The sequence below is a fragment of the Manis javanica genome, chromosome 14 (assembly GCF_040802235.1).
Source record: "Manis javanica isolate MJ-LG chromosome 14, MJ_LKY, whole genome shotgun sequence".
NCBI classification, from domain to species: Eukaryota; Metazoa; Chordata; class Mammalia; order Pholidota; family Manidae; genus Manis; species Manis javanica.
Window position 1 is genome coordinate 66,366,931 of NC_133169.1, and position 72,089 is coordinate 66,439,019.

General features: G+C 37.3%; 2 pseudogenes; both read right to left on the reverse strand.

Annotated features, from left to right (window-relative positions):
- Positions 1–2,861: 2,861 nt before the first annotated feature.
- On the reverse strand, positions 2,862–53,590 carry LOC118969331 (olfactory receptor 2T8-like; annotated as a pseudogene).
- Positions 53,591–59,192: 5,602 nt separating this feature from the next.
- Positions 59,193–60,136, reverse strand: LOC140846048 (olfactory receptor 14A16-like; annotated as a pseudogene).
- Positions 60,137–72,089: the final 11,953 nt, after the last annotated feature.

The window sequence follows — 72,089 nt, forward strand, 5'->3', positions numbered from 1 at the left end:
ATTTTCTCTGATGACAGCTATTTAGCCTTAGGCACACTTCCATCTAGAGCAGTCCCTTCAGAATACACTGTAGAGATGGTTTGTGGGTGGTAAATACCCTCAACTTTTGCTTATCTCATAATTGTTTAATCCCTCCATCAAATTTAAATGATAATCTTGATGGGCAGAGTATTCTTGGTTTGAGGCCCTTCTTCTTATTGCATTGAGTACATCATGCCACTCCCTTCTGATCTGTAAGGTTTCTGCTTAGAAGTCTGATGATAGTCTGATGGGTTTTCCTTTGTAGATGTTCTTTTTCCACTCTCTGGCTGCTTTTACTACTCTTTCCTTGTCTTAATCTTTGCCATTTTAATTATTATATGTCTTGGTGTTGTCCTCCTTGGGTCTCTTGTGTTGGGAGATCTGCAGATTTCCATGGTGGCACGCGTTTCTTGACCAATAACTTCCTCCTTGACACAGAGACAGTTGCAGAAGTAAATCAGGTCACCTCTCTGGCCCAAATCCAGCAAACTCTCCAGAAACTAGAAGCAGCTTGAGAAGTGAAGGAAGTCCTCATTTTGAGCCAGGAGACTTAGTCTTAGTCAAGACAGTGCCGTCTACTGGTTCTTCTCTCACCCCCACCTGGGAAGGACTGCTTACAGTAATTCCTCTCACTCTCACTGCAACAAAGGTGACAGGGCACAAGTCTCCAGCCCATCACTCCTGACTGAATGCCTCGGTGTCTTAAAAACCAAGCAGTCCTCTGATCAAGGAGGACTCCCTGCCCCATTATTCCTGTAACTTTGTAGGAGATCTAAAGATCCTTTTTAAGTGGCAGATGCCTAAGATAAGCACCTCATGACTCCAGAGTCCTGGGTCCTTTTCGGCATCACTGTGGGGGTGGAACTTCTTGTTTTCCTATTGTTCAATGTTTTTGGGACCCCATCCCAGTGGCCAGCAGTATCTCATCCCCTGCTGGGTTTAAAGTACAAGCAATGGCTTTAAACAACACTTATTGCTATTATGGACACCCTCCTTATTGACTCCTCTCATGGCAGCAGTGTATCCTCTGACTCTAGTAGTTAACAAAATTGCTAAACTAATACCTGGATCTTCCCTCACTGAGATCATTTGGTGGATGATACAGATATCCTCGGTATTCCGATATCACTAAAAACAATTGCTCATACCATAACACGATATTGGATTTTTTCTTGTACAAACTATACCACCACCAAAAACGATAGACTAGGTAGAGGCCCATGGTCCCTTGATCTACAGTGGGTTACTCCATTACTAGTTAAGCAAGTAGGCAAGGTCGAGAACCTTGCTGCCAAAGCCAGTCTGTGCTTCTCTAATTCATGGGGCATGGGTCTTCTATTTCTATGCCACTTTATGTATAATCATACATTTCCTGTGTGGAAGCCACAATTCCGGGGCTATTCCACTGAAGAGGAAGAGTACTTTGATGTCTATAGCCTTCCTACACCATGACCCAAAATCTATGTTTGCAAGGCAAATCTCTGGCCTCTGGTTGTGGTGGAGCAATAATAAATATAATGCAGCCAATCATTATGATAATGAGGTTTGGGCCATAGCCAACAATTCACTAGGACAAGAGACTCTTGACACTGGAACTAAAACAAAGGCAGTCCTCAGCATCTCCTGTGACATCCCCGAGACTTACATTCCTTTTTATGTCATTCAGCTCATTTTTGGAAGCCTTCAGGGTCAGATTCCTCATATTCATAATGAATCCCTCACCGACTTCTCGCCCCTGTGTGCTCATGATTATTTCACAGGCTTACAACCCTCTAGTTTTGACCCTTGGGGGCCATGGGATTCCACTATTTTGGCCAACTCTAGTAGTCTCCCAACCTCACATAAACACTCTCAGCAGTAAGGATGGTCCCCTGGATTCTCACTGGCTGCAACTGGGCAATTTTTCTTTGTGGAACAAATGTGTGCTTGGCTCTGCTGAAGAATGGAGAGGGTGCACAATAATTGCAACTATACCTGACGTATTGACTCTTAACATACTGTCTTCCTCACTCCCAGGCAGCTGCCTGACCCAGGTTCCTTCCTGGATGTGTCACTATAGCAATAGCCTAGGAGCCAGGTGCCCCAGACCCCTGATTTCAGTGGGCCATCCACAGATAGTATAATATTAGAGATGAATGGCCTGGATACTTAATATTCCATGGCCTGTTTTTGTTTATAGGGATTCCTGAGCTTGAAAGGAGCATTAGAAACATCTCCCTAGTGATGTAGGACACCTGGAAAGTGAGAGTAGGAGCCATAGAAACCCAGGAAAAAGCCTCAGACTCCCCAGATGAGGTGGTACTTTGATTAGGAGAGCCTTGGATATGCTCGCCACTGAGGCCAGGGGCACCTGTGCTGTGCCCAGTGAGACCTGCTGTTTTTATGTTATCACCTAAGGACTAGTGGAAGAGAATTTAGAGAGGATCAAGCAGCACATCCATCTCTTTAATGAGCTCACAGAAAGGGAAATGCAGGACTCCTGGCTGGGCCAGTTTGTCAAATACATAATGGGAGGGTGTGGCCCTGGTTGGCAGCCTTCATTCCCCTTCCTGGAGTGATATCATTTGCTCTCATATTTGGACCATGTCTACTTAGTCTTCTAATTAAATCTGTCACCTCTTATTTAGAGTCCATCAAGATCCAGATGGTGATGCAAATGGAACCCCCCATGACAGTCATCCCACATTTACCAGGGTTCACTAGATAGGCCACTCAGAGACAGAACCCAGACTCCTGTTCCCCAGGAGTTGCCCATTGTCCATAGGAAGCACCGGAAGCATCCCAAGTGGTCTTTGCCCTTCTCCCTAGTGACAGTGAGGGTTACCTCTTCTGAGGTGAGGTTAAGGAAGGTGGAACTCAGGCATATAAAGCTCAAGGCCCTGGTAAGGTAATGTCATGGTCAGGGCTTCACAGTAAACAAGAAGCCTCACTGGAAATCTGGGAAAATCAGCCAAAGAAAAAATGTGTTTTTCTCTTCCGTTTCATACCAACTTGCCATAGCAACAGGTTCCAGCAATAACTCCCAGTCACTTGCATGGTTTCTGTGCTGATAAACCCCAGACAATGCAGCTCTAATGGCATCCCTTCTTGGAGCCCTCCTGGGCAGTGGGAGTTTTACACTTCCCTTTTCACTTTTGATTAAAATTTTGCTGGTTGCTCATACTCTTGTCTGCTGACTTCATTCTTCATAGCCTCCAAGACACAATCCTGGGAAAGCAGCATCTTCACTGATAACAACTTCACATAAAACATGTCATTTAAAAATCATTTCTATGCAGGAAAAGCTAATGACTAAATCTACCTCTACTACTGTGGGGATACTTGCATTTGATAGGACAGATTTGTACTTGCTTTGTTTTGTTAATTGAAGATTCATGTGTAATAACCATTTCTGATTACAGTGTGTCTCACATAATGGTTTAATAAAAATAATATACCTTGCAGTATATTTGGGCTTGAGTATATTTTCCTTAAGGAAATTTCCACTTTTAATATGTTAAAGGAGATGTAAAGCATTTAGAAATCAAGCATGGTTATCATATGTTTTCCTGTTGATCCTATTAGATACAGTTTCCTGTTAGTTAACCATGTTGGAATCAACACCTCATGATGTTCACATAATTTTTATTATGATAGACTTTTTAATTTACCAAACAAATACTGAAAAATTATGTTTGCTTCTTTTATTCTGGGAATGTGACACATACCACCTTACTGTGGAATCACAGTAACTCATGGAAGTAGAATCTGTTTTGACCAGAGGTTTAAGGTGCATATTAAGAAAATTTTCAAATTGCACTAGTTTGCTGTCGAGACAAATCAAACCCAGGCCAGCACATTCCTGGATTCACTTTCTTTATTTCAGTAGCATACTTTGTGATCATTTTTATCCAGCTTTGTTCAAATATAATTGACACATGAACATTTAAGGTATAAAATGTGATGATTTGATGTATGTACATGTTACAAAATGATTGCCACATCCACCACTTCACATAACAACCACATTTTTATTGCAATGAGAAGATTTAAGATCTGCTCTTTAAGCAAGTTTCAAGCATACAATGCCTAATTATTAACTGTATTTACATGCTATATATTAGCTCTCCAGGATTTAGTCATCTTATAGCTATAAAATGGTACCTTTGACCAATTTCACTTACCTTCCACCCCTATTTCCAGCACTGGGAAATAAGAATGTACTTCCAGTTTCTATAAATCATTTGCTTTTTATTTATATTCCACAGATAAGTGAGCTAATATATTATTTTTTATCTGTGTGATTCATTTCACAAAATTATTTATACATGTCACAAATGACAAGATTTTTTTGGCTATATATATTCTTTCCTTTTTACTTTTTAATTGAATTATTGTTGACATACAATCTTGTATTGGTTTCAAATATACACACAGTTCCACATATAATTATATCCTCACCCCATGACTGGAGTTATTACCTATCAACTTATAAATATGTTGCAGAATCATTGACAATATTCTCCATGCTATACTACCACCCCTGTGTGCATATGTGTACATATATATGTATATAAAACACACACACACACACACACACACACATATATATATATATGTATATAACACACACACACACACACACATATATATACATGACAACTTATTAGTCTACTCACATCTTGATGGACACTTTTGTTGTTTGCATGTCTGGCTGTTATAAATAGTGCTGCAATGAGCACAGAGGGCAGATACCTCTTTGACAAAGTGATTCCATTTCCTTCAGTTACCTACCCACTTAACCTGTCAAATAGGTCAGTGTTCAGTTGTTCCTAGCAGACTTTTGAAGAAAGGTCACCAATATGCTTGTCAATGTCAAACAGAGAGTTCTGTATTATAATTTTGGTTATAAATATTTGTCTATCGTGTGCATCGAAAAGACACTGGTCATTACCACACGGGAGGGTGGTTAAGGGATTGCTGAACTACTGGAAGGAAGAAAGTAGTGAGATTGTTTGACATCCTGATCTGGCTGATGGTGACATAACTGCATATATGTGTGTATATATATATATATACATGTCAAAATTCCTTTAAATCGACCCAGGAATTTGCATTTTATTGTATGTACTGCACCACACACAAAAAAGAAAAATAAACAAATAAATAAATGTCTGTCCAGAGAAGTTGATCAGAGCTAACTTCAACTTAAAGGAAGATAAATTAATCATTTTACATAAAACAATGTGCATTTAGAATGTTAGTATTTTCACATCCTGCTTTGTATAACCAGGAATAAATGTAGTGATTTAGTAAAAGTTAGAGGCAGGTGCTATTCTCCACATAATGGTAGCTTCATTCATTTAGTAAGTGGTGTAAAAGGCTGGAGGAGTTGAACCATGACACACGGCCTGGCCCAAGGCAGTGGGGCCATCTGAGCATCTCCAGCTCTCAGGCTCATCCAGGGTTCACCCTTGTGGTTTGTGCAGCCACCTGATCTCTATCAACAACTACATAATAGACGAGTTAGGGAATTCCTGTAGGATGCAGCAGACATGGCCTCACTGCAAAGTCGTACAAAACATAGATTGCTAAAAATGTGGCTTTAATTACTGAGGCTAGTTCTGAGAGTATCTATGTTGTTGTAGGTACTACTAGGAATGGGAAAAATGTGTGAAATACACATCAGAGAATGTACCCTGTTCTTAACAGCATTTATTTTACATGATTTCAAGTGGACAAAGATGGATTATCAACTACAAAACAAAATAATAGGCAGGTGCATTGGTAAAGTCACTCCTAAACTTTCCTCAATTGCCATCTGTTTCTGTGGCACTTTCTGTGGACACTTATTGTTTTCCAATGAATCCTTCTGCTGCCTAATGAATGTGATGATGAAGCCTTCCTTGAACAGTTCAGAACTGAACTAGATGCCTTTTGCTCAAGAGTCCATGCATAGTTAGAGGACCCTAATTTCTTTAGACTCTTGCTTCTTAAAAGCTAAAGCCAAGTAACTCACCCTCCTCTTTGTCCGACTACATTGGGACTAACTTGAAAATAAGATACACCAAAGTCCCTAGAATATTGTTCCAGAAACATTATTCCAAATTTTTCACACTGCAAGTTTCAATCAAAGTTCATCAATCAAGTATCAACTATGAATCATCGTCCTGTGATGATCTTGCAACAACATAAATTGTAAAACACTTCTCTGCCTCACTGATGTCCAATATGAAGCATGCACCTCTGTTAGAGTTTAAGAAATGTATTATTTCCCCAACACTCTCAGATATAGTTAAAATATTTTCTGTACGTCTTTAATCAGAACTCTTTCCAGAGCTGCCTTCATATCCTTATTTCTCAGGCTGTATATGATGGGGTTCATGACTGGAGACAATATAGTATAAGAAACAGACAAAAGGAGGTCCAGGATGGTCTGAGAGGGGGAGGGTGGCTTCAAGTAGGCCAAGGCAGCTGTGAAAGTGAACAGCGCCACAACCACCAGATGAGGGATGCATGTGGACAGGGTTTTGGACCTTCCCTCCTTGGAGGAGATCTTCAGGACAGCAGAGAAGATGTTAACATAGGAATATGAAATGTAGGTGAAACACATTATTATTATAATTACAGCTATTAATGACACTGAAGCTTCATCTATGTTCATTCTGGGGTCTGAGATCACCATAATCTGAGGGATATCACAGAAGAAATGATGGATTTTATTGGAACTGAAATTTGTTGAAAATGTCGCTGAAGCGTGCATGGCTCCATAAACCAATGCACTGACATATGAAGCCACCACCATCCGCCCACAGGCCCCCTTGTTCATGATGGTCTCATAATGCAGTGGGCGGCAGACAGCCACATAGCGGTCATAGGACATCACTGTGAGGATGGCAAATTCAGCAGCACCAAAACCTGCAAAGAACAGCACCTGGAAAACACACCCAAGGAAGGATATTGTGCTCCTGTTCATCAGGGAGTTGAGAGAAAATTTAGGAACAGTGACAGAGATGTAGCAGAGATCTATGAGGGACAGGTTCTTCAGGAAGAAATACATGGGTGTGTGAAGCAGAGGATCCCAATTAATAAGCATGATGATGAGTCCATTTCCTAACAGAGCTGCCAGGTAGACCATGAGGAACAGGATGCCCTGTAGGGTTTGCATCCTCGGGTCTTCAGACAATCCCAGAAGAAACTCAGTGACTCCTGTGTAGTTGACCATCACATCCATGGTGTGGTCCCAAGTGTCACTGATGTAAATGAAGCACACATAAGCCACCAGGTGAAGGTGCCTCCATGTCCCAACTGCACACAAAAAAACAACAAACAAAAACGTATAAAACCGCCTTTGGAATAAATAACAGGTAGCAAAGGCTAATTCTTCCTAAAATGTATATTAACATTTTTGTGCAGTGCAACTTAGCTGTTTTTAAAATGACAGCAAATTGCATGTTCTTATGAAGGAAATGGGTGTCTTGCAAAACTATTGCAATATAAAACGTGAATCACTGAGAATCTGCTGTAATCAGGGATCGCCTCTCCATTACATTGCCCTGTAGTGTTTCTTTTTAAAGCTGTAAACTCAAAACTTGCTTTATGTTCCTTGCTGCTTTGCCAGAACCATCCGTGTTCTCTGAATATGTTCATATATTAATAGAAGGTTGAAGTGTCCATAGTTACTGTTTCAAATATTATTATACTCATAAGCGAAACTGCATATATTAGGATTTTTTATAGAGGGCTACTCAGTTTTGTACTGTAATGGTAAATGAGACAAAAATATATACCCCCAACTGGAGGTGAAGAATAAACTACATGTATTCTTTCATAGGTCTGTAGCTCCATGTTATATCACTATAATATAGAGAACATAATGTGATAAACATTTGTTGAAAGATAAAATGTACAGATATTATATGCACATAGTAAGAAGTCAATAACATAGTGCAAGTTTTTGTTACACTTTCCTACAATGAAAATGCTGGCTTATGGACAGGGTTATCCCACATAGTGGGTTTGTGATCTAATGTGTCCACAGTGGTTTTAAGTCACACAGAAGTCCTGGCATTGTGGATATTGCCTCTGCCAGTCACCTGCCAAAGTAATAGAACCTTGCACACACTTCTCCACCTTAAGGATCCTCTTCTGCCAAAAAAAAAAAGGAGTAAATAGAGGCAGGTCCTCATAGGGAGATTTGGAGCATTAAGTCAGATCAAACATAAGGAGACTGGATTATTTCATTTATTCCTTACGGTGTATCAAGGATTTTATTCTAGGAGAACACAAATGCAATGGCTCCATGTAATTAAACAATAGCAGGACTCGGATTTGCCCAACTCCTGGACAAACTCTGTGCTGGCGCTGGAATATGTAGAATGACATGGACAAAAAATATGTAACCTTTTAAAGTACTTCCAGCACATATTACATGTTAAGGTAATAGGTATGGGTACTGTGCAATTTGGTGGTGGCAAAAGGTAAACCACATACTTTACTGCCATTTCCCTTGTTGGTGTACATATACACATACATGTTTGTTTAAAATATTGATGAATTGGTACACTGTGGTTGTCCTGTTTATCAAAATAAAACTGAAGATTTTGTTGTTTTTCAATGATGATTTTTTCATTGTATGTATGTAACACATCTTTTTTAACCTTTCGTCATGAAAGGACGTTTAGGTGTGTCAGTATCCTGCCTGTCGTGAATAATGCCGCTGACCCTGGGAGTGAAGGGAGGACATTTATAATAGAAATGTTTCCCTAAAGGTACTTTCCCCAACACACTGCACTGTATTTTCTGTTCATCCACTTTTAATATACTAAATGTTTTATTTATTTTCTATGACCACGAGTATAACAAAATATTTATTCATTGTTGTATTTTCTAAAACCAGACAGAACCAGCCAAAAAATAGCTGGGTCATAGATATTTGTGGAATTATAACACATGAATGAATAGATATAAATACATCAACAGAGCTATTTTTATTTTCTAGAAATCATATGGTTTGAATTTCTTTTTTATCAAAATTTAGCTCTAAGCTTGCTTTCTGGTTTTATACCTTTAAGTAGATGTGTCATCATAGATGATATTTCTTATCATAATTTATGCAAAATGTATCAAATTACTGCATAATTTCATATCACATAACATAATTTACTTGCTTTTGAATGGATTTTATTTATAGTTCACTATTAACTTTTCATTATCTGGGTTTTAATACTATGTTGAAATAAATTGGAACCTTCAAATGTACAAAATTCTAATTGATACTCTATGATGACGAAGAGCACTTGGAAGTGACCAGAACTGTATAAAATGAGAGAAATATTTTTCCACTTCAACAGACAATGGCACATCCAACTATGGGGAGTTTTCTTACATGATAGTTATGTGTCAGTCTGTGATGTGATGATTTTTTTATAGAAGGTTCCTCTATTTTTCCACAGCTTTGTCACATTCATGTGTGGATTTGAAGCTGTTGTTCTTTATACTGGCTTCACATTCTGAGAAAATAATAGAAAAAAACATATTTGGTACCAACCTTGAAACAGAAAGGACAACTATCAATCACAAGAGGATGGAGACTCTCAGCAGATCTGAGCAGTGATTGGCCTCCTGCAACAAGATATGAACTGAGTTGCCTAACACGTCACATCTTTTCAAGACCAGAACCAGCCAGGAGGGATGTGATTAGAGACCAGAGTCCAGGAGAGACCTGGAAACTAAACAAGTTCATCAGGTTAATTAAGCCCATGGGAAACAGACAGTATAATGTTAAATTTTGTGCAATAATTGAAGTGGTACTAGTGGCAGAGGGTGACTCAGAAAGGGGAGAAAGTAATGAAAACTCATTTTAAGTGACGTCAAGGCAAAGACTCACAGAGATACAATCCATCCTTAGAGCATAGATCAACGCAGAACTGCCCCATGGAAACTTCACTGAACACTTGGCTTCTGATAAGGCATTTTATACAACACAAGCTAACAGCTGTATCTACGTCTGCTACAGTAGAGTTATTATTATTTTTAGGGGCACAACTTATGCCTTCCTTGAGTGATTAAATGAAGTTTTATATCTAATATCCTTTTCCAATTTCAATGTGTGTTGGGTAATATTTTAATAAAAATTATATACCTTGGAAATTACATATAGTTGAACTTGAATTTATTTTCTGAAAGGAAATTTCAATTTTTAGTAAACTTGAGGTAGTGCAATTAGATATCTAGGATGGTTTTCATAAGTTGTACCACTGATCTTTTAATATACAACTTCTGATTTGTTAACCACATTGGTATAAAGAACTCATAATTTTCATATAATTTTTATTATGACAGACATTTTAATTCATCATATAAATAGTGGAAGATTATGTTTGCTTATTTGATTCCAGGAATGTGACACATGCCACCTTACTGTGGAATCACAGTACCTCATACAGGTAGAATATGTTTTCAAAAGAAAGGTAAAGGTACAAGTTAAGAAAATTGCCCATTTGCACAAGTTCACTTTGGAGCCAAATCAAACTCAGGCTCTACTGAATTCACTCGCATTGATTCAGGAACATATTGTGTGATCATTATTATCCAGCCATACTCAAATATAATGGACACATATATATTAAGGTGTTAAATGGGATGATTTGATGAGTGTACATTACAAAATGATTACAACGTGAGGTACAACATACAGCACTGCACATCATAACTGCATTTTTACTGTAATGAGAAGGTTTGAAATCTACTCTTTTAGCAATTTGCAAGAATACAATGCATAAGTATTAACTGTAGTCATGTGCTGTATATTAGATCTCCAGGATTTAGTGAACTTATACCTGGAATTCGATGCTTTGAGCCCCTTCATCTAGCCTCACACTCCCATTTCCAGCTCTAGAATATACAATGTATCATTTGATTTTTATTTATGTTCCACATGCAAGTGAACAAACATACTATTTTTTTCTGTGTGACTTATTTCACAAAGCAGAATATCCTCCATGTTTACCCATGATGTCACAAATGACAATATTTCCTTCTTTACCGCTGTATCATATTCCACTGTGTGTGCGATATATCACAATTTCTTAGGACATAAATATGTTGATGGAAACTTCTGTTGTTAACATGTCGCTGTTATAAAAAGTGCTGCAATGAGCATAGAGGGCAGATAGCTCTTTGACACAGTGACTTCCTTTCCTTCAGATATGTACCCACCTCCATTGTCAAACAGGTCAGTGCAGAGATGCTCACTGTGGGATTCTGAAGGAGACTCACCAATGCATTTCTCAAAGGCAACCAGAGAGGTCTGCAGTATCATCTTGATTATGAATTTCAATCCATCACTTGGACAGTGAAGACACTGGTGGTTGCCACAGGTGAGGGTGGTGAGGGACTGATGAGCTAAGGGAAGGCAAAAAGATTCTGCTATCACTTCACATCTTGACCTGGGGGGTGATAACCTGAGTGTATATCTGCATGACTGAATTCATTTAACTCAACTCTAGAATTTGTGCATTTTATTTTATGCACTTCACAAAAAGTAAAAACAAGTCAATAAATAAGTATTCTGTCCCGAGAATGCCCATTTTATTCAGAGCTAACGTCAACTTAAAGAAAGATAAATTAATCATTTTACATGAAACAATATGCACATAGAATGTTTAAGTATTTTCATGTGCTACTTTGTATAATCAGGAATAAATGTAGCGATTAGTAATAATGAGAGGCAGGTGTTATTCTCAATGTAACAGTAGCTTTATTCACTTAGTAACTAGAAGAGATGGGCTGGAGAGCTGAAATGGCCTGGCCCAGGCAGCGGAGCCATCTGAGCATCTCCATCTCTCAGACTCAACCAGGGGCTCACCCTTGTGGTTTGTGCAGCCACCTGAACTCTATCAACAATTACAGAATAGACGAGTTAGGGAATTTTTGTAGGATGCTACAGACATGGCCTCACTGCATAGCCATACAAAACATAGATTGTTGAAAATGTGGCTTTTATCACTGAAACTAGATGTGAGAGTTTCTATGTTGTTGTAGGTACTACAAGGAACAGGGAAATGTGTGAAATGCACATGTAAGAGAATACATCCTGTTCTTAACAATTTTTATTTTCTGCAGACAGAGATGGTTCATCGACTACAAAACAAAACAATGGGCAGATGCATTGGTTAAGTCACTCCTCAACTTGGCTCCATTGCAGTCTGATTCTATGGCACTTTCTGTGGACACTTGTGGTTTTGCAATGAATCTCTCTGCTCCACTAAAGAGAGTGATGATGGAGATTTCTGGAACAATTCAGAACTGAAATAGGTGCTCTTTGCTGAGGAGTTCACAATACTAAGAGGACCCTAACGTTTTTAGACTCGTGGTTCTGAAGAGCAAAACCAAACAACTCGACCTCATCCTTCTAATCCCACTAAGTTGGGAGTAACCTATAAATGGGCTCCACCAATGTCTCGAATATTATTCCATAAACATTGTTCTAATGACTTAAATAGTGCAAGTTTCAATCAAGGTACATGAATCAAGGCTCAACTGTGAATCATCATCCAGTGATGATTTTGCAACCACATAAACTGTAAAACACTTTTCTGCCTCACTGATGTCCAATATGAAGCGTGCACCTCTGTTAGAATTTAAGAAATGTATTATTTCCCCAGCACTGTCAAATATAGTTAAAATATTTTCTGTACTTCTTTAATCAGAACTCTTTCCAGAGCTGCCTTCATATCCTTATTTCTCAGGCTGTATGTGATGGGGTTCATGACTGGAGACAATATAGTATAAGAAACAGACAAAAGGAGGTCCAGGATGGTCTGAGAGGGGGAGGGTGGCTTCAAGTAGGCCAAGGCAGCTGTGAAAGTGAACAATGACACAACCACCAGATGAGGGATGCAGGTGGACAGGGTTTTGAACCTTCCCTCCTCGGAGGAGATCTTCAGGACAGCAGAGAAGATGCTGACATAGGAATATGATATGGAGGTGAAACACATTATTGTCATAATTGCAGCTATTAATGTCACTGATGCTTCATTTTGGAATTTGAGATCAAAATAATCTGAGAGATATAACAGATGAAATGATGGATTTTATTGGAACTGAAATTTGTCAAAAACGTCGCTGAAGTGTGCATGGCTCCATAAACCAATGCACTGACATATGAAGCCACCACCATCCGCCCACAGGCCCCCTTGTTCATGATGGTCTCATAATGCTGCGGGCGGCAGATGGCCACATAGCGGTCATAGGACATCACTGTGAGGATGGCAAATTCAGCAGCACCAAAACCTGAAAAAAACAGCAGCTGGAAAACACACCTGAGGAAAGATATTGTGTTCTTGTTCATCAGGGAGTTGAGAGCAATTTTAGGAACAGTGACAGAAATGTAGCAGAGGTCTATGAGGGACAGGTTCTTCAGGAAAAAGTACATGGGTGTGTGAAGTTGAGGGTATGAAGTAATGACTATGATTATGAGTCCATTACCTATCAGGGCTGCTAGGTAATCCACAAGGAACAGGAATCCAATAAGGTTTTGTATCCTCGAGTGCTCAGAGAATCCCAGAAGGAGAAACTCAGTGACTCCTGTGTAGTTGACCATCACATCCACTGTATGTTCCCAAGTGTCAGTGCTGTAAATCGAGCGCACACGAGACACTGGGCGAAGGTGCCTCCATGTCCCAACTACACAGAAAAAAACAGCTTTGGAAGTGAAATTAGATGTGTAGAAGGCTAATGAATCCTAAAATGCATTTTAACCATTTTGTGGAATGTAGTATTGCTGTTTTTACAATGAGAGCAAATAATAAATTTTTATGTAGGAGAAAGTGTCACTTACAAAGTTAATGAAATATAAATAGTGAATCAGTATGAATCTTCTGTAATCTGAGCCAGGAAACATCCTCTCTATTATTTTATCTAACTGTATAATATTTTATTTTGTGTTGCATTTTATTGTGCTAAAAATTAATTAAATGTCTTTAAGGCACTTTTTCAATGGGAACTTGACATTATAACAATGCACCATTTTTGGCAAAGATTTTCCTGTTGGCAGGCATCTAGGGTGTTTTCTGATATTTTTCCAATACATTTAACAGTGTGAGTATAGGATACCCATTATCATCATTTACTAGGCAATCAGTTACTTAACATTTTAGTATGACATGAAGAAAAGAAGTCATAATTGGGAAAAGACAATATCATCTCCCTTTTTTGGGTAGATGATGATGGCAACATATGAAATCCATGATAAATGATAAATATTACATTAGAATGAATATGAGAATCCAACAACGTTGTTGGGTCCAAGATCGACATTTAAAAAAATCAGTGGTATTCTTGTATACCAACAAAGCCAATTAGAAAATTACATTTGTAAATTCAGTTTAATCCAAAGCCCAAGAGGCATTTTAGAGAACCTTAATAACTTATCCTAAAATTCATATGGAAGCATATGCTTCATTTTCTATTATCGTGGGCTCCTGATCAATGCTATCATATGATATACATTATCTTCAGTGTCTTGCTATTTTAACCTAATGTTATTATTTTTTCTGAGATTCATCTTAATATATAGATATTTAAAAATGTGAACCTCAATACTTGTCATCAGGTTCCTTGATGCTTTTCCAGGGCTGCTTATGTTCCCCAAATACATTCCTGTATTAACAAAAGGTTGAAATATCGATAATTAGTATTTCAAATATTAAGATATCCAATAATGAAATAAGGGATATATTAGGATTTTCCATAGAGGGCTGCCAAAATGAGGATGGCATCATTGAAGGTGGCCACAACCCACATGCCACTAGAGGTAATGATTAAACTACACATATTCCTTCACAGGCTCAGGCTCCATGGTATGTCTCTGTGACACTGAGAATGTAATATGATAAGCTACAAATATTTCTTGAGAGATACAATGTATTGAAATTATGTGCACTTAGTAAGAAATCAATCATATTTCATGCCATGAAAATGCTGGCATAAGGACTGGCTTATCCCACCTAGTGGGTGTGTGATTTACTATGCCCCACACTGATTTTAATCTTTGGTGGAGACAGAGTTCCTGGCATTGTGGACACTGATTCTGCCAGTCACCTGCCAAAGAAATGAAACCTCATGTGGATCTTCCCACCTTACAGATCTTCATCTGCAGAAGAGGAGTAAACAGGTATCAAGAAACTCTCTTGGAAAGTGAATCTGAGCCCATAATTTTCTTATATACATTCCTCCATTCTATACCAATGGCCAGTTTCCTCCACATCAGCTTAGGGAGTTTTATACTTTCATGGGGATTATGTGTCAGACTACAATGCACTGAATAAAAATTGATATGGTTGCTCTTTTCTTTATTACGTACAAGTCACTTTTATATTTGGGTATGAAAGCATTGTTCTACATAGCTCCAACAATTCTGAAAAGATTAAAACATACAGTTACATTTGGATACCAACTTCAGAATGGAGACACAACTTTCTGTCACAGAGAGCATGGGAAGCAGTGGCAGATCTGAGCAGTGCGTCACCACCTGGCACACTGTGGACTCTGAGTCCAAGCAGTATCCTAACATTTCACTTCTTTTCAAGACCTGGAACTGCCAGGAGGGACAGGATTGGAGATAATCCAGTGGTGAGGTGGCTTAGAAATGAAGGGACTTCAGCATGTTGATTAAGCCCATGAGACCAGACAGGGTGCCTTACTCTTGTGTGAGCTGGAAGGGGGACAAAGCAATGAAGAGTCCATGTAGAAAAGATTTGAAGTGACATCAAGGTAAAGACTACTGCATACCCAAAAAGTCATTAGAGCAGAAGAAATGCATACCCTCCAATGGAAACTTCATCCAAATATGTGTATAGAACATTTAAGACCCAACATCAAATCAAACAGACTGTTTAAAATGAGCATATATCTGAGTTGACATTTTTCTACAGAAGGCATACAAGGGGCCAACAGTTTTATGAGGAGGTGCTTAGTAGCACTTACATTATGAACATGCAAATCATAACTACAATATTACCTCACAAATATTATATGGGCTATTACCAAAATTCAGAAGATTGTAAGGGTTGCTGTGGGTGTGGATAAAAAGTACACTTAGTACACTCTTGGTGGGAAGGTAAATTGGCACAGACTCAAGTCAAAACAACATGGTAACCCCTCCAAAATAAAAACTGGGACTACCATATGATCCAGCAATCCCTCTTCCGGACATGTACATGGTGGATATTAAGTAGCTCTCATGAAAGTTAGAGCTACCTGCATGTCACTTCAGTGTTATTTACCCCCTCCAAGGCATGGAAACTACTTTTAAGTGTGCATCACAGACGAATGGCTTTGGTGGCCCACACAGTGGATATACTGGAATGTCTATAATTTATGATTATTTTATTTTCCCCCTTTATTGACTATTTATCATATAGTGACATTCTTAGTTTCTGTGACAGTTTTTGACAAAGCTTATATCCTTTGATAGCTGTACAACCCACCCCCTATTCTTTTGTGGTTTCCATTTGTATGAAATATAGTTTTCCATCTCCTCACTTTAATGTGATGTGTGTCTTTGGGCTTCAGTGACTCTCTTGTAGGGAACATGTAGTTGGGCCTTTATTTTTAAATCCATTCATCCTCTCCAAGTTATCTAATGTCTCTTTGCAATTTGTAATTTATAATTCTTCACATATTGTGTTGAAAGTTAAAATTTTAAGTTTGTGAAAAGGAACATCAAAGTCCTATAAATCGGTGGCTGAGCCAAGATGGCAGCATGAGTAATTCAGTGGAAATCTCCTCCCAAATACATATATATTTATGAAAATACAATAGATACAACTATTCCTAAAAGAGACACCAGTGGATACAGTACAACAGACAGGATACGTCTACATATGCGAAAATTCAACATCACACGAACGGGGTAAGTTACCCAAACGCTCCCCCACCTCAGAACCCAGCAGGAAGAAAGGAGTCAGAATGGGGAGGGACTGAAAGTTCAGGACTGCTAAACAACCAGCTCTAGATATCCGCACCCAGAGCACAAACACAAGGTGCACGGGGTGCTGCTAATTAGAGAAACGGAAAAGCAAAATCTGCAGGCAGGTCCCCGTAACCAGTGCCCCTGAGAAAAAAGAAAAGCAAGTGCTTTTTGTAGGTCTTAAAGAGACAGGGACCCTACGGTTGGATGAAATTGTCCTGGCACACTTAGCCAGCAGCCAGGGAATCCTGGGGAACTTAAGGAATCCTAATTCCCTGGACTGCAGCATGGCTCTGAAGCCAGTCACAGCACTAAGCAGGCAGCCAGTAGCTCCCTCAACTGGCACAGACCCTGACACACCTGCCCAGAAGTGGGAGAGTGACAGTACACCCCGGGGGTGGCAGCACCAGAGGGAAACAGGACTGGCTCATGCATGCTGGTGGCACCAAAGGTGACTGGGAGCAGCCTGAGCCTGAAGCAGGGGTGAGCAAGTGGCCTGGGAGCAGCCCATTGGAATCAGTGGTGGAGCAGCAGCCCAGGAGCAGCCACACTCCCAGCAGCTGACTGGAACCACAGCCCAACACACAATGGCCTGTGTCAGACCCAAAGGCTGCTACTGGTACTCAGCTGCCTGGCAGGGTCACCGCCATCGCTGAGGAGTGCACCTGGGGTGCCTGCCACCCCTGCAGAGCACTGTGCTGCTCTGATGGAGACCCCGCCCACAGCAGCTTAAGGGATGAACCCAATGGCTGCTCCAGGATTGCGGGTAACTGACACAGGTGGCAAGGAAGGGCAAGGCATCCAGCAAGCAGGAAAGGACTTTCTTCTCCCAGCTGGCACACCCACAACCTGCCTACAGCCACTGTTATCACCATGAAAAGGCAGAAAATTTAGTCCAGTCCAAAATAGTCTAGACAACCCCTGAAGAGGATCTGCAGAGACAGACCTAACCAGTCTCCCTGAATAAGAATTCAAAATAAAAATCATAAACATGCTGATGGATCTGAAGATAAATATGCAAGAGCTGAAGTAGCAAGTACAGAGGGAGACTAAAGAAATAAAACAATTGGAAGGACTTAAAAGCAGAATGGACAGGATGCAAGAGGCCATTAATGGATTAGAAACTAGAGAACAGGAAGGCATAGAAGCTGATGCAGAGAGAGATCAAAGGATCTCCCGAAATGAAACAACATTAAGAGAACTGTGTGACCAATCCAAAAGGAACAATATCTGCATTAGAGGGGTACCATAAGAAGAGAGAGAAAAAGGGATAGAAAGTGTACTTGAAGAAATAATTACTGAGAGCTTCCCCAAACTGGGGGAGGAAATAGTTGCTCAGACAACAGAAGCACACAGAACTCCCAACAGAAGAGACCCAAAGAGGACAACACCAAGACACATAATAATTAAAATGGCAAAGATCAAGGACAAGGAGAGAGAATTAAAGGCAGTCAGAGAGAAAAAAGGTCACCTACAATGAAAAACCCATCAGGCTATCATCAGACTTCTCAACAGAAACCTTACAGGCCAGAAGAGAATGGCATGATATGTTTAATGCAATGAAACAGAAGGACCATGAACCAAGGATACTGTATCCAGCTCGATTGCCATTTAAATATGAAGGAGGGATTAAACAATTCCCAGACAAGCAAAAGGTGAGGGAATTTGTCTCCCACAAAACACCTCTGCAGGCTATTTTAGAGGAACTTCTCTAGATGGGAGCACTCCTAAAAAGAGCACAGAACAAAACATGCAACATATGAAGAATGGAGGAGGAGGAATAAGAAGGCAGAGAAATAAAGAATCACAAGACTGTGTTTATAATAGCTCAATAAGCGAGTTAAGTTAGACAGTAAGGAAGTAAAGAAGCCAACTTTGAACCTTTGGGAATCACAAACTTAAACCCTGCAATGGCAATAAGTACATATCTTTCAATAATCACCCTAATTGTAAATAGACTGAATGCACGAATTAAAAGACACAGAGTAATAGAATGGATAGAAAAGCAAGACCCAACTATATGCTGCTTACAAGAGACTCACCTCAAACCAAAGACATGCACAGAATAAAAGTCAAGGAATGGAAAAAGATACTTCATGCAAACAACAGGGAGAAAAAAGGAGATGTTGCAATACTAGTATCAGACAAAATAAACTTCAAAAAAAAAAGAAAGTAATAAGAGATATAGAAGGACATACTTAATGTTAAAGGGGTCAGTCCAAGAAGAGGATATAACCATTATAAATATATATGCACACAATACAGGAACACCAACATATGTGAAATAAATACTAATAGAATTAAGGAGGAAATAGAATGCAATGCATTCATTTTGGGAGACTTCAACACACCACTCACTCCAAAGGACAGATCCACCAGATAGAAAATAAGTAAGGACACAGAGGCACTGAACAACACACTACAACAGATGGACCTAATAGACATCTATAGAACTCTACATCCAAAAGCAACAGGATACACATTCTTCTCAAGTGCACATGGAACATTCTCCAGAATAGAACACATACTAGGCCAAAAAAAGAGCCTCAGTAAATTCCAAAAGATTGAAATTCTACCAACCAACTTTTCAGACCACATAGGTATAAAACTAGAAATAAATTGTACAAAGAAATAAAAAAGGCTCACAAACACATGGAGGCTTAACAATATGCTCCTAAATAATCAATGGATAAATGAACAAATTAAAATAGAAATCAAGGAATATATGGAAATAAATGAAAACAATAACACAAAGCCCCAACTTCTATGTGATGCAGCGAAACCAGTCTTAACAGTCTTTATTTCTCTTCCTTCTTATTCCTCCTTCTCCATTCTTCATATGTTGGCTGTTTTGTTCTGTGCTCTTTTTAGGAGTGCCATCTAGAGCAGTCCCTGTAGGATGCCCTGTAGAGGTGGTTTGTGTGGAGGTAAATTCCCTCAACTTTTGCTTGTCTGGGAATTGTTTAATCCCTCCTTCATATTTAAATTATATTCGTGCTGGATACAGTAGTCTTGGTTCAAACCCCTTCTGTTTCATTGCATTGAGTATATCATGCCATTCTCTTCTGACCTATAGGGTTTCTGTTGAGAAGTCTGATGATAGCCTGATGGGTTTTCCCTTGCAGCTGACCTTTTATTTTCTCTCCGGCTTCCTTTAATACTTTGTCCTTGTCTTTGATCTTTGCCATTTTAATTATTATGTGTCTTGGTGTTGCCCTCCTTGGATCCCTTGTCATAGGAGTTTTGTGTACCTCTGTGGTCTGAGAGGCCATTTCTTCCCCTCGTTTGGGGAAGTTTTTGGCAATTATTTTTTCAAAGACATTTTCTATCCCTTTTTCTCTCTCTTCTTTTTCTGGTACCCCTATAATGTGGATATTGTTCTGTTTCGATTGGTCACTCAGCTCTCTTAGAATTCTTTCATTCCTGGAGATCCTTTTATCTCTCTCTGCATCAGCTTCTCTGCATTCCTGTTCTCTGTTTTCTAGTCCTTTAATGGTCTCTTGCATCTCATCCATTCTGTTTTGAAGTCCTTTCAGAGCTTGTTTTATTTCTGTATTCTCCTTCCTTAGTTCTTCCATATTTCTCTGAAAGTCCATCAGCATGCTTATGACTTTTGTTTTGAATTCTTTTTCAGGAAGGCTGGTTAAATCTATCTCCCCAGGTTCCTTCTCAGGGGAAGATGTAGTAGATTCCGCACCTGTTTGGGTTAGTCTTGTCTGGGTCATATTTTTTGGCCTTTTCATGTTGACAAGTGCTATTGACTGTCAGCTGAGAGGGCCAAACTTTTCACTTGCTCCTGGCCTTTCTTTACTGGGACCACTGCGACCCCTAGTGGTTTGTGTTCCGTAATTGCATGTAGACTGGGTCTTTGTGTCTTGCCTGGCAGGTGTGGTGGAATCTCCCTTTCTGAGGGCGTGGTGTGCCTTAGGCTGCCTCTCTGCTTTTGCTGCACCTGAAGGGGTAATGGCCGGGGGGGGGCTGTTTGACTTTTTACCTCCATGAGGGGTCTCAAAGCTGTTGCTCAGAGGGTTAGTGTGCCCGGTTTTACCTGTAATTTCCAACCTCTGTGCTGTGACCTGTGTTGTTTCCATCCAGCTGTCATGACCCTGTCCCTTTAAGACTTTCAAAACGCACTCGGTTTTCTTTGTCACAGGGGCATCAGCTTCGGAACTCGCTCAGAGGTCTTGCTGCCCTGTTTCCCTAGATTCCAGCCCTCTATGCATGCACTGTGTCTGTGCTCTGGTTGGGGCTGGATGTTTAGCAGTCCTGGGATCCCTCTCCCTACCTGCACTCTGATACCTCTTCTCCTGCCGGGAGCTGATGGGAGGCACGCTCGTGTCCTGTTGGGCCAGGGTTTTTATCTTACCCCTTTCACCAGGTGCTGGGCTCTCGCACATGTGGATGTAGTCTGGCTGTTGTCCTGTGTCTTCTGGTCTCTCTTTTAGCATTAGTTGTATTTGTTGTATTTTCAAATATATATATCTTTTTGGGAGGAGATCCCCACTGTCCTACTCACTCCGCCATGTTGGCTCTGCCCACATTTTATATTTTATACTGCAATATTTTGCTTATGTGGTTCAATTTCTATGAAACATCATTGCAACTCTTTTTGGCTGGTTGAATTTTTAGTTATTTTAAATTCAGCTCAAGTGATATTTAACTCATGGGGCCTGCATTTCAATGCACAGGGACTTTTACTGTAACCTGTATTTCAATACTTTGATCATATCAAGCACAGATATTCAGACTATTTTAAATTAATCATTTAAAATAAACACTAGAATCAAAACCACTTAGTCTATTCTATTACCATACATATCATATAAAGCATGAACAATTAAATATGCATAAGATACTCAAATATATCTTGCCTATGTCAGGGAATTATTCATTAGTAATTTTAAATAAATACATAAATTAAGACATACAAAATACCTGAGAAGTGAATTCATAAGTTTATCTTCCCTATCATGAATATTTATTTTAACACAATTTAAAGAAACAACATAATCTTAGACCCTACTTATTCATTGAATAGAATTCATGGCGTTATTTCCCATGATATTCATACTTATTATACACCGTATGAACAATTCTGCTTCTGGGTTATTTATAAGCATGACTCTTTAGTAAAGGGCTTGTACAGATCATACCTCAATGAGCCCTGGAGAACCGGGTGAGTTCTACCTCCAGAGAGTCCAGCTTTCCTCTAACTCTGGTCTGGTGATGATTATCTGGCCATGCCATTGAGAATAATTAAATTTGTAAGATTATTTCTTAGCAATAAAATGACAACATTTTTTGTGATTCTTAACAAATGAGAAGTTTTCAAAAAAGTTTCTGGTCTACTGCAGAGTCAGTTAAATTTCAAGTTCATGTCTGATTACAAAGGCAATTTAATTACTATTATAGTAACTTTATAAATATGTGCAAGTCCTATACAATTATATTTTCTTAAGGTCTGGACTCCTATATGGCATGAAATAAATCAAATACAACATGAAATTAATTTTTAAAATCGTTTACAAGACAAATACACAAGCAGATATTAAATTAAAGAAAAATGGATATTTTCAAATGAATTATTAAAGAAAAGCAAGTAAAAGAAAAAGTAATTATGGCATAGAGTGGCATTCCTACTCACCCAAACTGACTGAAATACACCTTTGCACAGGAGACATAGACAATAATGTGATTATCATTCAGATGTTAAGTATTACATATTAAAAGCAGTTATTAGAAAAAAAAAGCCTTTTGCCAACATTATAAATGTTCATAAGAACCACCAATTTGGAAAGAAGAAAAATGAAGGGGCGGTTAACAAGCTACACTGAAATTGTAGGACATGAGCACTCAAAATTCAAAGTTTCAGAAATAGACTCATAAATACAGAGAACAGACTGCCGTACGCCATAGAAAGGAGTGGTGGGGAGACAGATGAAATAGCTCAGGGGGATAAAGAAGTACAAAATTCCAATGATAAGATAAATTAGTCATGGTGATAGAAGTACAGTGTATGGAATATTGTCGGTAATATTTTAATATCTTTGCCTGCTGACAGATGGCAACTACACTTACTGGGCAGAGAATAATTGCAAAATAACTACATTGCATACCTGAAGCCAATATAATATTATATATCTGCTATACTCAATTTAAAATATTGAAGTTTCTACTCATCCAGTACACAATGTCACTACAGTCAGAAAAATCCAGAGGAAATCCTGCAAAGTGTGTTGAGAAGTCTCTAGAAGCAGGAATTGCCCTCGACTACATACACGACATTTTCTACTTCAACAGAAAGGGGACTGGATCCCTCACTCAGAGTTTCACAGTATTACAAGTCTTATCATTATTCCTTGTTCTCACACAATCCATGTGTGCATTTGGACAGAAAGCCACTTTCTGAAAGATAACTCAGACTGATAAAGTTTGCGAATTCTCTCTCTAATTCAATGACTGTATCAGGCTAGTTACGTAACTGGGTAGGATTGGCAGTCTGATATAAGAGGAAATTGGCAACTTTTAAGCTATAGGATGTCATGGCAACTAATAAGTTATAGTATTTTTATTTTCGTGGAAACAGAGTACGCTGAAGTGAATAATGGTAGGAAAATTACCAAGTATTTGTACAAAAGGTAAGAGCCCCAAATAATATGGATTTTAAAGAACACAATTGAAAATAACATGAAAATATGCAGCACACATATCACAAATATATAATGACAACTCTGGAGACATTTTTAAATTTATTGGAAGATATTTAAATACTAAATGGAGAAATAGAGTATACTCATGGATTATAACACTCAGTATTAAAAAGATGTCAATTATACTTATTTATGCCATGAAACCTAATTTTTAAATCTTGGTAATATGTTTTTTTCTGTAGAAAATGTCATGTACTCTAAAATAACCTAAACAGTTACAGTCAAATAGTCTAAATAATTCTAAGGAATAAAAGGTTACAAGAACTGGATTATCAGGTCTTGAAATAAAACAATAGTAATCAAGTAGTGTGATTTGGGAGCATAATAGGCAAATAATGCAACAGGGCAGAGCACAGTTACAGAGTTTTGCATAAAAGGAAACTCAACAAATGGCAGGAACACTATGGTTCTGTGAACAATATGTGTACCTCAATAGTTTGTTCCAGGAAAACTGAGTAACAAATACTGGACCAAGTGAATTGAATTCCTTTTTCCTGATATACTCTCATCAATTCTAAGTTAATTAAATAATGAAATATGAAAACCAATATTACAATATTTTGGAATTTGTCTTCAGACCCTCAAAGTAGGATATCATTTTAAAAGGAAGAAAAGGATTAAGAGAAGGGCTCAGAGAAGGTGCAGGAGGAGAAGGGAGAAGAGCTCGGAAAAACCCACCAAATTCACACAGTGGAAACCATACCCCTGAATATAACTTCATTCCAATTAAGATTTTTTTCTCAAGAACCACCAGGTGAGTCCCAAAATGCACATTAGAAATCAAAGCAAGTAAGTGCCACTCACAAAGCCCAAAACGGAATTCCAGAGAAGAGGAAGCACAAACACGTCATTAACACATGGGAGTGTGTTGTGCACTATTTGTATTGAAGGAAAATTAAAAGTAAATCTCACATAAAATATAAAGTCTGAAAGCACCAACTCTTCACAAGCATACAGAGCAAAGTTAATGCTTATGCAGTGCTGGTGAGTGCGTGAGTTGCTGTACCTGCTTTGGGAAACAGTGGGACATCCTGTCAGCCAATGAAGTTTAGGTGATGTGTTGGTACCAATTTAGTTGACATTCTGGTGACCAGTGCAACAAAGATTATTTCCCACTTATGCCCGTGAGTGTGGGCTATGGCTTTGGGGCTCAGCACCCACACTCTGGCAGGCATCAGAACAGCTTCTTTGGGGGATGTTACCAGTTCCTCCACCAGGATGAAAAGAAATAGATGAAGGGGATATGTGGGTACAAAGTTTAAATTATAAAATAATTTAGTTACAGGGATGGAGGTATATCATATGTATAAAGCTCAGAATATTGTAATATGTTAGTAGGGTGACCAATGGTATCTATACTTTTATGTAGAACATTTATTTATATAATTGTTGAATCACTAAGTTGTTTATCTAAACCAAATAATATTGTGTATCAACCATATTTAAATTCAAATGAATGAAAAAGTTATTTTACTGTCTATTCCAAAATTTTGCAAAATACAAAATAATAATAATAATAAATTCAAAACACATTGCCTAATATTCTATGGGGGATAAAGTCATTCCATAGGGGTAAATGATTAAATGATTAAGAATTGTTGTCATAAACAAAACTACAAATATAGAATGAGTCACTTAAATGAATTTCATTCTAGAACACTACATTGTTTCAATATCAAAATAGTGGAAGTACAGTGACTCTGTGCAAAAGGAAGTCCATGCATTGTAGGAATGATTCAATATCTTCATTAAACTGATCACGAGTCTAACAATGGTGCACTTTACAAACATAATTGTGTAAGTCTTACATATAAATACAAAATATGAGACAGGGAAATGTATTATTTCTATACTATATGTAAAATAATATAAATGTTGGTGTATAAATAACTGTGTTTTATATTTCAATACCCTGATATTTGAAATTAAATTATAAATAATCAAAACTTTTTAAAAAAGTACCTATACATTGTAAAGACGATATGGTACATATACACAAAAGAATATTACTCAGCCATAAGAAAAAAACAGATGCTACCCTTCACAATAACATGGATGGAGCTAGAGGGTATTATGCTCAGTGAAATAAGCCAGGTGGAGAAAGACAAGTACCAAATGATTTCACTCATATGTGGAGTATAGGAACAAAGGAAAACTGATGAACAAAACAGCAGCAGAATCACAGAACCCAAGAATGGACTAACAGTTACCAAAGGGAAAGAGACTGGGGAGGATGGGAGGGAAGGGAGCTGTAAGGGTGGGGAAAAAGAAAGAGGGCATTACAAATAACATGTATAGTGTGGGGGTCACAAGGAGGGCTGTGCAACACAGAGAACACAAGTAGTGATTTTACAGAATATTACTATGCATATGGACAGTGACTGTGAAGTGGTATGTGGGCGGACTTGGTGAAGGGGGGAGCCTAGTAAACATAATGTTCTTCATGTAATTGTATATTAATTATACCAAAAATTTAAAAAGCACCTATAAATCGTTTATCAGAGAACCTCTTAATTGCTTCAGATCTCCCAATTTGTATTAGTCCAATATTACATGAGTTTCACTTTAAGGATTTCAAAAATTTGTAATCCTAATTTATGAGGTTGCATATTTAGGGTGATTGGGAAACACGTCTATACCCTAAAGACTTTCAAGCAGAATCTGGCTTGTTTTCAATATTTTGTGTAGGATGATGTTACACTCAATTTTTAGAAAACTTAATTTTTAACATTGATTTGTTAAAAAATTCATGTTTTACATTGGATGAGGACTCAAATCACACATACAAAGCAGTAATGTACATTAAAGGATGGTTTATGGAGGATAGAAACACTACTGCTTTTATTTCACAGCATGTAGAAATTGAGCTTGAAATTAGCTGTTGAGTGTATATGAATTACGAAGACCTATATATCTTAAAATTCTATCATTTATTTATTTATATTGAGGTACATAAAATAAAATCCACAAATCTTTGTGTGTAGCCTGATGAATTTTGACATGTATACACACTCATGAAACTGTTACCTTGACCAAGACACCAATCTTTGTTTTTAAGAGAAAGAATGGACAGCATTATAGAAAACTCCTAAATCACCTTGGAGAAAACCAAGTAAGTGTAATGTTGGCAGACTGATGCCAGAAATCCAACTGTGAGACTGCTTCTAGGTGAGTTTAGGTGGAAGTGGAATATGTTATTGGGTCCTGGAGTTAGTGAGCTCCGTGGTATGCAGTCACATAAATCTTAGTTAAATTGTGTCCTACAGTTTTGTGGGAAGCAGGACTCAGACATGTAAACTTGGATATTTCACTGAGGATATTTCCCAGTAATGTGTCGGTCCTGCACCTAGGATCCTCTTTGCTTATAATAAACTGGGAAAGTCATAAAATGAGAGAATTAACATTTAATAAAAGAACTAGAATTTGATTACATGAGAAATGGTCATGCTGTACCATACCCAGACAAAGAAAAAGAAGCGAAAATTCTACAATGTCTGCTGAAAGCATTGCACAAAAACAAGACTTAGTGCGTGGCTTTACTACATTCTTCTGAAACTTGGGAAGATAGAAACTGAGTATTTAGTCACAAGAGAGGAAGATACTCCTCACAAATCTTTTCAAACTAGAGGCCATGTAGGGTATTAAAGAGCTTGTTCCTCAGCCATTTCAATAAAAGCCAAACATAGGGAGGAATTATACCAATTCTTTGTGTATCAATTTTATATCAATTTGGCTTTTGTGCAGTGAAGTGAATATCCATGAAATTTATGCAATCTTCCCTTTCTTCTTGACAATTTTGAATCAGGAAAAACTGCCTGCTGAGCTTGAACTGAAAGAGAGAAAGAGTATCCTGGTGGGACGTGAAATTTATACATATGCAAATTATACTCTCTATAAGCAGGAAGGTAGAAATACTCATTTTCAGGTGTTTACCAACATTTCAGAAAAAATAAGATGAATCTTGGTGGAGCCCAGAGCCCAGAGGGCAGAACCATGAGCATGAAGTGTAAAACTGAGAGCTCAAAGACAGAGCTGAAAATGGAAGATTTTTAACAACACTTGAAAACCAATTAAGGGGTTCTTAATTTTTCTAAATAAAGTTTACAAAAACAAAAATATAAATAATTTGTTCTAGTTACAATTATTTAATTTCAAAGCAAACAAAAAGGTTTTCACTCAGCCTAACAATTTAAAGGACTGATAATAACCATCCCAAGTATCTGTCTAAAGCTAGTCTCATGCCTGCAGTTTGAATGCTAAAACTGATATAACATATTTGAAAGGCAGTTAAATAGTACCTTTAAGATACAAGGGGTGGATAATAAAATCACCTATTTTGATAATTCTTCTATTTAATTCATTAAAAATTTTTAAGGTTGTAGATTCACATGAGTTTATAGATTTATGTAATACCACATACCCTTTTTGCAAATCAAATAACATTTAACAAAACTGAAGTGCACTATCACAACCAAGATAATGACATTAAAGATGCAGAACATTCCCAAGCCACAAGGATTGTTCATGCTGCCATTTAATAGATACACCACCACCTAAATCCTGGCTAACACTAACATCTTCTATATATCTACAATTTTGTCATTTTAAAAACGTTTTATAAATGGGATCATATAGTATATAAACTTTTGAGACTGGCCTTTTTCTACTCAGCGTAATGCCCCCGATCAACCCAGGTTATTGTATGTATTTGCAGTATGTTGTTTTGCATTGTGGAGTATTTCATATTATTCATATATCATTGTATTTTATTTTATTTATTTACCTGTAACAGGGCAAACGAGCTCTTAGCAGGTTTTGGATATTACAAATAAAGCTCCTGCAAGTATTCTTGAAGAGATTTTTCTGTGAACAAAAGTAATTTATCTGGGATAAATGTCCCAGCTGAAATTGCTGGACTGTGTGATAGTTGCTTGTTTATTTTAAGAGACTTGCCATACTACTCTCCAGGTTGACTGTCCCATTTTATTTTCACATCAACAACATGTGAGTTACTCAGTAACTCTGAAGCATTGCCAGTATTTGGAGTTGACATTCTTTTTATTTTAAACAGTCTGATAGATGTATAGTAATATCACATTGTAGTTTAATTTTCTTTGCATTTGATTATTTTAGTACAATAGACATTTCATAAAGTGGTTCATATCAAAAATAAAGAAGAAATGATTATTATTTGAATTCAAAATAAGAATGGGGTTCATATACAGTTTTGAAATTAAAGTGATCACAGATAGAAATTCTGTAACATTTTTGTATATTTGGTAAAACAATAAACAGTTTAGTAATGCCATTCATATAAAACTATCTGAATTTTAAAAAGTGCAAGTAATGTTGGGGACACTATAAAATCAGACTGCATATGCAATACACTGATTGATGAAACACAGCCAATAAGCAGTCCATGACAATATATTTTCATCACTAAGGGTCAACTGATCCTTTAAAAGTTTCTGCTTCAATAACCTGCCACCTTGGATACGAGGCTGCCATGCAATTTCTATATATTCAGGTCTCTGCTGTGATCACAGATTGTGACTTACAAGTGCAGCTCCTCTTCAATAAGCTATAAATTTAATTTAATGAGCAGAAAACTAAAGTTGTTTTAAATGCCTCTTTGGTACTTTATATAGAGGGTTATTATTTGTCGGGGACTGAATATCTCTTCTTCTTAATACCTACTTGTGGCATGTATGATTATTTCATTAGACATTTACAGTAGTAGGATCTACATCAGTGGGTCTCCACGATGGCTTTAGGGGATAATTTTATCCCCAGGGTACATTTCACAAGGTTAGAAGAGATTTTTCATTATCATGACTGAAGGGAGGGGAGGGCTACTAGAATCTAAGTAGGTAGAGGATGAAATGGTGCTAAACATCCTAGAATATACTGAACATGCCCTCCACAGTGAAGAATTATACAACCATAATATCAATAGCACTATCTATGAGAAGCCCTGAAATCAACACATTGTGATTCTAATTTGCATTTCTTTGTTGGGTAACGAATGAAAATTTTTTTATCAATTGCTTATTGCCATGCCTACGTCTTCAGTGTATTTTTCTTATGTCTTAATTGAATTTTTATTTTTGCTTTAATATAGAGTTTAGATATTTATGCTAAAATATTCTGTTGACTACATGTTTTGCAATTGTTTTATACATTAGGTAGCTACTCAATTCATGCTCCTACAATTGCCTTTCAAAGAGTATAAAATTTTGATGGTTATCAAATTGGAGTGTATTTTCATGTGTCTGTTAGCCATCTGTATTTCTTCTTTGAAAATGTCTGTTCATGCAAATCAAATCCACAGTGAGTTATCACCTCACACAAGTCAGAATAGTCACTCTTCAAAAGGCAAGAAGTAACAAGTGTTGGCAGGGATGTGCAGAAATGGAAACCCTCCTGCACTTTAGGTGGGAGTGTAAATTGGTGCAGTTATGGTGGAAAGCTGTATGGAGGTTCCTCAAAACACTAAAAATAGAAGTACTCTATGACTCCTTATTTCTACTTCTAGGAATTTACCTGAAGAAAACAAAATCCTCTGATTCAAAAATATATGCACTCCTATGTTTTTTTGCAGATTAACTGCAGTAGCCAAGACGTGGAAACAATCAGTGTCCATCAATACATGAATGGATAATGAAGCAGTCCATAAACACAGTGGAATATTACTCAGCCATAAAAACAGAAAGAATACATGCTATTTACATGGACATGGAAAGACCTTGAGGGTATTTTTCTAAGTGAAATTAGTAAGGCAGAGAAAGACAAATTACATATGATTTCACTAATATGTGGAATCTAAAAAAATGAGCAGAACAGAAGTAGTCCCATTGACAAAGAGATGACTGGTGGTTATTGTGGGGAAGGGGTCAGGGTGGGTCAGTGAAATAGGTGAAGTGGCTAAAGAGGCACAAAATCTCAATTATAAATTAGTCATGGATATGAAAGTGCATCGTATGTAATGTAGTCAGTAACTCTAACATCTTATGATGACATAATAAATTCACTAGTTGGGTGAGCATTTAATACTATGTAGAGCTGTTGAATCACACTATTGTGTACTTAAAACCAATAAAATATTGTATGTCATTTATACTTCAATAAAAATGAATTAGTAAAATATTTTTTAAATGCATATGACCTTTTGATTCCACTTGCTTCTCTGGGTCTTCATTTTCCTTTAGAAAATTTCTATGTGGACATGAAAATATTAAATATAGCTAACATGCCATTTTCCTGTTAATCTGTCTAGTGGCTGCTTAATACTTAGGCTCATGCACAATACCCAAAAAGGATGAAAGCCTTTTTTCCCTCCCCTACAGTGGGATGGCGTACAGAAGTAACTGTAACGTTACAGAATGTTTTGCTCATGTTGTGAAAGTCTATATATAATCTTTCATATGCTGATAGAAATGGAAGATTTAGCAAAAACTGTTGATTATGACCTTGCTCACATTTACATGTAAATGTAATTTTTTCATGTTTTCCATGCACACATTCTGCTTTAAAAATGAAAAGTAATTATGCATTCAGAAAAAAACGCAATTCTCTAAAGTTCAGATTTAAACAAAGACATATTTAAACGTTGGCATGTGCAGCAAGTTCTTTGTTTTTCATTAAATTTTTGTGGTATATGCAATGAAATTCCCAAATTTTAGTGTACAGCTTGATGAATTTTGATATGCATATACAATCATGTAAGCATCATCCAGATGAAGATACCAAATTTTTTCTCACTGATTTTTCCCCTTTCACATTTTTTACCCATTCCCCCATCCCCCTCCACTATGGCACCCACCAGTCTGTTCTCTGATTTCTTTATATTCCCTTCCCAATCTTTTGAAATTTACTGAGGCTCTTTCTGTGAGCTAGTATGTGGTCTATTCTGGAGAATGTTCCATTGTGCACTTGAGAAGAATGTATCTCCTGTTGCTTTTGGATGTAGAGTTCTATAGATGTCTATTAGGTCCATCTGCTCTACTGTGTTGTTCAGTGCTTCTGTGTCCTTACTTATTTTCTGCCCGGTGGATCTATCCTTTGAGGTGAGTGGTGTGTTGAAGTCTCCTAAAATGAATGCATTGCAGTCTATTTCCCCCTTTAGTTGTGTTAGTATTCACATATGCTGGTGCTCCTGTGTTGGGGCCACATATATTTAGAATGGTTATATCCTCTTGTTGGACTGAGTTCTTTATCATTATGCAGTGTTCTTCTTTATCTCTTGTTACTTTCTTTGTTTTGAACTCCATTTTGTCTGATATTAGTACTGCAACCCCTGCTTTCTTCTCGCTGTTGTTTGCCTGAAATATGTTTTTTCACCCTTTGACTTTTAGTCTGCTCATGTCTTTGGGTTTGAGGTGAGTTTCTTGTAAGCAGCATATAGATGGGTCTTGATTTTTATCCATTCTATTACTCTGTGTCTTTTGATTGGTGCATTCAGCCCATTTTCATTTAGGGTGACTATTGAGAAATATGTACTTACTGCCAGTGCAGGCTTTAAATTCGTGGTTACCAAAGGTTCGAGGTTAGCCTCTTTATTATCTTACTCCCTAACTTAGCTCGCTTATTGAGCTCTTATGTACACTGTCTGGAGATTATTTTCTTCTCTTCCTTCTTATTCTTCCTCCTCCATTCTTCATATGTTGGGTATTTTGTTCTGTGCTCTTTCTAAGAGTGTTCCCATCTAGAGCAGTCCCTGTAAGATGCCCTGTGGAGGTGGTTTGTTGGAAGCAAATTCCCTCAGCCTTTGCTTGTCTGGGAATTGTTTAATCCCACCATCATATTTAAATGATAGTCTTGCTGGATACAGTATCCTTGGTTCAAGGCCCTTCTGTTTCATTGCATTAAATATGTCATGCCATTCTCTTCCGGCTTGTAGAGTTTCTGTTGAGAAGTCTGATGTTATCCTGGATTTTCCTTCATAGGTGACCTTTTACTCCCTAACTGCTTTAAAACTCTTTCCTTGGCCTTGATCTTTGCCATTTTAATTATTATGTGTCTTGGTGTTGTCCTCCTTGGATCCTTTCTGTTGGGGGTTCTGTGTATTTCCATGGTCTGTTCGATTATTTCCTCCCCCATTTTGGGGAAATTTTCAGCAATTATTTCTTAAAAGACACTTTCCGTCCCTTTTCCTCTGTCTTCTTCTTTGGATACCCCTATAATATGGATATTGTTCCTTTTGGGTTGGTCACATAGTTCTCTTAGTATTGTTTCATTCCTGGAAATTCTTTTATATCTCTCTATGTCAGCCTCTATGTATTCCTGTTCTCTGGTTTCAAGTCCATCAATGGCCTCTTGCATCTTATCCATTCTGCTTATAAATCCTCCCAGAGTTTGTTTCATTTCTGTAATCTCCTTTCTGGCAACTGTGATCTCCCTCCTGACTTCATCCCATTTCTCTTGCATATTTCTCTGCATCTCTGTCAACATGTTTATGATTTTTATTTTGAATTCTTTGTCAGGAAGACTGGTTAGGTCTGTCTCCTTCTCTGGTGTCTCTGTGATCTTGGTTTGCCTGTAATTTTGTCTTTTCATGGTAATAGGAGTCGTTTGCAGCACTGAGACTAGTGACAGCTGGAAGAATTTCCCTTCTTGTTGTTTTGTGGCCTTCCTCTCCTGGGAGGATATCGACCTCTAGTGGCTTGTACTGGATAGCTGCATGCAGACAGGGCTTCTGCTTCCTTCCCAGCTGCTATGGAGTTTATATCCGCTGTTGCTGTGGGCGTCGCCTGGCTCAGGCAGCTGCTCCAAAGTGGTGGAGTTGCATTGGAGTGGGAGCGGCCGGGAGGCTACTTATCTTTGTAAGGGTCCTCTGTGCCCCCTGCAGCCCAGGGGATTAGAGTGCCCAGAGATCCCTGGATTCCCTACCTCTGTACTAAGTGTCCTGCCCTGCCCCTTTTAGACTTCCAAAAAGTACCTGCCGAAAGAAAACAACGACCACACAAAAAAAAAAAAGAAAAAAAAAGGTGGCCACTCGCTTTTCTTTTGTTCTCTGACACCAGCCTCCGATACCCACTTGCCGGTCTTGCTGCCCTGTTTCCCTAGTATTGGCTTCCCTTTCCCTTTAAGACTTCCAAAAAGCACTCACCACAACAAAACAACAACATCAACAAAAGAGATGGCCACTCGCTTTTCTTTTGTCCTCCGGCACCGGCCTCAGGTACCCGCTCACCATTCTTGCTGCCTTGCTTCCCTAGTATCCAGGGCCCCGTGCATGCACTGTGTCTGTTCTCTTGTCTGCATGGCTGGGACTGCATGTTCAGCAGTCCTGGGCTCCTTCTCCCTCCCGCTCTGACTCCTCTCCTCCTGCTGTGACCTGGGGGGAGGGTTTGTATCTTACCCCCTTTGCGATGCGCTGGGTCCTCGCAGGTGTGGATGTGGTCTGGATGTTTTCCTGTGTCCTCTGGTCTTTATTCTAGGAAGGGTTGTCTTTGTTATATTTTCATAGATATATGTGGTTTTGGGAGGAGATTTCTGCTGCTCTAGTCACAACGCCATCTTGGCTCCACTGGCAGGGCAGGTTTTGAACTCAGCAGATTGATTTTAATGGTGAGTCCACACTAATAAATAAAATATATTTCTGTTATTGTCCCATCACTGCGTAATTTACATCCTCGAGGCTAGAGGATGGTGATGAAATATGCAGACACCTCATTTCCGAAGCCAGAAGATCATGGAAGTGGTTGTTATGCCTCACAGAATGGAGATTCTAGGACATACTATTTTCTAAGCAACACAGAATTTTTTTTACAATTTTATCTTCCAGATCCCTAATTTATTCTGTCAATTATGGATTGGGACATGAGCAAACACTATCTCCAGAAAACAGTAGCACAGAGGAGGATTTAAAATCTAAATGGAAAATATTTTGTTTATAAATATTAACATTCCTAATCTTTGGTTTGTTTGTTTTTAGAATCATTGCACTCATCTCTTTTCCTACATTTAGGACAAAGAGTCAACAAATAAATTTCACAGACAGTGAGGTGGTTTCTATATCTTGGTTAATGTGAAAGAACAAAACATGAGATCTACCCACTTTCCAAATATTTAAGTGTACTTTATAATATTGCAAACTGTAGTTCTGTTGTGTTACCACAATAAAACATAATTAGAAATCTTGTCTTTAAAGAGAGAAGGATTTCAATGGGTACAATCAGGTATACATGTGCATTGTGCCAAGTATCAAGATGATATATGCAAAGTATAGCAGAAAAAATTCTTAGGGCTCATAATAAAAGCTTTCTTTTATTTGTGACATATAATTTTAATATTTAAATAATTATCTTACATAAGATACTGACTTGATATATCCTATATCACAATAATAAATATGTTGACTGAAATATAGAGAGAATTGTGTTCATATATATATGTATTTCTGTGAGCAAACCTTTATGGGAAGTTTGAACCATAAAACTCTATTTAAAAATATGTATATATTTTATTTCACAATATTAATGGTCCAATGTAGTGTACTGCTGATACAGAAGAGAATTTTTCAAGATATATATGTCATAAAAATTATTGGATGTGGTTAAAGTAACATCAGTATGATTAGGAGACATTTTATTTGTCCCACTACAGCAACCTTCAGATTTTAATTTCCTCAAAATGCTACTTTTGGTTTTTACTCTAACATAATATAATGTTTACTTTTTTTCAGGGTATATAACTATTCAAAGTATTTTTTAAAATATCATAACTAGTGAACACACAGAATTAATCAAATTAAGAAAACTATTTGGATGAAAGAGTTGGGAGTAATATTTAAAAATAAATTTCCTGATTCCATAAGACAAATATTACAATTCATGTTGTCACATTAATATAAATGTTTCAAGGTTTCTACATTGCTTTTATGAAAAGGGTATTGCATGGCTATATTTCTGCTGGTACTACCAAAGGAAATTCAGCAATTTGAAAAAATAGCAGCATAGTTTTGGCAACAATCAGGTGAACATCATCTCAAAGAGAACATTTATTTTCTTTTTCTTAAAGATATTATGGCTAATTCTGCCTTCAGCAAAAATAGGGTTATATACTCTTTAAATGTATATTAACTTTGAAGGAAACTGGACATGCCAAAGGTATATTACATGTGATTACAGAAGGATCCAAATTATAAAAGTACTATCACGTAGCTCCATTCTTTTCTACCCAAGTAAAAACATGGATTATATCCCCCAGATATACTCACAGCCTGTACTCTCTTTGGTTATTTTTCAGGAATGGAATGTTATTAAATTTTCTATAAGCTTTCCTTTGATAAGGTTGCAATATTAAAGGACACAACATTCAATAGGACCATAAGGAGAATAAACAAAAATATCTCTTCACTGCTATGTCATTGGCTCTCCCCGACCATCTATGTTATAGATAAACACGAATTCCCCCTTTTTTTTTTCAGAGATTTTTTTCCCTGTAAGGAGGATGTAAAGAAAGTCCAGGTCTGAGATCCCCCTTGTGGGAATTACTGTTATGTGTTCAGCCAGGGGCCTTGGAGATGTACCTTTCAACGTGGGATATCCACAAAGTACCCTGAAGATTTTCCTCGGATGAGAGTCATAATAGTCTCACATTAGCAATAAAGAAAGAACAAAGGAAGTGTGGGAAGCAGCAGAAATGTTTCTACAGGAACTGAAGAAATAGTCTCCTAATTGGCTTTATAATGCTACTGCCCATGGGATTCACCTGTCATTCATGTACACAGATTTCACCCTTCAATATTTCAGCCATAACAAGCATACCCAGAAGATCACACTGCCTAGCATACAAAGCACACATTGGATCAGTACTTAAAACACTTCATTTTCAGTAACAGCACTACTAAACATGCAAAACAAAACAATGCTGGTGTGACATTCTCTTCATACCAAAAACCCCAACTCTCAATATTTACCAAGCATATGTGGAAAACAACACTGCTCAACTGAGTAGATACCAAAGCTAAGTCATTTCACATACACACACACACACACACACATGCAGAATTTTTATAGCAGCATAGTAAATATGTATATAGGGTATGAAAGACTGACAATCTACAAGAACAAAAGAAGGGAAAAATGACAATGTATGTGTCTGAATAAGATAAATCTAGATTATTCCTACATATGAATGGCAAAAAGAGAACTTAGAATATAAGTGTGAGCTTGTTCACATTAAGTTCATGTTGCAAGGAAAATATTTTCTTAAATATATGGTTTGTGAAAAATAGCCCATATGTAAATATATTAAAAATAAATCCTTATAAATAAAAGTCAAGCAGATCAAACATTTGTTATTAAAGAAATAAACTGTAAATCCATTGTTATCACTGAGAAAGTAGGAAGCACCAGGAGGTATTTATTTGAAACTACACACAGGTAGCTTGTTGAAAGTAACATGGGATATTGGTGGCATGATTTAATATGAGCATGAAGAATGCTAATTATTTAGGGTTGTCAAATGCCCTACCAAATGTATTAATAGTGGTCCCACTAAGAATCACTACCTAAAGACAATAGAAGATAATTTTTAAATGAACTTTTTCAGCTATAACTGCATACTCTAAGATACAGCCGTTATAAGAATAGAGTTTGAGTTTTGATAAATGTATACAAATGTAATCACAACTGAAATCAAGAAATAGAGCACTCAGAACAGGTCTTCTTGACCCATGCATTCCATTACTTTCTACACTTAGACACAAGAAATTGCTGCTTTCTGTTTTGTCAGTGTAACTCTGGGGGGAAATATGTTCCCAGCACAGAACAAATTACCTTTGATGGCAAAATCATTCAAAGGGAAAAATAAAATGGGATAAACCTGTTTATTGCTTATAAGCAGTTGTCCACTTCTGCTCACCAGTGTCTCTCCCATCTGGGCTGTAACTGACCCAACCCAACCTCTCCAGCAAAGATATGGCCTCACTCTTGTGATCATCTATTGATATGGAGATGGACTACATCTCTCCACAGCCTGGAAACACCTATTGATATGGAGATGCACTAAGGCCAGGCCAGAGAGTCTGGAAATATTGAAATTTTACCCACAGCCCAACCCTCCAGAAATCTCACCTCACAATATACACAATCCCCATCTTCCACAATGGCCCCTGTGTGAGAAATATGGGGAACTGTAACCAGACTCATAATATGCAATAACAACAGCAATAAAATCATGAAAATCCTCAAGCAGGAGGATTCAGCTAGGTTCAAAGTCCTATGCAGATTAAGTCCATAGCTCACCCATACTACAGGCGCCAGTAGCTAAAGGAGTTCAGAGCAATCATCATGCAGCAATTGCAGCCAATGGGCACATCCAGATCACGGGAAATGCAGAAGAAAATAACCTTAAGGGCAATAAGATACATGTTTTAATGACACAAGCATAGGCAAATCTTGTCCATCTGATAGGATGTATGCAAGAGAGTGGTCCTGTGATAGGACACTGGCAGGAATGGGATCTCATCCTGGTCTGGTACACCAGACTTTCACCCCCTCCCTGTGGGAGTTACAGATGGGTCATTATATGGGGCTACAGGAGGTACATGCCCTGGTCATAAAGATTAAACAAAACTTCCTGGAAAGAATCTCTTACTCTCCAGACACTTTGGGTGTACTACCAGGATCTTTGGGGTCCACCCTCCGGTTATTCCTGGTACATACACAAGGCCAGCTTCCAGGGCTTTTCCCCAAGGTGCCAGAAGGGCCAGCCATCACTGGTCTGTGTGTTGGAATGAGCAGGGCCACGTCCATTCTACAGAGTCTCCAGAGTTTAAAGCAGTTGTGGCTGGCAGCAGGATGTTGCTCTGCTGGTCATATCCTGGCTTTAATAATTCCTCTTTGGTTTGCACATACATGTGTAGGAGAGGCATCACTGTGTGTTAGCACATCCACAGGGTTTGAGGCTCTTTTCTGGGGCTTCTCATTCAAATGTCATAACATCAACCATAAGTGAACTGACCAGCCCTGTAGACCATTAGTGTCCAACTTCAGTCCAGATTTCAACAAAAAATTGTACCTATCATTCCTGTCCCAGTAGGGTTATATGGTATCTGAAACTTCCATTTGATTCCTAATTGCTATAACCATTCTTGTAATGCATGTCAAGTAAAGTGGATACCTTAATCGCTCTCAATCACCTGTGGCCGGCCATAGGCTGCAAAGAGATGCTCTGGGTCCCTCTTGCTGGTTTGCTTATCTGTACAACATGCAGGAAAAGCAACCAAGAGTCCAGTAGCTGTGTCCACATAAGTCATGGCATACCGATATCCTTCTCGTATGTGCAGAGGCCCAGTATAGTCTATCTGTCACCTGACAAGGGGTATAGGCCCTCTTGCTATTGTCCCATGTTGCTGCAGGACTCAGCATAAGTCCCTCGTAGAGCACACAAGGAACTCCTTCCAGGCTCTTCTTCTGACTTCTTCAAAGGTCAATGTTAAGCCCTGCTGACAGGCCACAGCCCACCTTGTCTTTTGCCCCATATGCAACAAACACTGATGTAACCATTGGGCTTCATCAGAGGCAGGCTTTCCTTCTAGCCAGTGCTCCTGGACCAATGTGATTGCTTCATCATTCTCTGGGATGCCAGAGGCAAATGGCCAGTCACATGATATATGGTAATTGTCTTAGTCTGAGCAGAGACCCATAGGGTTTTCCACAGCCCTTGCCCCCAAAAAGGCCAATGACCAACCATCCAGTGGCATGGTAGCCACAGGGTCAAGCCCCAATAGATGTCCTACCAGTCAGTGCAGACAACCATAGGGGAAGGCTAATGGGTGATCATGATCCATACTTCCTGAAACTCAACCCATTGACTCCTCTTCCCCTCTCCATCCTCCATCCTTATTGTCTCAGTCTTAGGATGAAAAGCCATGGCCCTGCACTTTCGCAACTGCCCGCAACTGGAGATGTCTGTATACTAAGCATCTTCAGATAAAAGGGCTTTTCCCTCCTGATAAGCACTCTTGGCTACCAATGGGTGAAAAGCAAGTTCTTCCTGCTTTTCCACTGGTAAATATCACTGGCCACAATAATCACTGGAATTCTCCACTTAAGGGGCTATTGGAAAGCATGTTAATCTATTGTGAATATATGTCCCATTTCACTTGTGTAGGCATTTGTGCCACACCACTCCATGGCCTTTGGGTCCAGTCTTGCACCCACCCTGCAATGGGATAGGTGGTTTTTACCTAGGTCAGAGCTGTTCTGGTGATGGGCTCCATGGTCATAAAGGTATGGTACCCAGCATCCTGTTGCTTCATTGTCAAAGTGTACTGGACTTATGCTCCTTTCCATAGTTGTGTCCAGAATGCAATAGGTTGGCAGATTAGTTCAAGCTGCTACTAAAGGTCCCATCCATAACCATCTTCATTTACATGAACATCTAGCTCATAGGGCCTTGATGAGTCCATTACACTCAAGGCATGTATGGCAATACCCAATCATCATCCTGTGGTGGTGAGGGTCCAGGCAGAGCCTTGGTACTGTCCCCCAGGAGGTCCTGCAGGGACACAGGCTGAGCATGGGACTTTGCCTCTCACTTCCACGTCTTGGACCTCAGTGGGTGGAACTGTTGCTCTGGCTTAGTTGTTCCCACAGTTATGACATCATCTTATTGGGTTGCCCATCAAGTTTTTCTTTCACTATCTCAGCCTTTATCAAATCAACCCACATCTGAGTCCTCGAGACATTCACGGGGCCCTTTGCCCCTCTCCTTTCAGTTGTAGCCTGGACTTCCTTCCATTTTCTTATTATTTCAACCTCCCCCATATCTGCTAAAGTATGAGTAGCTTCATTTATGGGTTGCTTTATGTGGAGGGCAAGAATAGTCACCAGAGACCCAAGGAGAGATGGAGAGCTATATGGAGCACCGTATTTCTCATTCCCACAGTGAACAAGTCTTCATTGGGGTGCTGAGTGTCCATATTATAGATGACATTTTTCATGCCCATCTCCCATAACACCTGCTGTAGCTGTGCATACATTTTCCAGTTAGTGGGTGAGTATGGTAAATCACCCTGATTAGGTCAAGGTGCCCTGATGCCCTTATGGCTATGCCAGTCAATCCAGAAGGACCTGATGCCCTGAGGTGTGATGGGCACTTTACAACTGCTTCCAGCGGAAAAGATGTGTTGTCAGGGAAGTCAGTCTACTCATCTCAGTACCTGACATAACAATGTTTTACACTTGCATATCCCAGAGATGTAAAAGCCATGTAGGCAGAGATTCCTATATATATATATATATATATATATACAGCTTCTGCCTATATCAGATTCTTATGTCCACCACCTCACCCTGGGTATTGGGATGGAGCATAGAGTGCTCCACAACCTGGGGAGGAGGCAGCTCCTCCCTCTGAAGGGCCCACAGTTGTTGTGTTTTTTTTTTTAATTACAACCTGCAGAACTTTAATATGGGAGAGTTTGGTGCCTTGTGTGGTGACCTCGCAAACAGATAACAGATCAGCCCCTCGCCCCACCCCTCTTCCCCTCCTGATGACTCCTCTGCCATTGCCAGGGGTGAAGGTGCCACACTTCCCTTTAAATGTATAGATGGTTTCCAATTGATAGTAATTAGGGATAAACCAAAATGAGCCTTGCACATAGAAAACCTTGTATGAAGATATGCTTGAATAAATAGCTAAGATGATAATTTGTATGTATAGTGTTAAGTATTAAACTTAGTAAGAAATTATTACCAAAATGACCAGATTTGTTGGAACACTTTACATTCCAATGAGGAGTGACAGGTGCCCCACTGTCCATGTCTACACCAACACTTAATATTGTTCCTCTTTAATTTAAGCTATTCTGATGGGTATGTATTGTATTTCATGTCTCAGTTTGTGCTTTTCTTACAACTAATGACAGTGAGCATGTTTTCATGTGTTCACTGGCCAACCTTATGACATTTTTTGTCAAGTGTTTAAATGCTGGCATTTTAAATTGGATAGTTTATTCTCATATATTTATTTTTATTATATATGTGTGTACATTTTTATCCCAATTTTTTACTTGATTTTCCATAGCCTTAGCAATGATTTCTAAATAGTAAGAGTTTAAATTTCATTGAGATTTATCTCTATTACCATTTGTATCTTTCATATTTCATGGTTTATGATTTTTGGCATGTGTCTATTAAGACTTCTTATATTATTCCAATTTTTTGAAGACAGTTTTCTCTGTTTTCTTCTATAAAATGTAGTTTTACATCTTATATTAAGGTCTATCATCTTTTTCTGGTGAATTTGTGTATGGCATGAAATAATATGAGATTCTATGTTTTTCCTATACCGGTTTTCTACACCATTTTATAATCTTTTTCCTTATTAAATTTTCATAGCCCATTAGAAAAAAATTCAGTGTCAGTCTATGTAACTATTTCTAAAGTTCTATCTGATTAATTTGTTTATATTTATGCTAATAACAGTTCTGATTAACATACCTATATAGTCATTCTGAAAATCAGGTTGTAAAATTGGACAATATGGTTTCCTATTTCCAAAATTGTGATTTTCTAAACATTTGGACTCCATGTACATTTCAGAAAGAGTTAATAAACTTACACACGCTGCACACACACACACATAACCTTCTGAAAACTTATATGTGGAATCTACAAACAAAACAAAATGAATAAAACAGCAGTAGACTCATAGGCACAGGTATAACTGGTGGTTACCATGAGGAGGTGTTGAAGTGGGCAGTTGAAATATGTAAATGGAATAAAGAGGCAGAAAATCTCAATCATAATATAAATTAGTTACAAGGATGAAAGTACAGCCTAGAGAATGTAGTCAGTATCTCTTTAATATGTATCTATGCTGACAGATAGTAACTGCATGTGGTACACATTTAATAATGTATATAACTGTTGAATCACTATGTTGTATATTGAAATAAATATAATATATCCACTATAATTAAAATATATAAACAGAAAAAAAGATGTCTCATCAATTAAACATCCATAGTGAAAATGTATCTTTAAACATCACTAACACCATAGATAATATCAGCTGCATTGTAATTCTAAATTTGAAATATAAATTATAAATATTTTAGAAGAAAACACATGCGAGCATAGGTGTATGTAACACTTATCTGTTTGATGCAACATTCATATTTGACCTTTTTGCTACCAGCTTAAAACTCTTTCGTGGGTTTCCATTTTTTGTTATTATATAGAATATTATGAGGAATATAGATAGACAGTACTTACCCACTATCTATCCTGAATCATCTGTTTCATACTCATCAATCTTGAGCCCTTTGCAATCTCATGACTCGAATATGAGACCCTTAGTGTTAGTATAACTATGATGGACACTTTATTTCTCAAGATTACAGGTATTTTGCAGTGGGGGAGTGAGGGTTGCAGAGTGGGCATGATACCATGAAAATCAAGTTTTAGGCATATGTTGTTAGGATTCAGCCAGTACTATTAAGCACAATTTATTCCTGTTGCACATGTATGTGTAGAGATGTGAAACAAGAACATTTAGTACAACCCAATCAGCATATTTTGGAGTAAGATGTGCCTTATCCTCACACATATTAAAGCCATATATCATGAGAGAAGTTACACGATCAAATTTTAAGACATTGAAAGGAATATGACATATTTAACACCTATTTGCTGACCACTGTCTTCTTTACCCCAAGTACACACACATACACAACACAGATGCACACACAAAGCAAAGGAAAATGGAAATTAGGTTAATATATATATATATAGAGAGAGAGAGAAAATAGAAAATAATATATGGATACATTATATGAAATAATATATATACAAAATAACTAGAAAATAAAATTTATATATGTAAAATAAAGTAATTATATACATTATTTTATATATGTATATAAAAACATATTCCAGCATCTTAAAAACATGATAAAACTGAAAATAGAAAAGTTGAAATAAAAACATGGTAAAATTGAAAGTAAATGAAACAGGATGCCCACTACACCTGCTTTTTTTTTATATGTATTAGAGTTTATTACCAATGCAATTCACCTAAAATATACTGAAAAGATAATGAAAATTGGAAATTAATTGATATATATTTCTATTTGCAATGATTTGACTTTATACTTAGAATGTCCAAAAGAATCTACATAAATAAAATCAGAACTAATATCAAATAAGTGTAATTATTCCCTTTTGACTAATGTTGTTACACAATATTTCATCATATCCAATAGAATAAATTTTAGAATAACCATATTTGAGATTTATTGGATATTTTAGGATAAGTCAGGTTTGTAGAAATCCTAGGAATTAGAAATTTTTTTCTACAGCATCTACAATATTTATGATACTCGGGTTTATCTACTTTAAAAACTGTATGCCAAAAGATGTGTTAAGATATTATAATTCATAAATTGTTATATACAAATAAAATAATTTACTGAAGAAACTATAAGTAAGCCTTACAGTCACAAAAAGCAGAAGAAAATGGGAACATTTAATAAAATTATTGACTCATTTATATGTTCACCTGAAAAGTCCACACACCTTGAAATATATCATATAAACAATTTCTTTTGGATGGTTTTCCTAAGAACTCCTGTCAGATTACTATTCCTTAGACTACAGATAAAAGGGTTTAACAAGGGAGTGATCACAGTGTACATTGCAGCTGCTGCTCTGTCTGTTTCAGCTGTGTGGAAGGTGTAGGGACATAAATAAACACCAATTATTGTACCAAAAAACAAGAGGACCACACAAATGTGAGAAGAACACGTAGAGAATGCTTTAAACGTCCCTGTGGTTGATGGTATTTTGACTATAGTACAACCAATGAGTATGTAAGAAACTAAAATACAGGTAAAGCTCACCACCACTACAAGCCCCCCCTCAATAAAAATAAATAACTCATAGATGTGGGTATCTGAACAGGACAACTTTAGCAATGGAGGAATATCACAGAAGAACTGAGGAATTCTGTTATCCTTACAGAAGGGTAATTGCACCAATAAGATGGTGTGTATCTGTGCACTCAAAATTGCAAAGATCCAGGAGCTGGCCAGCAGATAGGCACAAAATTTTGGAGTCATGATGGATAAGTAGGACAGAGGGAGGCAGACGGCCACAAAACGGTCATAGGACATGATTGGGAGAAGCAATGTGTCCAACCCTGAAAAGCAGATAAACAGGTACATTTGCATCATGCAGCTATTGAAAGAGATGGTGGAATTTCCTGTCTGGATGTCTACAAGAATTTTGAGAACTGTAGTGAAAGACAAACAGAGATCAATCAAGGACAAATTGCTAAGGAAGAAATACATGGGGTAGTGAAAACAAGCAGTTGAGATGATTGTTAGGATGATCAGCAGGTTTCCCACCATGGTGGTCAGATAAATGCAGAGGAGCAGGGAAAACAGGAGCGGCTGTTCAGCTGGGTCATCAGAAAACCCCTTGGGAAGGAACTCCACAGCACTGGGCTGGTGTAGCCTCTTCCAAATTTCCATCACCTGCAGGTAGATCTTGTGGTTTACAGAAGCATGAAGCTCAGAAACCAGATTTAATCAGGCCATCAATCCATGTTGGATATTTTTTCTATGAAAATATAATAAATACAATTTATTTGGGGTATGGTATAATCATATTGGTTCAATTGATTCATTGCCATCAAATTAGTTCAAGAATAATTAAATTCTATATTAAAACGAAAACATTTTATCGCACCCAAACTAAGCTATGTCATACATTCTCTAATTCATTTTCATTCAATTACCCTGGAAATCGTATTATCTGTTTACCAATGAATAAACTGAGATTCATAAGATGTTAAGTCTTTCCCGTGATTTATCATATACTTATAAGTAAGTGAAACTAATATATCAACACATATTCTCTGACTTTTCTTTTGCAATTCACATGAGGTGTAATTTCACCATGAAAATGCCAAATGTAAAATTATTGAAACACTCTTGTTTTTTACTATCAAGAGTAGTAGTCATAATCTATATTCCACTTTCTTTTGACTTTACAACCTCCCTAAGACTCATTCCAGCTTATTTTGGGTGTGTGTCCCAGAGCCCTTAATCTTTGTCAGAACAATTAAGCTGTAGCAATTCAATTGATCCTTAATTTATATATTTTTAAATTAACTTGCAAGGCCCTTGAATAATAGTCTATGTCATGTTTACTCTTGTATCACATCTTTTAATAGTTAAGACTTAGATAATGGAGTAATTACATGAGTGCAAAATTATCAAAACAAAATATTACATTTCAGGAAACTTTGGCTAATATAGCAACTGGCAAGATAGGGAGTGGCTCCCCTATTTTCATAACATAAAGCCTATGCATTCCCACTTGCAAAAAATAAGGAATAAATGATTTTTAAGAATTAATTGAAGCAATTCACAGTTTTTCATTGTCCCCATTTGTGAGATTAAACTCATATCAGAGAATTGTTGATTAGCAAATAAATGATTTGAAATACATGAATCAAAAGTATGTAATTCTAAGTGAATGAACCTGGACAGAAAAGGATTCAAAGCTTATTAGCTCTGTAGATGTGAAATGAAAATTTGTTATTAAAAGTTTTCTGGTATATAAAATAATGAAAACAATTGCTTTACTTAAAAAAACCTTTATCTGTTTGAATTAAAAATAGAACAAATATAATGAATATACAACTAGTCTAACGTGTTTGGAGAATAATAGCTGAATTGAATGAAATGGAGATGACATTTCCAGGAGTAGACTATGGCAATGATTGCATAGAGGGAGTATTAAGTTTTACATCCTTCCTTTGTGTTATTTATGTCATCGGTGTCTATCGTGTTGAAAGTTTAAACTCATCTTGAAGTTCAATGTGAGTTTTCCTTTTATAATGCTCTTGAATTGGTCTGAAGCTAAATTTTCAATTAAAATTAATTCCAAGAAACAGTGAGGTGTATGATCTTTTTAAGCATCATGTTATCAAAAAAATCTCTTTTGGAAAACAAAGGTAACCAGAACCTCAGTTTTTCTCATATCTCCCTGGGCATATTCCTTTATCTTAGATTACTGGTCCACAGGGCTCCTCCAAATATAGCCATTTTTACACATCTATTGAAACATACCTGGCTTCTAAAAAAGGAAAAGCCAAGAATTCAGAATAGGTGAAAAAATTAAGGAGCTAGAGCCTAACTCTAGTACATTAGAGGTAAATAAAACTCCCAAATGTAGAATTCTTAAAGAATATTAATTGAAAATTGTGCTCTTGGAAATTATCATAATTTCTGACTATCTAAACAATCATGTTCTCTTTAGTAACAAATGCTTGGATGGAGTTGTTCTTCCTCAAATACCACATTCCACCCCTGGTGTAGACAAAATATTTATTGTAGCAGATCATGTGTATAACATAAACATCTGGAAAAGTTACACTAGAACCAATCTTGTATGTGTTGACTTCATAGTTGTGTTTAATGATATCAACATATTATTTGAAGACTGAATTTATCACATTGACTGAAGTTTTATTTTTTGGAAAATTTATAGTCTCATCAGCATAAAATCAAAGACCAACTTATTTCATGCTACAAAGAACACAGAAATTCAGAAGTGTGTAATAAATATTTCTACAACATATATGATAGACAAACCCTTAGGCAGAGATATCAAGGAAGAGAAAGAGAAGACAAAAATAAAGAAAAGATCGGAAATGTAAAAAGAAATTACCACTGACACAGAAAAAGTTAAACAATTAGAAGAAAATCACATGGGAAATGATATGCCAATACATTTGACAAACTAAAAGAATTATATAAATTCCTAGAAACATACAATCTTTCAAGACTTACCCAGGAATAAACTGAAAATCTGAACAGACCAGTTACTTCTAACAAGATTGAATTGGTAATCAAAAAATTCCCAATAAACAAAATTCCACAAACAAACAGCTTCATGGGTGAATTCTACCAAACTTTTAAAGAGCTAATACTCTTTTGAAAGTATTCCATGAAAATGGAAGAGGAAGGAATAATTCTAAACTCATTTTAGGAGGTCAAACTACAAAAACTAGAAAAATATGAAAAAAGAAAACTACATACCATAATTCTACATTCACTAAATTTTCTTGGTTTGGACATTTTATAGTCTCATCAGCATAAAATCAAGGACCAGCTTATATTATAAGGAAGAGAAATTCAGAAATGTGTAGTGACATATACTTTTAAATATTTCTAAAACAGCTTTGGAAATGGAGATGTTAGAAGAGTTTTCACCCTAAAAGTCATTTAAATATATGAACTATAACCCATAGCTATAGTTTTCAGATACTAAATAACATCAATACCTCTAAGGCTTATCATTTGGGTGGACATCTGTATACTAAATCTCTCAGAATAACTTTCTTTTGGAGCAGGGACTACTACATCTATAAAACTAAAAGATGCCCATGTAGACATTCTATATATCATAGGCTGCCAGCAAAGGGGCTTTTGTAAAATATTGGAAATAATTTACCTAAGTAAATGTTTTTATTTGGGTATTTTTTTCACTGCTGTCATTACTGTTTCATCTCATGAACAAAGTGGGCTTAATTGATCCACCAGTTTCTTCTCCAACAGCAATGATAAAGCACGTGCATGACGAATTCGTGATTTGTCATAATGATTTAACCAAAGGATATGGGTTTGAAAGAGGTAAACAAGGAAGCATGAAGAACATGAACGTGCTCTTAGGTGGCCTCCAAGGTACAATCTATTCAGTTTCTCAGGAGAAAGGGATACTATGCAGATAGTCAACCTTAGGTGTGTACCCCAGAGACATTTTCTCTGGAGATGAATAAGGATTTTAAGTTATCCCTTCTTTCGATAATACTCACAGTTATCTAATGATAGCATTTTTTCACCACAGAGATTAGGAAATTGTTACAGTTCCCAGGAGTTTCTGTTAACACTCTCTAAAGTAAAATTTCAGGTTCGAACTTATGGTAATATAACCTGACAGTCTGAACTCTGCTGTATTTAATTGGTTCCTTTATCAAACAAATATCCTTCATCTGAACTGTTGTGTTTAAAAAAATAAAGTTGTCTTACTTTCTTTTTGTCTACCATGTTGTTTGACATAACTTATTTATCCAGGAGTCTGTACACATTTTATAGCTTATTACTTATTACTTTTCACATGAAATTGTATAACCTTTATGCTAAAAACCTCTTCAATACAGATGACACATGTTATTTCGATCAGAATTTCCAAGACTTTGTGGAAAAGTAGAAAATTTTTCCTTTTCTAAGGTATGCAACTGTGTGAAGTAAAATGATAAATAATGCATCAAAACAATAAAGATATAATTGAAAAGTACTGTATTGTGTGCTAGATATCTAAAACAGATTAAAGTGAGTACCACCCAGCCTTGTCTATCACCTCACTTAAACAGTTAGTGAATATTGGCATCAGCAAACATAATATCCTCAAATAGTTTTATTTTGTCATTATTTCTATTTTCTCCTAAACATGGCTGTTAGTTGATAACACAGACATAAAAGCCTTGAGGAACTACTTATAATTTGTATCCTTTAAATTTTCCGATGTGTAATTTTAATGGTGAATTTCTCGTTGTTATTTTATAAGTTACCAATTATAAATGACTGTTGCGAACAGATATCAAAGCAGATATAAGAATTGTACAAAACATTAATGTTGATTTACATAAATGTATTAATATACTTAGTATATTTTTCTAGTTTTATTGAGACATAATTGATGTACAACATTGAGTTTAAGGTGCACAATGTGATGATTTGATATATTACATACTGCAAAATAATTACCACAATGATGTTAATTCATACATACATCACCTCACAAAATTACCTCATGCGCATGTGAGTCTGTGGTAATATATTTAAGATTTACAGTCTCAGCACTTTTCAACAGTGTAACACAATATTGGTACCTCTAGTTACCCTGCTGTACATTAAATGGCCAGAAATTATTCCTATTAAAATTGGAAGTTTGATCCCTTTGATCAACATCTTCTATATATTCCAAAACCCCTCCTCCTGACAACCACTATTCTCTCTGTTTCTATGAACTTGACTTACTTAGATTCCACGTATAAGTGAGACTATACAGTATTCATCTTTACTATCTAACTCATTTCACTTAGAATAATGTCCTTTAGGTTCATCTATTTTGATGCAAATCAAAGGATCTCCTTGTATGTATATATTGTATTACCTTTATTAATTCATCTTTCAATGCACACAAGTTGACTGTATGTTTTGTTTTGACTTTTGTGACTAATACTGTAATTAACATAGGTATGAAGCTGTCTTCTCAAAACAGATTGCTAGGTCACATGACTCCTTTGTCAAATATTACTTAGTTCAATGTATATGCATGAGCTTATATCTGGAATGTTGATTTGCTTCCATTGGTCTATGAGTCTACTTTCATGCCAATGCCATATTGTTTTAATTACAATATCTTTGTAATGTAGTTTGAAATCACAAACTGTGAAGCCTCCAATTTTGTTCTTCTTTCTACCAGGGTATTTTTATGCTTCTATATGACTTTAAAAGTTATTTTGTATTTCTGTGAAAAATGCCTTTACAATTTTGATAAATACTGCATTTAATCTACAAACAGCTCTGGATAATTTTGTCATTATGACAATATTAAGTTTTCTAATCCATAGATATGATATATATTTTCATTTATTTGTATTTTATTCAATTTCTTTAATCAATGTTTTATAATTCAGAGCACAAATCTTTTATCTCATTTGAATTTCTTGCTGAATATTGTATTGTTTTTGAAGGTATTATATATGGGATTGTTTTATTTATTTTCATATAGTTCATTTTTCAGTTTAGAAACAACTGAATGTGTATGTTGATTGTATATCATAGAAACTTATGTTGTTATTTATAACAGTTTTTTATGGCGTTCTTGGTATTTTCTATATAAAAGATCATGTCATTTGCAAACAAAGATAATTTAATTCTTCATTTTCAATTTGGATATATTTCACATGTTTTATTTATTTGTCTAATTGCTTTAGTAAAGATTTTCAGTACCATACTGAAAAGAACTGGAGGGAGTGGGCACACATGCCTTGTTCCTGATCTTGAAGGAAATTATTTGACCTTTCTATCATTGATTATAATGTTAGTTGTGGGATTATCATGTATCTCCTTGAACAAGGACACATGAAACTGAGAAACAGAGAGAAAAATGGATCTCTAGGAATGAAAGAATGAAAAGAGAGTTGTATGATAACTCCAAATGAATCAATATTTGTGCAATAGAGATACTAGAAGGACAAGATAGGGACAAAGGGTTAGAAACACTCTTTGAGGAAATAACTGTTGAAAACTTCTGGGGAAGTTTTCTTCGGGGAAGAAAATAGACACTCAGTTCATGGAAGACCAGAGACCCTCTAACAAAGGAACCCCAGGAGGAAACCACCAAGACATACAATAATTAAAATGGCAAAGATTAAGGATAAGGAGAGAGTATTGAAAGCAGCCAGAGAGAAAACAAAGATTACTTATAATGGAAACCCCAAGAAACTATCATCAGACTTCTCAGCAGAGACTTTATAGGCCAGAGGGAGGGGCACGAATAATTTGATGTACGGAAGCAGAAGGACCTCCGACAAGAATCTCAACACAGCAAGATTTTCATTCAAATATGAAGCAGAGATTAAACATTTCCCAGGTAAATGAAGGGCTAAGGAATTTATAATCATTAAACTGGAATTACAGAACACATTAAAAGGACTGCTATAGAAAGAAATGTTCCTTAGGCTGAAGAGCTTTCACCAGTGAAAATAAATGCACATTAAAGGTAGTAGATCAATTAATTACCAAGCACACAAAAAATTAAAACAAAACAAAGGTATTAAAGTTAACTACATAAGATGGCCCAAAGGATACACAAAAAAAAATGCAGATTATGGCATCTAATACATAGAGTGTGGAGGAAGAAAATGAATAGAAAAGCACTTTTAGATTGTGTTTGAAATAAAGCAATCATCCACTTAATATAGGCTGTTATGTATTTCAGAAGCTGTCCTTGAATCTTATGATAGCCACAAACCTAAAGCCTGTAACAGACACACAAAAAAGTAAAAAAGGGAAATCCAACCACACAACACTAAAGAAAACCATCAACAAGGGAGGAAGAAAGGAACGAGAGGAACCACAAAACAAACAGAAAACAGTAGATAAACTGGTGACAATATATACCTACCAAAAATTACATTAAATGTAAATGGACTGAATGCAACAATCAAAAGATATGAATGGCAGAATAGATAAAGAAACAAGACAAATACATAAGCTGCCTACAGGAGATTCATTTCAGACCCAAAGACGTGCACAAATTAAAAGTGAAGGGATGGAAAAAGATGTTTCATGTAAATAATAGGGAGAAGATGATTCTAGTCCATGCTTTCTCTTCCATGGATGGAAGTTACACCCACCAATAATTTCCAATTTATTTGTAGTTCAGGAAGTCCGAAGGTTAACTCCCTATAATAGCTGTTATATATATAATAATATGATTTCTTTGTTTATAGTATTTCATAAAGAATGGACTATATCAAATAGGAAGTTATTATAGGTAGAAAGGAACATTAGTTTGATAATCACTGATATAAAAACGGTGGCACAATAAAATACCTAATATTTGGCAACAAATGCCTTGATGAATTTCTTTTATAAACAAATTTTTGTCAATAATTTAAACATATACCAAATGCATAGCTCCAGTAGAACCATTCAGTAAGAGCATAAGACAGCCAGCTAGGCAAAAGCAGCCAAGTTAATTCATTGAACAAATTTGTGAGTTGTGGTGTGGAAACACTGTAATAAGGATTTGTGATCAACGGACTTTTAACATCCATAATTTATTCTTGATGACAATGTAATAGACAATTCCAATATATGGAGGTCCATATGCATTTCAAAGAAAAAGAGAAATAACCGTTATAAATATAATGCATATATAACTTCTCTCTAGGAATCTTATTTAAGGCAGGACAATGGCCCATAAACCTTGTCAGGGCTCCCTTGACCTCATTGTTCCTCAGACTGTAGGTGAGGGGGTACAGCACAGGGGTTAAGATAGTATAAAATGCTGACACAACCTTGTCATGGTTAGCTGACCTATGGGATTTGGATCTCATATAAGTAAAATTGCCTGCTCCATAGAACAGTCCCACCACAGCCAAATGTGAGAAGCAGGTGGCAAAAGCCTTTTGTGGGCTTCGGTAGAACGCATCCGGAGAAGAGTAGCCAGGATGAGACTATAGGAAATCTGGATGAGGGAAAGTGGGACCAGGAACATTAACACACAGCAGGTGTACACGTCAGCACAAGCCAAACGCACCAGAATTAGCACGTCACCGAAGAAATGGTCAATCTCACGAGCCCCTGCAAAACAGGAAGCCCAGGGTGGCAGCAGCCTGCATAAGCCCATCAGCTGCTCCCGTATCCAAGACCCCCAGGTCATTAGCAGGCATAGTCGTCAGTTCATGAGGATGGGGTGTCTCAGGAGGTGACAAATAGCCATATAGCGGTCATAGGACATGGCCACCAAGAGGAAGCACCCACCTCCTCCCAATGTGAGGAAGAAGATCTGCACCCCACAGCCAGTGGGAGACATGGACTTTCTCCCTGTCACGTAGTGAGCAACTATCTTGGGCACAGTGGTACAGACCAGCACCCGGTCCGTGAGGGAGAGCTGGCTCAGCAGGAAGTACATGGGCGTGTGCAGTCAAGGGTCCTGGTGAACCAGCAGGATCATGAGGGCGTTGCCCATGAGGGAGGTGAAGGCAACTGTCGGAGCCATCACAAATAGAATGGGTGGGCTCCTGAGTGATTGAAGAGTCCTAGGAGAATGAACTCTGAGGTGGTGTTCCCACTTCCCATGATTTCAACAGGATTGACACAAAAACAGCGAAATAAGTTTTCATCAGTCACAGTGCTCCATTTCAATTATATTTTTCATGAAAACTGAAAATAACAAAACTTATTTCAAATACTTGATCTGCCATTTGCAAAATCTTTTAACTAGGGCATAAAATCAATTTCAATATTTTCCTGTTTTCAAGGTTTTAATTTTAAGTACTTCTCAGTTTAGTTTGTTTGACTGACACAATGAATGAGAATTCTTCGTAAGTGTATCTTTATGCTCTATGAGAGCAACAAAAATGGACAAGATATTAATTACATAATTTATAACATATTTGTTCTAGCCTTGTATCATACACAGTAATATTCTTGGAAGCTGAATTAAATCGATGGATTTAACTGTGTAAAAGTTAAGTACTTGATAGTGTAGATATACCTGTGTAACATTTCAAAACTTATTGAAACTTACCAAAATCAGATAATTTCTCCTGATGTTGAGTAATCTTTGAAGGCATTCTTTCCTTTCCATACAAGACAACTTATTTCCTCTGGTCTAGAAACTGACAGGACTGAGTCTGCTGATGGAAACATAACTACTTGGAATTGACAGTGCCTTTAGCTTGAATGTATCACATCATACACTGAAAAGAATGACCTTCTTTGAATGCTTTCCCCCAAAGCAAGACTGTACTGCTTAATGCGCTCTCATTTACTGTATAAAGGCACTCATGTAATGACACTGTTTCCCCTCAAATTCACAGAAATATAGTATCTTCTGATAAAGAAGAAAAAATAAAAAGTCATTTGTTTCTCACCCAACAGAGATAAATTACATTCCTCCTCGGTGCCAAGAGAACATACATAGTTAAGGGCAATTTCATTTCTTATCTGCTGGTACTGAAACTATTTATTCTTTTTAAATAAATATGACCAGAGATGGGGATGGTAATTCAGTCTCAAGGATCTTATGTCGTTCAGTGAAGTGAAATGGCGGCAGGAGTCCCCATCCTCCGTGGTCATTCCTTCTCCCCACTGCACACAGCCCTCCCGTACTGGAAGGCCAATGAAGGCAGAAAAGGCAGTGCCAGGCCTCACTCAGTCCCCAGCCCCACTGCGGGAGCATCGTGGTTGTTCGGGCGGCATTCTGCTGGAGGGTTTTAGTTGGTTGACTCAGAGGTAGACGTCACAGAGCGCACTTCCTCTTTGCATTTTCCAAAACTTTTCTATCTGCAAAGTCCTATATTTGGAACTTGCACTCTGAACACCTAGTAACTAATCATCCTGACTCATTTCTTTGATTGGAAAACTTTTTTTCCATTATTCTGATCTCTCCTTTTTGAATGTTGACAAAACTTTAAATTTGTTTAAAAGTCAATGCATAAAAAGTAAATGATGCCTTTGTGTGTGCATGTGTGTGTGTGTGTGTGTGTGTGTGTGTGTGTGTGTGTGTGAAGTAAGAGAGCACTTGAGAAAGAGGAAGAACATTTTTTAAGAGGTGAGGAGTCTGAATGCCACTTACTATTTAGTTTTTTAAAAACAACAATAAAAGATAAGGCAAGTAAGTATTAAAAAATCTGTAGTTTAGTCATTGTAGGGTGTTGGGTCATTTTCTTAAAATAATTTTTGCTACTACTGTATCCATTTTTAAGTATTCTGTAGTACAGTGACATGCATACTTGCATGTTTTTCCACAACTGTCAGCAATATCCATTGCCAGGACTCTATGCATATTCTCAAACTGAAAATATGTGCCCAATAAACAGTGACACTCTATCCCCCCTCCCCCCAGGAACTAGCAGGGATATTACTACTATTCTGTCTCTTTAAATTTGACTATTATGGGATCATCAGATAAGTGGAATTATACAAAATTTGCCCTTTTGTGACTGGCTTATTTCATTTAACATAACATCCTCAACACTCATCAACGCTGCAAATGTGTCAAACTTTCATTCCTTCCTAAGGTGAATAATATATTCCTCTGTATGTGTACTGATTTCGTTATTAATTCCATCCATCTATGGACATTTGGGTTGATTGTTACTACATTAATATTCCTAACTCTACTTTCACGCTATGTGAATGAGTCAGTTTTCCACTGATTTAAGTATCTGAAAACCTACACAAGTAAGATATTAAGAGATAATTCCTAACTAAATTGCCAATGCATAAAAAGTGTGGTTGTAATAAAAATGAAGAATTAGCTGATCTTGCAAGTAAAGAATAGTGGCACTAAGTGGAAGAATGGAAGTTCAACATTGACTAGTGCAGGAACAGGAAGATTTACTAATCTAAAACCTAAATATTTATCTTTCTTTTTTCACTATGGCTTCAGAAATCTTTTTTTTCCCTCTGTTCCCAGACTTTTGCTTAGAATATTTCTAAAAATTCCAGATCTTTGTGTTCAGTCTCAGAATCATCTCTTTGACAATGCTAATAGAAGGCACAAAGATACACCCTTCCCATTATAGAGTTAGCACAGAAAATTTAGAATAGTGTCTATAATTTTCCTTCTATATTTTCCTGATACTTGTTGCCCTAACATTAAAACTGAACTCTTTTTCTTTAGGATGCGGAGATGATTAATAAATCTATGCTGTAAAAACTAAAATAGTAACAGCCAAATCATTCACTGGACTGAATTGACAAGTTATTACTATAGTTTTTACCTGATCACTGTGTGAGCTTACATACATTTCAGTTCTTCAAATTGTAGGATAGACAAATAGAGGCTTTTATCTGTGAATCTATATGGAGTAAACAGCAGAACTATGGATTATCTGGGGTTCGAAAGTCAGTCTATGGAAAGGGATGAAATATTTGCCCACCCCATATAAGGACTTAATATCCAAAAATGTGTTAAAAGAACATACACAACTCAGTATCACAAGAGCAAATAATCTAATTAGAAAATGAAGAAAGGACCTGAGTATAATTTTTCCAAAGTAGATATGCAAGTGGTCAACAGGTATTCAAAAGGTGCCTCAACATCACTAATGGACAGAGAACTAGAAATCGAAACCATAACCAGATATCACCTCACATATCTCACCATGGCTGTTGTCAGACAGATAACAAATATTAACAAGATAAGGGAAAAGGTATCCCTCAGACACTGTTGATGCAAATGTGAAATGGAGCAGTCTATGGAATACAGTATGGTGGTGACTCAGAAACTTAAAACATAAACTCCACTTGATCCAGCGATACCTCTGCTGGGATGTACCTGAAAGAATGGAAATCAGTATATCAAAGAGGATCTGCACACCCATGTGCATTGCTTCATTATTCACAAAAGCTAAGCTATAGAAACAACCTAAAAGATCTTTGATGGAGAAGTACACAAATAAAATTATATACACACTACATCCATGATATATAATTGAACAGTAAAAAAAGAAGGAAGTCTTGCCACTGGTGACCAAACAGGGGAATCCGGAAGGCATTATGCTAAGTGAGGTCAGCCAGACAGAAAGACAAATGCTGTATGGCCTCACTTACTTGTGGAATCTAAAAAACAAGCAAACAAACAACCTCATATTTACAGAGAATACAGTGGTAGCTGCCTCGGGTTTCAGTGAGGGAATGAATGTCTAAAGATAAAAATTTTTAATTATAAGAAAAAGTTCAGGGGATCTTATGTAGAGCTTTGTGACTATAGTTAATAATATGGTATTCTATATTTAACAGTTGCTTACAATAAATCTTATAAATTATCACTAACACACAGTGAGTTAATTCTGTGAACTATGTGAGTTGATGATGCATTAACTATGCTCATCTTGGTAATGATTCAACTATACATATACTTATACATAAATATATATATATATAATTTTCACATTGTATACTTTATTTTTACTTATTAATAGGATATAAAATATCATATTTGTTTGAGGTACAATATAATGACTCAATAAATATATATAAATACAATTATATTTGTCAATTATCCCACAATAAAAATTGTTTAAAAAGCAAAATCAGTCACATCATAAAATCAAGAACAGAAACAGAGTTAGAGGACTCATACTGTCCAAGGTCAGGACTTAGAGGGAAGCTACAATAATCAAGATAGTGTGGAAATAACCAAAAAACATAAAATAGGTTAATGCAATAGAATGGAAAGCTCAGAAATAGACCTCTGTAAATATAATCAACTCATCTTTGATAGAGGAGCAGATTGTTTATTCAACTAATAATGTTGCTGGAAAAACTTGGCATGAAAAAACAGTCCAGATATAGACTGTACACACTTTACAGAATTTAATTCAAAATGGATCTTAGACATGAATGCAAAGCATTGTAGTATAAAACCCTGCTAAACAGCCTAAGAGAAAGCCTAGATAAACTTACTTATATGATGCCTTTTTAGATACAACATTAAAGGCAGGATTCATGAAAGCAAATGTTGGTAACCTGGACTACAGTAAAATTAAAAAATTTGAAACTCCTGAGAAAGAAAATATCAAGAGAAGGAGAAGACAAGCAACAGGCTGGGAGAAATAATTTGTGAAGACATATAGGATAAAAGACCCTTTTTCAAAACATGCAAAGAACAAATAAATTCAACAATAAGAAAACAAACAATCCCACTGAAAAATGGGCACTTCACTGACGAAGACAGACAGGCGTTAAATAAACGTTTGAAAAGATGCTCCATATCATATGTCATCAAGAAAATAAAAATAAAATCAATGAGATACCACTGCACACAATTTGAATGGCCAGTTCCAGACATTAATAGAAATGCTGCTGAGAAGGTGCAGCACCAGGAAGTCGTACATATTAGTTACAGGAATTCAAAGTGGTACAGCCACTTGGAAGCCAGTTTTGGTGGGTATTTTACAAACCATATATACTGTTATCATGTGGTCCAGCAAACATGTTCCTTGGTATTTACCCAAAGGAGGTGAAAACTTATGTACACAAATGAAAATGCAAAAGAGTATCTATAGCAGCTTTGTTCTTAATTGCTGAAACTTGGAATGAACCGAGGTGGCACTCAGCAGGTGAAAAGGTAAATGAATGTGGTGCATGCAGACAATGGGATATTATTCATAAATAAAAGGAAATGAGCCGTCTAGCTATAAAAGGACATGGAGAAACTTAAAAGCCCATTACTAAGTAAAATAAGCTAATTTCAAAATGTTCTTCATTGCATGATTCCAACTGAATCACATTCTACAAAACCAAAAATTATGGAGAATGGAAGAATTCAGTGGCTGCCAGAAGCTGATGAAGTAAGGGAGAAAAACAGGCAAAGCATAGAAGATTTTGGGGGTAGTAAAATGCTATGTGTGATGTTATACTCGTGAGTCAATGTTATTTTACATTTATAAAACTCATAGAATATAAAACACTAAGATAGAAACCCTAATGTAAACTATGGATGTTGAGTAATTATGAGATGTCAACATTACATTGTTGGTTTAAAAGAAGTATGACTCTTGTTAGTTATATTGCTCTTATGGAAAATCTCTATACCTCACAATCAATTTTGTTACAAACCTAAAAATCTTCTGAAAAGAGTCTTCAAAGGATTTTAAGTAAAAATATTACCAAATAATGGACATATAATTATTGATGATAATTGTTATTGAAATAAAAGATGGAATACCTAATGCTTTTGGGTGAATAGACCCTTCAGCAACATTTCCAGAGACTTTTTTATGGCATTATTTCTTAGACTATATATCATGGGATTAAAGGTTGGGGGCGCCATGGTGTAGAACACATAGATGACAAGATCGAAAATGGAAGGGGCCTGTGAAATCGGCCTCAGATATGCAGAGAAACCAGTGGAGAGAAATAACACAATCACAATCAGATGTGGAAGGCAAGTGGAGAAGGCTTTTGACTGACCTGTTGACGGCATTTTCTTGACAGTGGAGGAGATGTAGCCATAGGAAACAATGATGAAAATAAAACAGCAGATATCCAATACCACACTAATGAGGATAGGTACAATCTCTCTTATTATGTTTTCTGAGCAAGAAATAGCCAATAACTGGGATATCACAAAAAAAAAATAATGGACCACGTTAGAACCACAGTAGGATAAGGAGAAGGTACCGGCTGTGTGCATTATGGTGATCAGACCCCCACCCAGCCAGGACACAGCTGTCAACTGAACACGCATATTCACATTCATGATGACCTCGTAGTGCAGGGGGTGGCATATGGCAGCATAGCGGTCAAAGCACATCACAGTGAGGAGATTCAGCTCTGCAGTCGCTAAAAACACAAGCAGAAAGACCTGGGCTACACAGCCAGGAAATGAGATGGAGTCACTGCGAGTCAAGGAGTTGGCAATGGATTTGGGGATTGTGAATGTAAGTAGGCAGAGATTCAAGAAGGACAAATTCTTCAGGAAGAAGTACATGGGGTGCAGAGACGCTTGTCCAAAGTTATGATCATGATAATGAGGATGTTTTCCATTAGTGCCAAGAAGTATATCAAGGTGAAGAGCACTGAGTGCAACATGTACATATTTTCATTGGTAGAAAATCCAATGAGGATAAATTCTGTCACAGCTGTGAGATTTGTTTTGCTTGGAGACATAAATCTGCATTTAAAAAAAGGAAAAATGAAACATCATTTTCAAGTCCTTCCATATTCAACTTACAAGATAGTTCTATATTCATATAGTCATCACACAATCTACTTAATAGAAATGTTACTCCTACCATGTGGGTTGGTCACCAACAGTACCTGAATAACATTGCTTTACTGAACCACTTTATACTAAGTGCACATGCACCTGCCATTTTTATTACCTAAATATGTTCTGTGAAAGATGCTTAAGGACTGAAAATTTGAACCTTCCTTAACGTAAGTGTCCTGATGAAAAGCACCCTCCCCATATCTATAAATGAATCCTCAGAAATAAACTGATAACTGCTAAATTATGTCCTAATCTTAATGTCTTTACATCCTATCCCGTGACTAACAACATTTGTTTCAGCATATCTTCCAATAAATTGAACAGTAAACAATTCTTTAAAAAAATGGGTTACAGACTTTCCTCAATCCTATGAACTATTTGACCTACATTCTCTGCACAAAATACTTAATCTGGAGATGTTCTTATATTTAACATTTTAATATACAGATAGATCTAACTACGTGTTTCACGTTCATAATACTCAAATTATTTATCATAAAAGTAGGTGGTTTTATTCATATATGCATTATTGTTTTATATGACACATATTCTGATTACCTTAGGTATCAAATCCTACAGGGTATGACCTAAGATTGTTGGCCTCATATTCATCAATTTATCACTTCCTCTTATTATTTCCCTTTTTATCTGACTTTTTCCCCATATCTAATAAATTAAAAAGTGTTTCTCTATAATCTTTTTTCTTTTTCAGTCTTTTTTCTTTTTCATGTCTGAACTTCCAGTCCCACAATGCATGAAATTGCAAACATGATATTTTCCATGTTCACCTATTCCCCATCTATTTTCCTGTCTCCTTCTATCCCTAACATAAGATGAATGCAAATACGTGGAGGGGGAGAAGGGACCATTTACAGCTGGAGCTAAATTCAGTCTTGGTCTGCCAAGTGTAATTTTCTTCTTTTTGCATTAACACATTGATACCTTCTGTTTGTACAGATTTTGTTCATCAACCTTCACACAAATGTGGTAAAATATTAAGCCTTTACTATACAATATTCTATCACACACAGTCTTCTTATTCTAATTCTCTAAAATATTATGTTTCACTTTTCTCCATGGTGCTGGATAATGTGAACATCTTAAGTACATATTGGTTGTTAGGTTTGGGAAAGTAATAATATAAAGCAATTTTAATATATTAGTAGAAATAATTCCACATATTTTAATGAAAACAAAATAAAGTTTAGAACATATTCCAGTCAAAGATGTAAAAATTTGGGGGTTACTTAAAACACATGTTCATAATGGTAAAATTAGATTTGATATACATATGCTGATATCCCTGTTAAAATATTGTGAGTCCTTCATTTTCCAAGATCAGTAGCAGCCTCTCAGTGACATACTAAGAAAAACCCAGGTGTTGATCATGATAAATACATGTCCATATCTGTCCATCACTTCTACTATGATATATTAAATGATTAAGAAATAAGGCTTCATCGCATCCCTGAAGATACAATCTGACTCACATATGTCATTAATATTTTAGGGGTTGAAAAATATAACACACCTTTTTTGAATACTCAACATTATTTTAATTTTAGTTTCATTTGAGGCTCTTCATTATTTACTGTCTACTTATCATTAATTGTTATTTCATTTAACATTTCATACACTTTCACCTTAGTATTCTAAATGCTAAATTCAGCACTAACAGACAGGAATGTAAGACTGTAATAAAACCACTAAAAATCATCATCAGTGGAGCACCTTAAATTTAATAAAAATACTATTTTCTCCCACTGAAACTCACCTCAAAAAAGTTGATATTGTTAATTGGACAATTTGTGTACCACAGAATGAATTGTTCCCTCTAGATATTTTTAGTGTTCATTATAGTAAAATTAGTACTTTACTACTGTTACTTTTTTTACAATATAAAATGAAATTTTAAATCTAGAATACTTTAAATATAAAATGATTTTTCCACAAAAATTATTTAATAGTATACTTCCAAATCCTGGTACTAAAAGTTCCAGTTGTCTACTTAAGCTTTTTCTAGTGAAATTTACTGCCATCACAAGGACAGAAGGATACACATCTCAACGGAGAAGAGATGACTAGCTTTGTTGATTCGTCTGAAAAGTTGTATGATTCTCAACTCTGGCTTCATCAATAACTCAGTCGAAAGAAACAGGTGACCTGAAGAGCTTGACCATTTTACCTCTCCTGCTGATCTCTTGTGTGTTTAACCGTAGTCCAAGAGTTGTAATTTATGAAGCTGTTTTATTCCAAAGGGAATGTAGTGTTATTGTTTTCTCCATTAACCTGCTCAGTCAGTATCAGCCTGTACTAAATCTCACTCAATTATTAGTGCGATCACTGTGCCATATTTTAACTTTGTTAGTGGTTTACATATCTGTGACAGGACTCCACTTAATCTAGCATCCAATGATTCAGTCATTTATTGAGTGCCTACTATGGGTCAGACTCAGTAGACTGCAATATGTCATTAAAAGCAGTGCAGTGAGTCAAAGTCCAAAGGTGAGCGTGAATGTACTGCCTCTCGCCCGGAGATGGAGGCCTTGGAGAGAGACTGGAGGAAGAGAATACAGTGCAGTCCCAAAGGGAGGGCCCCTAACAGCAGGTCAGTTAAGAGCACAAGCGGGGGTGTGACAGGTGAGCTTGGCGATCTCCGGGGATCAGGGAAACAAGAGACTAGAATATGAGAGAACAAAAAGATTTCATGATCAGGAATATTGCACTTCATGTGACGCTGTTAATTTTTACTGTGAGACCAAAGACACAGGTGGTTCTGAGTAGGAGAGAAGCATGTCATGCTATACTTACCTTGATCCCTCTCTGGTAAGTGTAGACTGTAGAGAAAGTAGACTAGGAGGAGGGCTGGACGCAAATACGTGGAAAGGAAATACGCCCACAGATTATAAGAATTTCTATTGTTAATACACTATACTACACCAAATCATCTACAGATTCCATTTAATCCCTATCAAAATTATAATGCGTTTTTCACAGAAATTGAAAGCTATCATAAATTAGTATGAAATAAAATAGTACTGTGACTAGCAAAAGCATCCTTGAAACGAAGGACAAATTTGGAAGCATCTCACTCTCATTTCAAGCATTCTTATCACAGTAATCAAAATAGTATAGTACTGGCATAACACTAGATAAATAAATCAGTGGAACATACTGGCTACCCAGAAATCAGTACATTTATATATATCCTAGTAATATTCATCGAGGGAGCCAAGAAGATGAATTGAAAAATGATATTCTCTTCAATTAACAGTAGTGGGGAAAGTTGATAAATACATGAATAAAAATACAATGGTCCTCTATTTCACAACACTCACAAAAACTAACTCAAGATGGATTAAAGACTTACACATAAGATCTGATACCATAACACTCCTAGAAACCAGACACAAGCCACCTTGACATTGGTCGCATCAGAGTTTTTTGAATATGACACCAAAAGCATAAGCATCAAGGCAAAAATGAACAAGTAGGACTACCCTGAACTACATCGCTTCTGCAGAGCAGAGAAACAGTAAAACAAAAAGCAATGCATAGCAAGGGAAAAAATATTTGCAGACCATCTACCTGACAAGGAATTAATACCCAAAATACATACATGCAATGTAATAGCAAAAACGAAGCAAATAAAAAAAAAGTAGTTTAAAAATAGATATCTGCAACAAAATACAAATAAAATGAGGTATCACTTTATGATTTGTTAGAGGGCTATTACCAATAAAACGAGATACTAAGTGTTGGCAAGGATGTGTGGAGAAAGGGGAGTCCTTGGTGGGAATGTAAATTGGCACAGCCAGTGTGTAAGACACTGTGGATGTCACTCAAAAAATAAAAGTACCATACAATTCACCAATCCCACTTCTGCTTATATACCTGAAAGAAATGCAAATATTGTATTCATTTCAGTACCACACCCATAACCAAGAAAGATGTGGAAACATCTAGATGCAGAAATCCTAAGTGACCTTCAATGAATGATGGAAAAAGCGTGACTTCATATACATAATATATATAAATATATATATATATGTAATGAAATATTATGCAGTTCTATAAAAGGAAATGTTGCCTTTCTCAATAATTTGGATAGATGTTGGAGGCATTATACTGAGTGAAATAAGTGAGACATACAAAGAATAACACTCTATGTTTTTATTTATACGAGGAGTCTAAAGAAGCTGAGCTTATAGAAACAGAGCATCAAGTGTTGATTGCTGGGTCTTGGATGAGGGAGAAATTTAGAGTAGTTGGTCAAATGGAACAAATTCCCAGCTGTAAGACAAATAAAAACCGTTTCTCTAATGTACAGCATCATGACTATAATTAACAATAATCTGCATATACTTGGGGGTTATTAAGAAAGTAGGTCATATTATCACGACATACACAGATCATAATTATGTGAGGGGTTAAAGGTGTTAACTAACCTTACATTAGGAGTAATTTTTCAATACGTATGTGTCAAATTACAACATTGTAACCTTAAATCTACTTATGTTTTGTTTCAATAATACCTAAATAAATCTTGGGAAAAATAAAGCAAGAAGAAAAGGAGACACACTATGACAATTTCACTGCTATTGATATTAATTTCGATCACTCTCTTGAGATGCTGGCTGCCAACTTCTCCAGGAGTAATGATCAGTACTAGGTGGGCAGATACCTTGATACTAGATTTCTTGTTAGACCGAAAGTCATCATTCCATTTTCTAATCCCTTAAGTTATTTATATACTATATGCTCTCCTGAAATTCTGTGCAATGTGCTTAGTGGGTTTTTTTTTAGCGTGTAACACAACTTTTTTATTAAGTTATCATTGATATACACTCTTATGAAGTTTTCACATGAAAAACATTGTGGTTACTACATTCACCCATATTATCAAGTTCCCCCTATACCCCATTGCAGTCACTGTCCATCAGTGTAGTAAGATGCCACAGAGTCACTACTTGTTTTCTCTGTGCTACACTGTCTTCCCTGTGACCTCCCCACACACCATGTGTACTAATCATAATACCCCTCAATCCTCTTCTATCTCCCTCCCCACCCAACCTCTCCTTTCATAACCAATAGTCCTTTCTTGAAGTCTGTGAGTCTGCTGCTGTTTTGTTCCTTCAGTTTCGCTTTGTTGTTAAACTCCAAAAATGAGGGAAATCATTTGTACTTGTCTTTCTCCACCTGGCCTATTTCACTGAGCATAATACCCTTTAGTTCCATCCATGATGTTGCAAATGGTAGTATTTTTTTTCTTCTCATGGGTGAATAGTATCTCATTATGTATATGTACCACAACTTCTTTATCCATTCATCTACTGATCGACACTTAGGTTGCTACCATATCTTGGCTATTGTACATAATGGTACAATAAACATAGGGGTGCCTGTGTCTTGTGAATCTGAGATCTTGCTTTCCTGAGAAGTGGAGTTACTTGGTCATATGGTATTTCTATCTTTAGTTTTTCGAAGAACCTCCATAGTGATTGCACCAATTCATATTCCCACCAACAGTGTAGAAATGTTCCCTTTTTCTCATATCCTCACCTTCAGTTTTAAATGTTTGTAGCAGTGGAAAGTGTTCATATGACGTCAGATTCTATATACTTTTGAAATTAGAGCCAAGACAATTTGCTAATGTGGAATGTGCAGTTAAGAAGGGATCCAAAAGAAACAACAAGTGTCCTTTGCTCTTCAGGAGGCAGGGATCTAGGGATCCCTGCGCTATGGACATCATGCTTCTCCACACCTCTTGGGAGTCATACAGGAAGGGGACCCGTGAGACCTGACTGTTGTTGGAACACCACTCTGTCTCTCCTGCCTGTGTGCACAGCTTCTCCTGGTTAGTCTTCCTTTGGATGTATGTCGCAACATGGAGCCTTGTAAATCCCTAAATGTATAAACACATGGCTCTGCAAACTCATTTTTCTGCCCTACATCTACCCCTTCAGAAGTGTTAAAAATCTTCCATGACATCTGGAAATTATTAATCAGCAAAATCTTTTAGAGTTTAAAACTTTACCCTGCATGTCCTTTCAAACATCATCTCCTTAAAGCACGGGGCTTCTCTGAGAATACATCCCACCCTGAAGTCCTCTCAAATGGTGTTGATATGTTTACTGGAAGAAGGACTTGCTGCCTAACTGAGGTCAGCAGACATGCTCCGGAATCACCATTTCAGGACCTACCCGGGGAAAAGCAGTCCATGCCCTCCCATGACCGCCCACTATGACTGAGCGATGTTGGGATGAAGGGACACCACGTAGAAAATGCTGGCTCTGAGCCCTAACTGGATGACGGTTCATGACCTTAGGAGTTCTCCAAATGAGATTCAAACTGACCACCACTCAATGGAGGGCAAGGAAAAACTAAAGAAAGAGGCAGGCCACTCCATGTAGATGGGTGGCAGGTTTGATAAGCAAAGGAACTTATACACATTGTTGTTATTGGGAGGCTGCAAGAAGAATACATGTCTGTGCCTTCCCACCAGTATCCTAAAAGTGTACACAGAGGTCTTAATGGGCTTCAGGAATTTATAGGCTCTAGATAGTCTCAATAACACTAATCTGTCATGGCTGTATTCTTGAATCAGCTCCTACAGTGGGAAGGTGGCACAATCTAAGGAGAAGGGAGAGAGAGAAGCCTTCCACTTCCCAGTTATGGCTTGTTCATCAGTAGTGCTTATGCCTCTCCATGACCACCTCCAACACTAGGCAGGGAAAAGCTTTGCTGACTCACCTCCTACCCAATCCCGCTTCTTTTTCTTTCTTTCCACTGGTGGGGTTGATTTCTGAAGCATACCCAACTCAATTTAATATCTGTGTCCAGGCAACCCTACCTGCAACACAGAGGGTGTTGCCTTCTCTTTCACCACCTTCTATCACTCAGTCTAAGGAAGAGCATGTCTGTCTTGCTGTCCATCACCAGTTCTAGATCCTTCTCCCTGCTTCTTCCAGGGGTGATGAGTTGCTTGAATTTTATGTCATAAGCCTATACTTTCTTCTCACCATTTTGTTGAGTCATTTACCCTCCAAGATTCCCCACCTGGATGATCATGCCCAGTTTGACTTCTCATTGTCATTATCCTAGACAAAATGAAAGATGAGGAATGTGGTATATGACTAATGTAATTACTTTCAGAATGATATATTTTAGTAACTGAATTTTTATAAGACCGATATAACTTAATGCACATTTAGAATGAAATTCTTCAGTTCCAAAGAAATTAATTGCAGTGATGATGTGATTTCATTTAATTCATTAGTGCTTCTGATAGGAGCTTTCAATTATGATATGTTTTAGTCTTACTTCTGAATGTAGAATTTTCTCAAAGTGTCACGTACATATTTTTGAAAACTTGAAATTTTTTGCAGAATACATTTTATAATTACCCCTAAATGCTATACAAAATTGATATATCTTTATTTTAACAGTATTGGATATCTGTAATATTTTTGTTGTGCTTTTTATAAATAATGGAGAAATTACATTATATTTTGTTATTTCCTTTTTTTACTGAAACCATTCTAGTTTCATCATTTATTAGATCAAAAACATTTTTGCATATTTATTTTTTAAACTTCAACTTAAAAATATTCTTCTGGAGGTGGAGCCAAGATGGCGGCGTGAGTAGAGCAGTGGAAATCTCCTCCCAAAAACACATAGAGCTATGAAAATATAACAAAGAAAAATCTTCCTAAAATAGAGACCACAGGACACAGGACAACATCCAGACCACATCCACACCTGCAAGAACCCAGCGCCTTGAGAAGGGGGTAAGATACAAGCCCCAGCCCGGCGGGACCCGAGCTCCCCTCCCCCTGGCTCCCGGCGGGTGGAGAGAAACCGGAGCGGTTTTTTTTTTTTTTTTTTTTTTTTTTGGCGAGCGCTTTTTGGAAGCCTTAGAGGGACGGGCCCCCGTTGCTGGGGAGGCAGGGTGGCGGGACCGGTGAGGAGGTGCCTGGGAACGGCGCCGGAGGACAAAGAATATCCCGCGTTTCTCCCTGCGAGACCTGGGGGCGGGTGCCTGAGACCGGTGCCTGAGGACGGAGGAGGTCGCGCGTTTTTCCCCTTTTTTTTTTTTTTCTTCTCTTTTTGGCGAGCGCTTTTTGGAAGCCCTGAAGGGACGGGGACCCCAGTGCTAGGGAGGCACGGTAGCGGGACTGGTGAGCGGGTGGCTGGGACCGGCGCCTGAGGACAAAGAATATCCCCCATTTTTCCCTGCGGGACCGGTGGGCGGGTGCCTGAGACCGGCACTTGAGGACAGAGGAAATCGCGCGTTTTTCCCCTTTTTTTTCTCTCTTTTTGCCGAGTGCTTTTTGGAAGCCTTGAAGGGACAGGGACCCCGGTGCTAGGGAGGCAGGGCAGCGGGACTGGTGAGCGGGTGCGTGGGACCAGTGCCTGAGGACAAAGAATATTGAGCGTTCCTTTCCTGCGGGACCGGTGCGTGGGTGCTTTTTGGAAGCCTTGAAAGGACAGGGACCCTGGTGCTAGGGAGACAGGGCAGCAGGACCAGTGAGCGGGTGACTGGGACCGGCACCTGAGGACAAAAAAAAAAAAAAAAAAAAGCTTGTTTTTTCCTTTTTTTTCCTTATTTTTTTCTCTTTCTTTCTGTTCCCTCTCTCATTGTTGCTGTTGTTGTTTTGGTTTGGAGAGTGCTTTTTGGAAATCTGAAAGGGGCAGGACAGGTCACTTAGACCAGAAGCAGGGAATCTGGGGATCTCTGGGCACTCTAACCCCCTGAGCAGCAGGGAGCACAGAGGCCCCTTACAGAGATAAATAGTCTCCTGGCTGCTCCCCCTCCAACGGGGCTCCACCATTTTGGAGGAACAGCCCCAGCCAGGCCAAGCCCACAGCAACAGCGGAGATAAACCCCAAAGCAACTGGGCAGGCAGCAGAAGCCCTGTCTGCGCACAGCTGCCCAGCACAAGCCACTAGAGGTCGATATTCTCCCAGGAAAAGGCTACAAACCAATAAGAAGGGAAGCTCTTCCAGCGGTCACTTGTACCAGCTCTGCAAACTATCTCTATCACCATGAAAAGGCAAAACTACAGGCAGACAAAGATCACAGAGACAACACCTGAGAAGGAGACAGACCTAACTAGTCCTCCTGAAAAAGAATTCAAAATAAAAATCATGAACATGCTGACAGAGATGCAGAAAAAAATGCAAGAGCAATGGGATGAGATGCAGAGAAAAATGCAAGAGCAGTGGGATGAAGTCCGGAAGGAGATCACAGATGTCAGGAAAGAGATCACAGAAGTGAAACAATCCCTGGAAGGATTTATAAGCAGAATGGATAAGATGCAAGAGGCCATTGAAGGAATAGAAGCCAGAGAACAGGAACATATAGAAGCTGACATAGAGAGAGATAAAAGGATCTCCAGGAATGAAACAACACTATGAGAAATATGTGACCAATACAAAAGGAAAAACATTCGTATTATAGGGATACCAGAAGAGGAAGAAAGAGGAAAAGGGATAGAAAGTGTCTTTGAAGAAATAATTGCTGAAAACTTCCCCAAACTGGGGGAGGAAATAATCGAACAGACCATGGAATTATACAGAACCCCCAACAGAAAGGATCCAAGGAGGACAACACCAAGACACATAATAATTAAAATGGCAAAGATCAAGGACAAGGAAAGAGTTTTAAAGGCAGCTAGAGAGAAAAAGGTCACCTATAAAGGAAAATCAATCAGGCTAACATCAGACTTCTCAACAGAAACCCTACAGGCCAGAAGAGAATGGCATGATATCTTTAATGCAATGAAACAGAAGGGCCTTGAACCAAGGATACTGTATCCAGCACGACTATCATTTAAATATGATGGTGGGATCAAACAATTCCCAGACAAGCAAAAGCTGAGGGAATTTGCTTCCCACAAACCACCTCTACAGGGCATCCTACAGGGACTGCTCTAGATGGGAGCACCCCTGAAAAGAGCACAGAACAAAACACACAACATATGAAGAATGGAGGAGGAGGAATAAGAAGGGAGAGAAGAAAAGACTCTCCAGACAGTGTATATAACAGCTCCATAAGCGAGCTAAGTTAGGCAGTAAGATACTAAAGAAGCTAACCTTGAACCTTTGGTAACCACGAATCTAAAGCCTGCAATGGCAATAAGTACATATCTTTCAATAGTCACCCTAAATGTAAATGGACTTAATGCACCAATCAAAAGACATAGAGTAATAGAATGGATAAAAAAGCAAGACCCATCTATATGCTGCTTACAAGAAACTCACCTTAAACCCAAAGATAAGCATAGACTAAAAGTCAAGGGATGGAAAAACATATTTCAGGCAAACAACAGTGAGAAGAAAGCAGGGGTTGCAGTACTAATATCAGACAAAATAGACTTCAAAACAAAGAAAGTAACAAGAGATAAAGAAGGCCACTACATAATGATAAAGGGCTTAGTCCAACAAGAGGATATAACCATTCTAAATATATATGCACCCAATACAGGAGCACCAGCATATGTGAAGCAAATACTAACAGAACTAAAGAGGGAAATAGACTGCAATGCATTCATTGTAGGAGACTTCAACACACCACTCACCCCAAAGGATAGATCCACCGGGCAGAAAATAAGTAAAGACACACAGGCACTGAACAACACACTAGAACAAATGGACCTAATAGACATCTATAGAACTTTACATCCAAAAGCAACAGGATATACATTCTTCTCAAGTGCACATGGAACATTCTCCAGAATAGACCACATACTAGCTCACAAAAAGAGCCTCAGTAAATTCCACAATATTGAAATTCTACCAACCAATTTTTCAGACCACAAAGGTATGAAAGTAGAAATAAATTCTACAAAGAAAACAAAAAGGCTCACAAACACATGGAGGCTTAACAACATGCTACTAAATAATCAATGGATCAATGAACAAATCAAAATAGAGATCAAGGAATATATAGAAACAAATGACAACAACAACACTAAGCCCCAACTTCTGTGGGATGCAGCGAAAGCAGTCTTAAGAGGAAAGTATATAGCAATCCAGGCACACTTGAAGAAGGAAGAACAATCCCAAATGAATAGTCTAACATCACAATTATTAAAACTGGAAAAAGAAGAACAAATGAGGCCTAAAGTCAGCAGAAGGAGGGACATAATAAAGATCAGAGAAGAAATAAACAAAATTGAGAAGAATAAAACAATAGCAAAAATCAACGAAACCAAGAGCTGGTTCTTTGAGAAAATAAACAAAATAGATAAGCCTCTAGCCCAACTTATTAAGAGAAAAAGAGAGTCAACACAAATCAACATAATCAGAAATGAGAATGGAGAAATCACGACAGACTCCACAGAAATACAAAGAATTATTAAAGACTACTATGAAAACCTATATGCCAACAAGCTGGAAAACCTAGAAGAAATGGACAACTTCCTAGAAAAATACAACCTCCCAAGACTGACCAAGGAAGAAACACAAAAGTTAAACAAACCAATTACAAGCAAAGAAATTGAAACAGTAATCAAAAAACTACCCAAGAACAAAACCCCGGGGCCGGACGGATTTACCTCGGAATTTTATCAGACACACAGAGAAGACATAATACCCATTCTCCTTAAAGTGTTCCACAAAATAGAAGAAGAGGGAATACTCCCAAACTCATTCTATGAAGCCAACATCACCCTAATACCAAAACCAGGAAAAGACCCCACCAAAAAAGAAAATTACAGACCAATATCCCTGATGAATGTAGATGCAAAAATACTCAATAAAATATTAGCAAACAGAATTCAACAGTATATCAAAAGGATCATACACCATGACCAAGTGGGGTTCATCCCAGGGATGCAAGGATGG